We start from the raw sequence: 72,089 nt of genomic DNA, 5'->3' as shown, positions 1-72,089 counted from the left end.
GTAAGGGAGATGCTCCAGGCCCTTCATCATCTTTGTAGCCCTCTGCTGTACGTTCTCCAGCAGTTCCCTGTCCTTCTGGAACTGGGGAGCCCAGAACTGGACCCAGTGCTCCAGATGGGGCCTCACCAGGGCAGAGCAGAGGGGGAGGATGACCTCCCTTCACCTGCTGGTCACACTCTTCCTGATGCACCCCAGGAGGCCATTGGCTTTCTTGGCCACAAGGGCACATTGTTGGCTCATGGTCATCCTATTGTCCACCAGGATGCCCAGGTCTTTCTCCTCAGTGCTGCTCTCCAGCAGGTCATCCCCCAACCTGTACTGGTGCAGGGGGTTATGGAGGACCCTTTGTACTGACAACTAGATAAAAATACAGAGGTACGATTACTGATGTTTGTGTGCTTTGGGTGTGTTAAAAGCTGCATAGCAGCTCAGCATTAGTAACAGTGCTGCCTGATAGCTTTGCCTATGTTAAGCAAAAGTTATTGTTAAACATAGTGATTTTTCAACCCCATGGCACTTTGAAGTATGTGTTAGTATCAGGACATGCATCCTTTTTGAAAATTCGTGTGGGATCTCTCTCTACCTGCTGTGCTTAATTTCAAAATCCAATGTTATCATTAGGGAAAGAGAGCTGTTTCCTCTTTTGTCTATGTGCTCTATTTCACACCAATTTCATCAAAAACCTTCCACAGTTCTTGCTGTAAATTGATCCTGCATAGCCCTGCCTGACCTACAAAGTGATGGTTTTAAAAAGTTTAAAACCTTGGGCTCTGACAGATCTAAATAGCCAGGGATACATTTGGTCCTGTTGTAATTCCATTGAAATTACTTCATTTACAAAAGGAATGAGTTTTTACACGAGCAGTGTATTTTTCTAGCAGTTAGTATGTCGCTGCACACTCTAGTATTGCCAAATCTGCTTTTATTCATTTGACTGGAAAGAAAGGGGAAGGAAAAGGAGAAGAGTAACTCTAGGTCTCACCTGATGGTTGCTGCTTAGGCAAAAGCACCTTATTTGAGAGTTGCTAAAATGGAAGACTTGGAAGAATGGCTGGCCTGCTGGCTCTTCATGGAACTCACAGCTATATAGTGTCTGCACAAAGTTATATCCCAGGATCCCAATTGTTCTTCAATTTATAACACTGTTTTCACATTTCAATGTGACCACCTGCTCCTACAGGAAATATTTTATATATCTTTTTCCTAATACACTCCTTCTTTAGAATTCTAGTTTTAAAAGCTGTTATTTGGTACTGATGTTCATCAGGTTTTTTGTTACTAGAGACAAAAAAAAGTTCGCTTGGCCACTCCCCACCTGTGTTTGATAAACACTGTAAGTAACACCATTTTGGTATTTCAACTCCAAATTTGGAGATTTCCAAACGGAAATACAGGGCTTGGGCTTTACCAGCTATTAGGAGAAAGGTATTTTTATGATAACACAAGTATTATCAAGTGATTTTTGCACAACATTATTTTGAAGCACGTTGTTATCAGACATTAAATAACTTCTTAGGCAAAAGCAGAGTGAGGAAGAGGCTGAACAGAAAAAAGTGTTCTTGAACACAGCAGAGGCAGAGTAGCTTCTACAGCTTCACTTCATGGACACGAGCTGGTTTTGTAATGCTAGAAAGGAGTGACCTTATTAGTGTCCTCCAAATATCTCCTGTGAGGATTCCTGGGAGAAAAGGGAAGATGCAGCCTGCAAGGTGCTCTAAGAAAACCTTACACTGCCTAAAAAGGAAGAATCCTTTTTCTCTGACTCCAAAAAGTTTCTGTGCAAGAAAACATGCTTAACTTGGCTCTGAATTACTGTTATTAATCCACACAAAAATGAGGTCTGAAAACACATCATATGTAAGATCAGATTCTGAATCAGTTACAAAGACACTGTTAAAATAAAACCCTGGAGTTTCTTCAGATGGCTCTGTGGTGAGTTTTATGGGATACAGTCAGACAAATAGCATTAACTTCAACGGTCTGCTGGGTTAGAAGCATCAATATTGACCTAACTCTGCAGTTCTGATTAGAGAGGATTTCAGTGGGAGTTTTCCTAGAATTACAATACTGGAGTCATGCCCACTGTCTCTGCAAAATCAAAATGGCACCACAGGTTACTAAACGTGCCTGTTCACGTATCAGTGGAACCATGCAATATTTACACTTATATATTTGCTTTGAGAATGTCACAGTAACACCGATGGTGCAATTAGGTGGTTGGCTTTGATAAGTTGCACCTACTTTTATAGCCTCAGAACATAATGTCTCTGGCCATTTTATTTCTTGTAGCATTTTTTTTTTGAACTGCTGGAAAAGTACTTCTCGTTTGCATTGCACTACTTCTATGGCAGCAAATTATGTCTTTACAGGAATATAGAGACCCTTTTTTATTTACTGGTGTTAATGGGACCATAGGATTTTTACCACCGTCCGGAAAATGACGCCACAGTGTGATGTAGGAAACAAAATTGCCTTTTGCACACAAAAGTTTTGCTTTGGTGAATTCAAAGAAAGTCTGAAATGACAAATGTTCTGGCTAGTAATGACAATCTACCTTTTTAAATCAAAATAGAACGTGTTTTAAAAAGGAGTTTAGGGGGAAAAAAAAAGATAAAATGCACTAGGTGATGTAGATTTTAAAAAGCCCTGGTTTCCTGGTGAAACCCTTTGATTTATTTCCCTAGACTGCAGGGACTTTTCAACTGCCTTCTGCCATCAGCTGAGAAAAGGGAGCTTGCTATTATCACAGTGGCATTCCAAGCTTTCCCAGACCTCTGGCATGAGTGGTCCAGAGGCTAAGGGACACAGCAGGACTCAACGAGGATTTGGAAAAAACTGAGAAGTAGGTAAGACCTTAGCTTAAACCAAAGAGCAAGGATAAGTCTATCTAGGTTTGAGAATTGGGAATGAGCCCTTGATACAGGGAAAACACTCACATTTGCTGCAACTACTGAAAATAAATGTCTTTAAGGAGATCATGCTCAAATTTACTCCACTTCAGATCACTTATAGCTAATAAGAAGCTTTTACTTAGTGTTGTGTCTTTTTCCCAAATCAGACAATTTTCCTGTGTCAATCAAAAGACTTTTCTAATCGCATCTCAACCCTCCACAAAATTCTGGGAAATATTCACTATTATAGTCTATTAAAATGCAAAATATATATTAGAGCAAAATGAAAATGCAAAATGTATATCTAATTGGTATTAAGAATCATGTATGTGATTTTCTAAACACCCTTTGTACAAAACACATGTAAATTTAGCAATTAGTTAAATTTAGCTGAACTTTTTTCTTTTAAGACTGAATTAATGACAAAGATGCCTCTTTCAACATGATTTCTTTGTCAATATATTTAAAAATTAAAAAGGGAGACATTGATTATGTAGTCTATTGTTTTTCCAACTTTTCCTTCAGTTCTTCAAATGGAAATACTCTTTCAGAAGTTTTCACATTGCTTGAAACTTGTAGAGAACAAACACACTTGCACAGTGACCTGATTCCCATTTCACAGATAAAGCACACGCAGCACATGTTCAGAACCGTACCGTAGTGTTTGATAGATGTGCCTCACCTCCCTCTAACTCTTGCAACTTTTGAACTGGTAGCAGCGGACAATAGGGAAACATGATTTGTTTAAAATGCATAGAAAGGAAGTGTTTTTTGTCAGGCTGGTAGTAAAGTTGGACATGCAGAACATGAAAATCTGTGTTCTTCCTTTTTCTTTTACTCCTGGCTCCACAGACACATGAACAGATAAGCAGGTAATCTCCCTGCTCTTTCACAGACCAGCTAAGTATTCATTCAAGACCACTGTATGCTTTCTTTTGAATGCATCTTAATACCTTTACTTTTCATAGGAGAATAGTATCTAGTAATGGCTTCTCAGAATCACTATTCACAAAACACACAGCACACACAATTCCAAATCCAAAGAAAATGAAATATATATAAAGTTACAGACTCAAATGTAAGGACAAGTGGGAAAAAGATTCAGGCCTCAGCTCCTAACTGCAAAATTCTGTAAGGAACCTATTTCAAAATACGTTGTCTGTGTGTGTCTCTGTGTGTGATAAATATGTATGAAGCCTTCGTATTGTGTTATATAATTTCTCTAGTCTTTATGGATGACGAGTCAATTAATATGGTCATAGTGCAGGGAAGTAGACACCTGCAGATACTGTTTTTCCCCACAATGTGAACTGCAGATGTATTTGTTCTTCAAAATGCAAAAGATTTATTTTTTTCAAATAGCCAAGAAACTCAGAGAAAGTGTAAATGGCCATGCATGTCAGAAATAAATGTGTCCATTATGTTATTTATAGGTAGTGAAAACATAGGCACAAGATGAAAACAAAAGCCAGCCATACGGAATGTAAATAGTATTTGAAGGTATAAAGCTCTCATATCTATGTATTTTAGAACCTTGCTTAACACGTTTCTTTGCAGCAGTTCAAATGAAGGACATGGGGGAGTTTTAATCAAGCTAGAAATACAGAATAAAATATCGTGGTGGTGCCCACATAATCCACCTTTGGCAAAATGGCTTTGATAGCATAGACTAATAAGAGCGGCATGTGTGGTGGGTTAGCTTTGGTCAGCAGCCAGACTCCCACCCAGCTGCTCTCTCACTCTTCCTCCTCAACAGGACAGGGGAAGAAGTAAGATGAAAAAGCTCATGGGTGAGGTAAAGACAGGGAGGTCACTAACCAGCCCCCCTGCTACCAACACCTTGACCCGTATACCAAATGCAGCATGCGAACAAGTAACAGTGTACGTGGTGGGACAGCCAAACCTGTCTGAGAGAACCTTTGCCTCAAGCTAATAATGCTAAGGAGGAACTCCATGGCAATCATCAACCAGATTAAACAGTAACCGTCAAATTGTAAAGAGAATTTTTAAACAAGGAGGGCATCAGCCTGAAAAGCACGGAAATTTGTAGGAGGTGTTGGTAGAGGCCTTGGAGCTGGACAAGGACCAGGGACCCTGGTTGGGCACTGTCAGGCATCACCCCACAGCATCCCCATCCTGCATGGGCCAGGCCCAGCAGGTCCCCATGGGGCATGGGAGCACCCTGTACCCAGCCAAGGACCCACAGCACAAGGGTGGTGTGGGACACCCCTCCTCAGTACGCACATAGGACCATGTAGGGCACCTGCCCATGGCCCCAAGCAGGGGACCACCTGGGGAACCTACACTCACAAAGAGGAAAGGGAGGGGTGCCTGAACTGCCAGAGGGTGCATGTAAATACAGGGGGTGCATTAGCTTTTGGAAATCCGTAAACTATATTAACATTTTTCAAGCACCTGAGATTGTGGTTTATCTGTTGTCACCAGTATTGATCCTGAATGTGTCGTTCACTGATTGCCAGTTAACTGTGTCATTAAAAAATTAATAAACCACTTTGATCCTGCTCTGGTTTAAACCACGAGTTGAGTAGTTTCACCCTGTGACTCGTATGACCTATTGCTACGCTGCATCAGAGGCCTGAGTCCCACAGAGGAGGGTACAGGCTCACGCTTACATCCATAAATAGATAAAGGTTCTTAGCTCAAATGGTACAGCAGTGGCACGGTTAAAAATAATGGAATATGGAGGGTATAAAACTCTAGAAAATGGGACCTCTTGTTATAACACTACTGCTAGGGAGAGCAATTTGGGAAAATTATACAGTGTGTTTTGCAAACGGCAAGACTCCGTATACCTGGTAGTTAGTATTTTTCAATTTATTGAAATACCACATTTTCCACCTGCTATTCACTGTCAATTTATAAAGAAGCTAAAAAGTTTGTGACTATTTTGGCTTCTGTAAGGACACAAAGGGTTTCAGTGACTGGTTTTGAATGTCAGTGCTTTGTTGCCGAGTGTGATTTCAAACACTCACGGACAAGTTTGGTTATCAAATGCAACAAGGGTGTGCAATGGTAACCAGCAACTAGAATAGACAGGTTAAACTGAAGAGAGGGTATTACTGCAAAATCTTCAGTTTACTCTAGGGACAAACCATTCCTACAGCAGGGCACAGAGTCAGCCCAACAGAGACATTAGTTGGAGGGAAAATCTGAACCACACTTCTCACTCAGAAATCAAATGTACATGAAGAACTGTCTGAATATTTATCAGGCAGAAGAATCAAAAAGCCAAGAAAGAGAACTGAATTTTAGAAAATTAAATACGAAAAAAGATAAAAAATTATATGGAAAACTTTTGCCTGAAATCATTCCTAATAGAACAAAGTTTCATGTGAACAGACAAAATTTCCCAAACACAGAAACAGGGAGATCCCTACTGATACTCCAGATCCTAAACAGATATTGTGGGGTAATTTGGTAGTTAATAGATAATTAGACCATGTCTCTCAAAGCATTCTATTTTACAGTAGGCTTTAAGAGGAATGCTTGAAGGAAGAACAAAACATCTGCTGTGATTACTTTGTAATACAAGAAAATGAAACCAGAAATGAGACTGTGTCTGCAACCCAGGTAGTATTTTAAATCTTGAGATAATAAAAACAAACATGAATTAGCTTTGCTTCTTCTCTGTGTATTTGTTGATAATCACAACCCAGAGTATTGTACATGAATGTAAGAATATAAGGAATACTAATTTAGAAGTCATTTAATTTCCTAAAGTTGATCTTTACTAAATGCAAAAGAAATATTCAACTTGAGAATTTTTTAAGCATTAACACACAACCTTTGTACCAAATAATTAATAAAAATATTTGCTTTTGTTTTGGACACAATTTTGTCTGAAAAAAAAAAATGTATCTTTAATCAAGATGTTTTTTTCTTGCCAGTTCAGTTCTTTTGCTCTTTATCCCTAGATAAGACTTATTCATTGCCTTGATGTGCTGAAAATTTCAGTTATAAATGCCATCCTTCCTTACAATCTAAAATATTGTAATTAATTAATTAGTGATTGACCAAGATCAAAAGGTTTATCATTCCAGTTACATTCGGATAAGAAAAGGTTTGGGTGTTTAATTGTGCTTTAACTTAAAAATCCAAACTGGAAAATGCACAAATGGACCAAAAAATCTCCTGTAAAGGGGTTTCTGCATGCAATTTTAATACTTCTGGCTAATGGCTAAGCTAAATAACCAGCCTTTTTTTGGAATGATTCCAATTTGTTGGAATTTGACATCTGATTTCTAAAATATTCCATCCTATAGAGTAAGAATTGTAGAATTGTTAACATATTCATACATATGAGATATATTCATAGTTTGCCCTTTCTAGCCCTCCGAGATTTGTATCCAGACTAAAGTGGGAAAAAAAATGAAAAGAGGAAATGACATTTTAAGGTCCAGTTTATTGTTATTATTTAAATGCATCAGAACTGTTGATTAATCCAAACATAGCTCCCATTGAAAGAAATCTGAGTAACTGCCATTTTTATCAGCATTTTTATTAGGGCAATATCCTCTGTGGCATATCAGCAGGCACTCTGGTAAATTCAATACAAAAATGCCACAATCTGATCCAGCTCCTTTGTAGCAAGAGAAAGATCAAAATAAAGTATCAGAATTATAATTAAGTGCTGTTTCTATAAAATTTGTCCCTTTAAGGTTGGTTGGCTGCTCTGCAGAAAGCTGAAGCTGGTTTAAGCCAACTGAATCTCATCTTGCTCTTGGCCACAAGTTCCCAATCTTTTTTTGTGTTAGTACAAGTGCTTATGTCATCGGGCACATGGCTACATCCTACTGGTCCTACTGAAAAATTTAGTTTTCAGCATAATGAACTGTCTGAGTTGGCTGACTGGAAAGCCACACGAGCGATACTGGCAGAAGTGTGCAGCAGGAACACACCGTGGAGAGCAAGCTGAGCAAAGCCCATTGGGAAATCCCTTCTTGAGACCAACTAGAACCAACTCTGCTCTTTAAATCCACTCTTTCCTGAACTATGTAGTGTACCACATCATCTGTGTCATATATATCCTGTTATGGTGTGATAAATAATGTAGACAATTCTGATAAATGTATTATCTCTGTCATGCTCTGCATCAAAAAAGAACAGTGTGTGCAATATAAAATTAGGTCTGCAAAGGCAGAGTCAATTGTTGAAGAGGATTCCAACACAGCCTAGATAAGGACTGACCTTGTTAAGAAAGAAACTTTGAACAGGTTGAAATTTTATATTTTTATTTTTCTAGTGTCACTGACACATGCATCTGCTTATTAAGGAGTATAAGATTGAAAAAGATCTCCTTAGTTCTCTGATTCAGTTCCTTGCCATTGCAGACAACTATGCTACATAATCATTTTCAGGGTTTATCAAGCTCAAGTTTATCAAGAAATGTGTTACGTTGCTTGTCCCCAGTACTCCTATGAGGAGAGTTTTAATTCAGCTTTCGGTGTTAACTAGTAATAGGAAAAACGTCACAAAGTTCTCAAGTATCATTTTAAACACAAGACCAACAAGGAATCTTCCAGTTTCCTCTGCCAAATTACAGACAGGTCTCTCTCATACTACCAGCCTTCTTCTCTATAGGCTTTTCTGTGCTTTTCTTTCTCCAGGAAGCTACATTTCTCTCTGAATTCCTTCAAGTTCTTCCAGAAATTTTCAACTTCAGAGATTTTTCAATGCATAGCAACTATACTCAGTTTCTTTGATCTCCTGGGGATTTAGCTCTCCCTAATCTCTAACATTTTACAAGAAACTGCCTTTACCTTGAATGCATTATCATCATCTGTGTGGTTTATTTAGATACTGATGAAAATAATTAACCTGTCACAGATAGACATAACAGCACTAGTCTCTTCTCATCTCCTCCCAGCTCACCTACCAAAAGGATTAAGAGACAGCTTAGGGTAAAGACAGGTAAGATAAAAAGATAGAATTATGCCAGAACATCTAACTGGAACTCATGAAATATATATAATGCTCATAAATGCATCCTGACTTCACTGTTCCATCAAATAAATATCACATTGGGATATCATCAGGACATTCAACAAATGTTTTGCAAATGAGAGTTTCAGAAGCACTTTTCAAATAAATCTTTTCTTAACTTTCTCAAATCCAGATGTGCACATCAATATCAGAAAAGAATTGTGCAAGTGCCTCTTCTCAAAGCCAGCAGGAAGTATGACTTAATCAAAACCAATTATCATTTTGATTATCCTTTCACTGATTATATTTCCATATCAACAGAAATAGAAGTATAAAATTTTAAATAATTTAATCTTTTTTTATTTAATCAATTAATTAATTATTTAAATCAGATGTCTAAATTTCTTCTCTGAAACTTTGAAACTGCTTGTAAGACCCACACAGAAATGGTTACATAAAACGAAAAGGAAAGTAAGGAAATTCATATATGCTAGACATCACCATAGGTCTGCAAAATATTTGAAGTTATCTGTAATTCTAGTACAAAGCCCTTAATGACCAGCAAGTAGAAAAAGTCTGAAAAAGACCCTGAGCTATACAAAAGTCAAGAAATCCCATTCCTTCCTGGAATTAGCAATGTAGCAAGTAAAAGAAACATACATCAGGAAAGAAATAATTAGTAAAAAATATAAGTATTGGCATAATTTTAGTAGAACAGAAATTAATTACAAAGCAAATGCTATTTTAATACTAACATTACATATCACTACATTGGTGTGTAATACTCCTTGCTACTCTGTAAAGTGTGTATTTGGAAACTGTCGTCCTAGAATTACTCAGGAATAGAAGTTATAAATTATATGCATTGAATGAGAAATAATGTTGTTCAGAAGAAAAAGCTGACATTAATCTTCCTGAATCCTACAGTTCTCTGTTCTGTTTGCACCCAAACCAGGCACTAAAGTGAGTTCTTCTAAGACTTTTGATTCATTATTCAAGTGCTGGCTATTGTTGGCTCACCCACAGCACAGTACAGATCACATCTCACTTTGCAACTTCTTAAAACAAAAAACAGGGAAAGTGAAAAGAAAAAAATATTTTCCTGGAATTTTAAAAGAATAAGTTGTACTTTGCTCTTCTGCACAGGCCATGGAAGGATTTCCATCTGAATTCCATAGTCCTGGGCTGGTCTCTATTCACATATTCAGGAGCACAACATTGCACCTTTGGAAGATGTCATTTTCAAAACACTTTCTCTTTGTCTTAATAAATGTGGACAGTTAATTTACTGTCCACTTTATGGCAATGATGTTCAAATACTTGGAAAGCATAAAGCCTAATACAGATTGCCCTCAGCCCACCCTCTGCATCATCTACCAACCTCATCTTTGCTTCACTCAGACACAACAAAATGCCAGGCTCTGAAAGTTCACTTGTTTAAATTTAAAAATTGCAATGAATCCTGACAGAACAAATAAAACAGGTCATCTCTATGAAGCGTACATTTCAGTCACCTCAAAAAAAAAGACCTTCAAAACCTGTAATGCATCTTTCATACTTCTGAGAGAAACATTATACTCACACTTCATGGGTGAAATATTGCATATTTATAATGATTCATTGAGCCAAACTCAAGCATTCTGGAGTGACAGAGGTAACTGGACTATTTTTTTTCCCAAGCACATTTTAAAACAGAGCTGAAACACAGTGAGCACAAACTGTGATAATTTTAATAGGGAATTCAATACCTACGCTACGGTGATTTTATGAACACCGTGATTTTAATTAGGGAAGTGCTAACAGTAACTTGCATATTGCATACTTATTTGAATACTTTCATTATTTTTTGTTTTAAAAAAAAAAAAAAAGGTTTAATTCCACACGAGATTTTGGTAGTTTGTTTCATGTTCTAGGCATTTAACATAAATAGAGGTCTTCAAACCTGTGTTTATCAGTGTGTAAAGTATTTTAAAAAATGAAAGAAGATATGCTGGAAGATAAAAATACCTTTTTTTCTGGCATGTTTCTACACATTAACATTTTCAGTTTCTGCAAAAGCCTAGACATGTTTGTCTTTCATGAACCACCACAGAAAAGATACCCATAAGCAAACAAAAGCACTCTTTGCAGAAGGTCAATCATTTGTATGATGCTGCAAATCATTATAAATATTAAGTATAATTTCTTGGTCATAGCCTAATGAAGAAAAGTAACCTGGAGTGCCATTCCCACCTGAAAACTTGAGTATTTGGAAAATCGGGTGATTTTGAGCCTTATTGTCTTGTTAATGTCATGTCTGACATTTTTCCAGTAATGCACAGAAGAGTATAATTTAACAGGACATGTATAATTTAAAAGAAACACACATTTTATTTGGATTGCCATTATTGATCCAAATATCAGGTCTCCAGTCTGAATATATTTGACTTTATAAGGAAAGTTATGGTATCTTACACATCTACTGGATAATTCAGTAATGAACAAGTGCTAAATAGAGTTTGCTGGAGCAGAAATAGCACTGGCAGAGTTTTTACATATTGCTTTTGGCAACTGAATGTAATGGCATTATTCTTACCATATCCACATAATCTATACAGGTAGATTAGATGAGCAGGATTAATCTGTCTAACTTCCAACCCCTACTTGGTCCCTTCCAATGCCTACCAACCTGTGATTCTGTGAAATGAAGATGCCTATAATACAAATGTCTGAATTTGAACTAGGGATCTTTTTATAGCGAATGGAGAGAAAATAAGTACTTCTAGGGTACAATTCATCTAATGCCGAACCTGAAGTCTATAAAAAGTCAGATGCATCAAAACTGAGATGGTCTAGGAACCAGGACAACTAGGTTAGATGTAGACACCCACACTGTGTACATCTAAGGTAAGATGAGGCGGCTGATGTCTACTTCATACAGGAAGAACCGAGACCAATATAGTCCAGGCGCATGCCTGAACTTCAATGAAGTTGATGCCGTGCAGGATTAGTTCAATGGAGAAAATAAATTACCCAAAACTGCTCCAACTGAATTCTGGGAGCTATTGATTCCTGTTTTGTTTTTTCAAGAGAATTCCAAATTAATTTAGATCTAAAGGACAATAGAACTGGCGAAGAGATCAATCTCACTGCAGAGATTGGAAAGAGATGGAGATCCACCCTAATTTAGAATCTGCTTTTGTCTTCTTCAACATTTTACACTCTGTGTGCTGTAACTCCTGCTTTAAAGCCTGTCAAGCTTGTTTACAGAAGCATCATCCCTAGAGCAAGCAGGATAACCAGAGCTAGCCAGTTCAGAACTCAGAGAAGAGAAAAATCTCAAATGCAGGATGATGGGGTTCTGCAAAGTGAACCTGGATTCCTTAATCACTCTGTATTGTTTCTCAGGGGGAAAGCTTCTCATCTATTCCTTTTTTCATCCTCTTCTCACCCACAGCAAAAGCCCTCTTGCCTTCTCATGCCTACCCTTTCCATCCTCCCCTACTCAGGATCTAAACATAGTTCTTCTATAAAACACAAGCAATAAATTTAAAGGGGGGGGAGGGGAGGGAAGGAACAATATAGGAAAACAGGAATATTCAATTTTCCCAGGTCTTTCACTGATTATTTTCCTTCAAATTCCTACATTTTATTCTGTCTGTCCCTAGTTGCTTTCATGGCCTTGAGGCAAGCTTTGTAAGAGCCGAAGAGTAGTCCAGCTGGCTGCAGACAGAACCTCCATCTGCCTCCTGCAGGCTCAGCCCTCCCTCAGAGAGATGGAGTGCTTGATCGCAAGTATATCATGCCAGCCTTTTCCTTTGGAAGCATAGTAACTTTAGGAAAAACACTGTCAAATATGAGACAATTACAATTTCAAAATAGAGCAGTTTGAAGCATTCTATTTAATTCAATAAAATGCAGTGGCAAATGGTATTTTTTCAAAAAACTTCATAAGACAGTATAAAAAAATCAATAAAAATCTATTTCCCTAGCTCAGTTACATCATTAGAAAAGCTATACTTTTTGAATTCATATCTATGGGACTTTATTAGTTTGATCCCAATTCAATCTTATTCTATTCTTCCATAAGGACTGCAAGAAAACTGAAAGCAAGAGGAAAAAAAGAAACCAACACTGCTATAAGGGCTAAAATTCACATTTAAAAAAACCACAAAATATCAAAATATTCAGTTTTACATTCTTGTAGAATATTAGGTCACTGTCAAGGCAATAAACTCTAATAATGAGAGACACTAAATTTCAAAAAGTATGTTTTTCAGTGGTTAAATTACCTGTTTTCCTAGTCATTTTGTCACGTAAGCCAAAAAGGTATGTCCAATGAAAGATTTGAAGCTGAAATATCCCTATTAATATGAAGACAGCTAATGCTTAATAATAAATGCATAATAAGAGGATTCAAGGTGATATCTTACAAACAAAAACTAAAAAGGAATAAAGAAGGAAAATACTATTTTTCATTTCACTGTCCCCAACATGAGACTTAACTTACGATATAAAATGAGCTTTCAAACACAGAAGCCTACCCAGTTCTGAAAACATGTTTGTTTATATTTCCAGACTGGTACAGAGGAGCACCAGGTCTCCTGGCAGAAGAAACGTGTGTGCCACGCCAAGAACTTTGCACCAATGCATAAAGTCCCCTAGCTCTATCTAGTGGATGGAAAGGAGCATACTGCTTCCTGTGTAAGAGCTGCTCAGTGCTTTTGCTCGCATATTTGAATGTAACGTAAAGACCTGCTCTTTTCACTTTGGATGTAGTTATACTGTCAATGAACGGCTTCAAGAAATAACACAATTGACTGTATTATTTTAGAATACTTCTATTTCCTCTTCTTGCTCTGTGCAAAAGATAGAGCTTAACAAAAAATAGTGAGGTGGGTTTGTAGAGAGAAATAGTATTTTATTAAGCAACGGATATTTCTGGACAAAAACAGGACATTTTTTTAGTCACACAAGTTCTTTTCTGGAGCTAAACCAGACTTACTTGTGTTTTGGACCAAACCAAATCTTCACCCCATATTTTCTTCTTTTTTCCTCTTTTTTCTTGCGTTACTAGCAGATGGTCATGACTCTTATGTTTACAAAGATATTGCTTGTTTCCCCCCTACAAAGTCTTCCATAAATACCATGATTATGCCAATAATAGAAATATAATAAATAATTTTATTTTTTTTACTTTTCTTAAGACAATTAATATGGCATCCTTTCTCATCATTTTGATATATTATACCTACATAGACAAAATAAAAAACAATAGGAGAGGAAAATGTTTAGATGTGTCTATTAGCTGCTAACAGTGCTCCCTCTTGAAACTTGGCTGTAAATCCAGCCCATGCTTCCACCTGTTCCTGCAAAACCTTGTGCAAGGAGGAAGACCTGCATGTGGTTTCCCAAGTCCAGAGCAGAGCCAGGTCAGGCAGTGCAGCGCAGCCCTCACTGTGGGCTCAAGGGATGGCCAAAAGCCTGGCGTGGGGTGAGGGAGGAAGACTTTGCTGAAGGTAAGGGATCCTTTAATGCCCCGAGGGAAAAAACAAGCAAACAAAAAAACCTCAACAAAAAACCCCCTTTCTCATTAAATTTGAGAAAGCATTTGAAACTATTTTTCACGTTGATGTACTTTAAGAAGGTAGAATGTACTTTTTAAAAGGTAAAATGTATTTTAGAAGGTAGAATCTCTCACTAGGTAAGAATAAAGAGCTGTAAAAAGGTCACAAGGCCCTGTTAAACCTGGCACTTGGTCTAAACAATAAATGCCTTGCTAATGAATATACCCTTGAAAAAGAACAGAAGGCTGATAATAAGGAACATTCCGCAACAGGAGGTGCCAAAACGGGCTGAAAACCAGACGTTGGCTGGATAAAGCTCAACAAAATTTGCAGTAACTGGGGGAAAGGTAAAGGTGGCAGTGGGAAATGGCAACCACCAACTCAGTTGGAGACCGAATTGGACTACCTCCCCATGGTACTGGAGCACATGCACGTCAATTAAAGGACCTTGCAACTTTAAATGAAAGCAAGAGACTGTACTAACCAATAGAAGTTGTTACGATAAGGTATTAACCAATAATTAAAATTAAGGTTGTGTATTTCTGTGTTTTGAACCGTATAAATATTCCTAAGAGTTTTTAGGCTGGTGTGCTAGCTTTGTGGATTACCACCTAGCACCCACCTCTGCAGAAATGAAATAAATTGATAATACTTCTACTCTGTGTGTATATTGGCATCTGCACAAGGGGGAAATGACTCCGCTTTGGGACAACAACATCCCCTCAGAAAAGTAAGCGGAATTCAATGAGATTTCATGTGAGGTCCCGCTACACTCTCCTAAGCAAGTATGCTCACTCATTTCTTAACAAGGTATTTGTCAGACTAAAGGATGTGGGACCTAGGGTATTGTTGGAGTTGTTGTACCATTTCTTTGTTATTGTCATGCATTGAGCAAGTTTATGCATATTTGGGGTCTCCCAAATGAACTAATGAGATGTTTGCCACATGAGCTGTTTTTGAAGGCCTGCAAGAAATTTATACTTGTGCTGAATGTAGCTGCCAATTTGTTTACTGGAGTGAGAAAAAAGTCTTTCCCTTCCGAGGACTCTTGTTTAACTTTGCACAACGTTTGGCTTTTTGTTTTGATCTGCAAATCCCTCTGTAGTTGAAACTTTGTGCACTGCCACAGCATTGATCTGTTGAAACATTTTAACTAACTTCCTTTACCTTTCCCGCAGAACGGTTTGTTTGAGAAGGTTTGTTTGAGAAGCCATCAAATCCTCGATGCACTGCGATTTCAGCAATGTGTAACTGCAATGAGAACCACTCAAATCTAAATAAACCAGGACAATCCCAGGAAAGAAAAAGAGAAGTGAAGGGAAATGAAAGATCATAGGCTTAGCTGACATTAGAAAAAGATTTATTGTACAGATGTAACAAGAGACGTTTCTAAGTTAGATACATCTTTTAGCAGTCTAACATATGCAGCTTCACTCCAACAAACTAAAATGCACTGGCAAAAACGTTTTTTCCCCAATATAGTTGTGTTTACTTTAAGATTTACAACTACAAATATTATAGAAAACTCTGCTTCTAAGTATTGGGATTTTTTTAGGTGGTACAGGAATTTTTTTAACCGACACAGCTTTCAAAAATTCATCAGTCATTTTAGGATAGAAGTTTATCTAACAAAGGTATTCTTTCTCCTTCCAGACTTCATACCCTCACGGCTACAACACTCATGTCTGCAACTAGTATCACCATACCATAAAAAGATTCCAGAATGGACCTAGCATTAAATCAGTATTTTTTAACATATTTTTTCTAGCATTTTTCAAAGTACAGACACTTTGAAAGGCATTCCAGTAGAGATAATGGCTCCTGTAGAGGAACCATTACTATCCTAAATTGGCTTTAGGGGCATTTGCTTAGACCAAAGATCTTGAGAGTCCTATGGAACCACAGATTTCAATTCAATTAATCTATTTTGAAACAGTAGACATACACATCATAGTTTTCATAACATGTATTTTTACCTACAATGAATCTGAGGAATTGCTGAAGATCAGAGAGCAAGTAACTGGCAGAGATAAGATGAGGCAGCTGGTTTAGTACCTAGCTGTACACCACTCAAGTCTTATCATTAATTATTGTTTTTGCCTGAAGCTGAAGAGTATGTTAGAGGAAGACTGGTGAGAGCACGGTTCTACCTTGGGAGGGAATGCTCAGAAAAAAATTGACTACAATGAAGATGGTATAATACTGGGGATGGCAACACCTGTGCTCTTTTTGGTGCAAGACAGCTGTCCATAGGAATCATATCAACTCTAAAACGTGGTAGTATTTTTAATAAATAATACCAATATTGATCTATCCTGCTAATCTTGTACATGTATTAAGATCTTGTTGATTTAGCTTACTTCCTAAGCCAAAAAATATATACATATTCACACACTTGAGATTATATAAGCAACTAATAAATATTAAAAGCTACAATTAAAACCGGAATATTATCACAGTTTTGCAATTCAATCATTTTACAGTCAAAACTCTACAATATGGGAAAGGATTGTAACACTAGAAATGTTAGAAACCTACTTAGATGAAAAATTTCAAAATTCCTAAGACTTTTTTGTCCTTTGGTGAGGTTTTACAGATAATCTGAAAACTCTAAATGAAAGTAGATAAGAGTAATTTATTCTGCATAGACTGCCCACTTAATTGAATTGTAACTAGCATAGCTGCAGCTATACCCTGAGGACCCTTTGAAAACGAGGAATGAACCCATCAGATTGTTTCTTCTTGATAGGAAAAAAAAAACCATAAAAGAGTCTAAAAGCCTCTACAAATCCTCGATCCTTTTGTTGACAACATGAAGTATCTGTGCATAATGCGTAGGTACTGATTAGACATTTACTTCATTTACTGAAACACTGCTACTTAACAGTTCACAATGCAGCAGCCTCCTGAATGGAGGCTCAGACTGCAATGTGTCCATCTAAACAAATTTTATCTTCACCCCCACTAGGAAACTCCCAGTGAAGTGAAATGCTTCTGGTCTTCAGCTGAAACGTTTTTGACATTTATTTCTCAGACCTTTATATGACTATTCATTATATTGGTGAAGGGATACCATTTTACCCCCACCTTTTTATATTATATAAATAGCTACATGGATTGTAAGCCACGTGTTTCTGTCTCCAAGTGCTATCTCTATGGTACCTTGCCTGTTAGGATTTAGGCATTACTAGAGACCATAGGCTTCATTCCCAAATTGTTTATGATTGCAGCTTCTCTTCCTGCTCACCTCCAGACACGCAACTGCAAATACAGTAAAAAACAACTGCATTTCTTATATCACTCCCTTATATCTCCTACTATCGCTCTGCTTCCAGTTGTAATTCCTGATTTGCAGACAACTGCTGTAGGCAGTCCCGCAATACAAATAATGAGTCATGCGGAGCAGTATAAAGTGCTTAGGCAAACAGCTGAAATAAGTTACATGCTCAGGAGTGCTGCAGTCAGGGAGGCAATATGTAGGCTTTAGACAATGGCCATACATCTAAGGTATAGCAGAAGATATAAGCCCTTTCTCTCTCCCCTAGTCAGACGGCAGCCGGGGAAGATGCAATTCGCTCTGGGAGCCCAGGCCAGCCCAAGAGGGCAGGAACAGTGAATCAGCAAGAACAGCCTGCCAAAAGGAGATCAGACAAGGGGTCCTGGTCTCTAAAATGTGCTGACAGAGGGGAGTAAGTGCATGGTAGGGCATGAACGCCTTGCACTGAGCTGGAACCAGTTCAGCGCTACGGAGGGGGGCGGGGAAAGGAAAGAGGCTCTCTCTTAAGGCTCAAAATACACGTGGAAGGTGATATATTATATTGGAACAGTTCTGAGTTGCAATTTATATGGAAAAAATACCATATGGATTCCACCCTCTCTCTAAGACAGGTGGTTACGCTAGTGAAGGAGCAGCTAGCAATGTGCCCCAGGCATAGACATGGTCTTCAGGGCTATGTCTAAATTGGTTATTGCAAGAGATCTTCCAGCCACCTGTGCCTAGGCCACATCTTGTCTTATCCTTTTTTGGGAGGTATATTGATGTACACTAGCTTCCTCTCATCCTGCTTCATCTCAGTTTCTGTGGGATGGAAACCTGGGCATCCTCTGCCAGAAAGGGAACAAAGCATGTTTTAACCTTTTCCCCCTCTGGATGATCAGGGAACAAGGATTCTTGTCCTGTTAATTCTTGTTAACAGAACCATATATAAGAGTCATGACTCAAATTCATTTACATTTTAATGGGGAAAATGTAATCTACTCTATCAGTAAGTGTGATATGCAAAAAGCTGAGACCATAGTCTACTATGTCAGGAATCATGTTTAAAGGATCAGATGAGCTAGAATAAATCTCTTTAAGCTAATAGTTGGTTTCATTGTTATTATTCTCTCAGCAAAACAATGTATTGATTTTGAAAAAACAGAAACGTTTTTTTTTCAAGTCTATATATAACAATGTAAAATCTTATAAGACAATGGCCTAGAGTTTAAACAGGTTAAAAGAAATCAAGGAACTGAATGCTATGATCATTTGGGGTCATAGCACTAAAATAAATAAGATTCTGTATATTTCACTGAAGGTGAGATTTGCTTTCTGTAATAATATTACTTTTTTTTCTGAAGTCTCTACATCAAAATTCTTAATCATAGTCTCTGTTCAAACTGTTTTTAGAATCAAATGCACATAGTTGGTGTCTACACTATAACAGGTCAAGGAAACTCTTTTTTTAAAAAAAAGAACAGCATTTGTGTCAGACAGAACTATAAGATCTCTCTGCCTGAACACTGTAGAAAAGAATGGTTGGGCAGTAACTCATCCAAAATCCTGAACAAAAAATGTAGTCAGGTATTATGCACTCAGTTGGCAGAACAGCTCTTAAAAGAAGAAATGACAAGTGAGTATGATAAAATGAAGATATTTAAAAACCTCTTAATTTTACATGACTTTTAACAGTATAATTAATCATAATTATGATAATTAATAGCTCTGGTTTTGATTGGTATAAGAGAATACATAAATATTAAAAAGTTATATTCTTGCATGGGAAAAAAAAATGCTTAAAACACAGTGATCCAGAGACAAAAAAACTTAAGAAAACACTATTTTTATTTTTGTTCTTTCCAAGACCAAGATCCAGCAAAACAGAAGGAAATCAATGAGAATAAAAACAATCTTGAAATTCTTTTCTTTCTTAGTAGGTAGCAATTACATTTTATTATTGTTTTAGGCTTGGTACTATGCTGCTTAATCATCGATTTCTTCATGTTCCTATCTCCACTTGTAACATTGCTGTAGGAAAAAATATTTTTATGGTTCTGTACCAAACATGGTCACTTGAATAATTTGGCCTTACTGAAAAAAAAAACTATATAGGTATTAGTAATACTTGAAGTTTTGCAAATCAGCAAGAGACACTGCAAAGTTAAACCTCAGACTAATTTCTTTTAATACCCAAGAATCTTTAAAATACAAGCCTCTTCTCTTTTCAAGACTCTTGGAGGTACTCTTGTAGCCACCAGATAAACTAAGCTGGATGCAAATATGAATGCTATCAAATGTGTGAATCTTCTCCCTTAGTCTCTGAAATCAGGCCAATAAAAACAACAAAATACCAAACTACATTGTCATTCCATTAGATCTCACACCTAAGAAATAAATCTTATGGGAGCTTTTGGGAAGCACTTTGTTGCTGCAGAAATTGTACGCTGTACTCTGAAATTTGCTGGACAGACATGATCACATGGTGGCAGGTTGCACAGGACAGCTGAGATAGTCATCTATTGAATGAGATAAAATTAATATGGTGAGAACATCTGGCTGTCAACTTGGATGTGTGCTGTTTGGAGTTTCCTGGTCAAATCTAATTTTGATTATCTAAATATTTTTTGTCCTTATAATAAGATATGATGTGACAGAAGCAAGCTATATGGACTTCCCTTCTATTTATTTTGTTCTGAGTTTATGGGCGTTTAACCTGTATGTGGCTCTGGAAGAAGAATGTGTCTAACTTCATTTTTAAAAGAAATTATGTGTATTATGTATGAAGAAACTATACTGTTCTGGATCCAGGAGCCTGACAGGTGGGACTGCCAGAACCCCATGCCACATGTCCAGCCACTGGCAAGGCTGAGCACATATACCCAGCAGGCACACACACACACACACACACAGAGCACACATATACACCCCATAAGGACTCCTGGGACAGCCCTGAGAGAGGCACAGACAGGGTGTCCCTTTCTCTAAATCCTTAATTTGAGTTCCCACCTGCCTTTGGGCTCTGTGCTCTTCTGGAATTGTGGAGATGGGCTTATGGTGGGCTGATGGCTCTGGGAGGACCCAGAGCAAGCCATTATTTGGGCTCCCCTCCATGTGCCGTTGCCTTTCTGTGCAGATAAGCTTTTATCACATGACATACAGGTGCTGGTGTTTACAGAAACTAATTTGTGTCTAGTAGTTGATTGGCCTCAGGAAGTGCCACACTGAGGACGTGTGGGAGCACAGAAAGTCTTGGAAGGGTTTGCCTTTGGGATTATCTTATTTGGAATTATTAAACCTCTGCTGTGAGTCTGCTAGCGCAGTCCCCAGTCCTGGGACACACAAGCCAACGTTTCCAGACCTCTTTCAATGTAATTTCCACAACTTCATGAATTTATGAAGCAACATCTTTACAGCTCACACAGTGCACCCACAGAGACAGAGCACCCTCTGCTACCACGGAAGAACCATACTTGACCTCTGTCTTTTCATAAGATCTGTGGCTTCAAACAGCAGGTAAAACAGGCAAATGCTGCCTGATGATTCAACAGGTTTCAACAAAACAAACCAGGTTTTGCTTTGAATGCTGCCATTTTTGAAGATGCACATTATCAGACAGCATATATTGTACAACCAATACGAGGAGGGAACAGAAAGATGCAAGAAAATGATGCAAGATGACATTGGCATTTCCCTGTTCACTCCATACAGCTGCTTCTGAAATTGGCACTGAGTGCCGGTTTGGTTTGAGTGGTACAACAAGAGAAATGACAATACAGAGATGTTACTGGCATGCAAAATTCTTGGCGTAATGAAGGCTACCCGTAGGCCCCAAGAAATTTCCTGTATGGACTCTAGATTTTAAAATACATTAATCCCTTTTCTTCCTCAGTAAGAAAGAAATGAACTAAACATTGTAGAGATCAGTTGATACTGCAAGTGACTTTGGCTGGGCCCTGATCCAAGTGACAAGCTACACTGTCGTTCTTGGAGTCAAGCACAGAGGCAAAAGGACAAAAGCAGCTGCAAGGCAAAACCTATGGGACACAGTGGGAAGCTCTGGGCTTCTCGAATCCAGCAGGATTCAGCTGAAGCAGCAGCTGAGCAGATGGATAACTGCTATCTGCAGGATGACATTGTTGTGCCTGCCTTCGTTGGCTCTTCGTTGAGTTAGTGTAGATCACACGCCAGTCCTATAGCATGCAGTGTCTCTTCCAGGACTCAGAGTCAAACCCTCTTTAAAAAGGTAGATTAATTTGTCATTTACACTTAAGGGAACTCAAGAGAACCTGGGTGGCCATTGATCTGTATGTGGCTTCTATAACTAGTATTTGATGTTTCAGGGCAAGAGCAAAGACAGTCTGGAGAGGGTCCAGAGAAGGGCCACAAAGATGGTGAAAGGACTGGGAAGTCTGCCATATGAGGAAAGGCTGAGAGAACTCGATTGTTCAGCCTTGAGAAAAGAAGGCTTAGGGGAGATCTTATCACCATGTTCCAGTATTTAAAGGGTGGTTACAAAGGAGATGGAGGCTCCCTTTTTATAAGTAGTCGCATGGAAAAGACAAGAGGAAATGGGTACAAATTACTCCTGGGGAGATTCCAATTGGACACAAGAGGAAAATTTTTCACAATGAGAACAATCAGCCATTGGAATCATCTCTCCAGGGCAGTGGTGGATTCCCCAACATTGGACACTGCTAAAATTCGTCTGGACAGGGTGCTGAGCCATCTTGTCTAGACCATGCTTTTGCTAAGAAAGGTTGTACCAGATGATCCTTGAGGTCCCTTCCAACCAGGTATCCTATGGTTGTAGTGAAGTCTTCACTGAATGGCAAAGTATGCCCAAAAAAGAACTGAAAGTTATTTTCAACTTTGTACTTAATGAATGCATATGCTGCTAAGGCAACCTACAGAGCCCCAGGATTAGTTCATGCTCACTGTCAAGTGAGGTCAGCAGGTCAGCAGTGATGGAGCAATGTGCAGAACACCTACACTAAAGGCACCACCTTCCTGTCCTTCAATGTTTAAAATTCTTTTGTTAATACGTTCCTGTGTGTTGCAAAGCTACTGTGTTTCCAAGCAGCATTGTGAACATCCCAAAGAAAGAATAAATTTGAATCCGCAGAAGGTAGCCGCATTCCATGTATGTCTTCAAAGTCAAAGTGATTTGTCATTTTCCTTAGCTTTACCTGTCAATGACAGATGCCCCCGTATCACTACAGCAATAATAATAATAGCCCAAATAAAGCAAGATGCTTGATGGACCCTGCTCTAATTTAGTGATTTATCATGTATTACATGGGAGCTTAAAGGTGAATCCTATTGTGAATCTCCATGATTTAGCGTATAATACAGAGGATCTTAGCATGTAATTCTGCTGTAAATTTATATTGATTTGCTGTACAATATACAGAACTTTATGGTGTAGCTTCATTGTGAGACTCTTCTTACTTAATTCCAGTATCATGCAGCTGTAACTGTTAACTTCCACGCAAAACACTGATTTACTACGGGGCACAGAAGATTTCATTGTGCCGCCTTGTTGTGACCCTCTATTGATGTTCTCACTGAGTCCTGCCGGAGAATAGGCTGGACTTTAACTTATAGCACTGATGCTGCCATGTGGCAAAGAATAACTGTAGCTGATGAAATATCTAAATATAAAAAGCAGCCTCCAGAGCACAGAATCTGGATTAAAATACATCTGCTGCTAACCCATTGACTAATAAAGTATTATACAGAAAAGATTATTTTCTCCAAGACATCTAATGCCCAGGCATAGACAGTATGCTATGTGTGCCTCATACCTCCCGGTTTTCAAAATCCTCAGACTTTTCCACCTTTTCCGCAAAAATCCTAATATTACTGACATTGCACATCACTAGTCCTGCTCCGAAAACTCCAGGACTTTTAGCTAATGCACTGTCTTTCACCCAGGGTTGTCTTGGGCCAGGGGCACAAGTATTCAAATAACTGTTTGTGGTGGGTTGACTGTGGCCATCAACAAAGCACCGACCCAGGCGCTCACTTACCCACCCTTCCATCAGTACGGGCGGGAGAATTGGAAAAGCAGATATGGAGAAAAAATTGTGAGTCAAAGTAAAGCCAGTTTAGCAAGTGAAGGAAAGAGGAGAAAAACCCAAGTGATATAAAGGCAATCACTCACTGCCTTCCACAAGAACATCAATGCAGAGCCAGTGTCTGAGCAATGGCTGCTTTGGAAAGACTACGTCCCAGATTTATTGCTGAGTACAACATCATATTGTATGTGATATCCTTTTGGTCTGCTGGGGTCAGCTGTCCCAGCTCTGTCCCCTCCTGACTTCTTGTCCATCCCAGCCTACTTCTGGCCAGGCAGAAGTGAGAAACAGAGAAAACCTTGATGCTGTGTAAGCACTGCTTAGCAGTAGATAAAACACTGGTGTGCTACCAACACTATTTTAGTCACAAATCCAAAACACAGCACTGTATGGGCTGCTATGAAGAAAATTAACTCCATCCAAGACAGACCCAGTACCATGTTGAAGGATGTCTAAGAAAGCAGGTTTCAACAAGGTTGCCCTTATCCTTAACTTTAAAGGCACTGCAACAGAACTTAAACAATTCAACACAGAAAAGAATATAATATTTTATATTTGGAGATGTCTAGCTCTTGCCACTGACCAGCCAGGGGTCCTATGGGAGCTAAGATCCTAACTGAGGTGTACCAGTTAAGTGCCTAAAATTTGGTGGGGTGAGTCTTTGCCCAATACCTTTGAATTCAATTTAATATTCCACAGAAAGACCATGTAGAGTGTGTATGGAAGAGGTACAAAACAATGTCATGTATTAACTGCAATTCTGTAAGTGGTGACAGGTTCCATCTCAGGTATGATGTAGCCCTATAAGCCAATCAACCCAAAAAAATAGTGGAAAAACTACGGACACAACATTTACCAGGAAGGAATATCATAGCCACTGTGAGACAGTAGACAGCACTATTTGTGGATGTTGTTATGATGAGAGTGAAGTGTCAGAAAATAAATCAAAAAACACTCTTAAATTACAGATTAAATTGAGCAATTGTTGTTGCATACCTTCAATCAAAGAAAATTGCTCTGTAGTTGCAAACTTATCCAAGCGGTTTTTCACCTTCAACCAATCATTATTCATCCAGGAGCTGGTCTCCTGCCCACTCCCTTTCTGGGTTTTTCTCAGGTAATGAATTAGAGCTTGCACAAAGTACTCTCAGCTGCACAGCCCTCTTCACATCTTTCTCCCCCTGCTCAAGTATAAGATGCACGTTTAATAGAATTGCTTGAAAATAGTTCCTCTCCTCTTTGCTTCCTTTACCGCCATACCCTGGGATCACATTTGTCTGTTTTCCACAGTTAACGTATTAAAATTCTCTAAAACAGCAGAGTTTCAGAACAGCTAAATTAATTCTCTGCAACAACCTTGCAGGATCAATTTTTATTTCAAGCATTTGAAGAATTTTGAACATAGTTGAGGTCTTTAGTTAAAAAAAATCATAAAGATTTTGCGAAGAAAATGTTGGAGGAGAGGGATTGTTAAGACTTGAATACAGCAACTTTGTCAAGAGATTTAAGATGAGGAAAATGTGAGTTCCGCAAGTGGAAGCAGACTTGCAGAGCAAAGCCATATACATATATGGAGTCAGAACCACCTTAAAATGTCTATCCCATATACTGATTAATATCTAGAATGTGTAGCTAAATTCCAGTAATTTGAATTACGGGTAGAGTGAGGTGTCTGCTCTGAAATAGAAAGGTGGTTGGAATAGGTGTGTCTAGGGTACATTTATTCAATATGTGTTTATGGCTTTCCTCCAGCAAATAGGAAAAAATGTTTTGGAAAGGCAGGGAACCAATATAGGTAAAATGGCAGCCCCTAGAAGCAGGCAGACGTCCCAGAGTATTTTAATAATATGGAAGTATGAAAGAACTTCCAGTGATGGTGTACATTAAATTACAAATACTGAATACTGCCATTTAATGATTTGTACTTTTGTTGTGACGCTGTTAAAGAATACATAAAGAGGATATAGACACACACACATATGCCTTTTACTACATTAAGATTATTTATACAGTGTTATCAAGAATTAAAATAATAATCAATAATTAAAATAATATTTTGAGCCTTATAGTGGATTCTTTACCGACAAGGCTATGCAAATTCAACAGTTAGCTAAGTTTAACTGAACAAACGACAAAGATATGCATTAGCTTTCAGCTGCCATGCTACCTTTTTAAAATATTTTAAAATATATAATAATAATATATATAACAATATTTTTAAATGTTTTAAATATACGTACATATATGAAATATATAGATATATTTTAACATGGTATTTTTCAGCACAGCATGAGCGCTTGAGATCCCAGAGCAAAGTTGCACAGTACGCTGCTGCCCTCTGGCTGGAGCCTGAAAGAAGAAAGCCTGAATGTTCACTTGTGTACGCGGCGGCAGCGGCTTGACATGCTGGAGAAATGTTAGTTAATAAATCAAATTCTCTTTTCATATCTCACAAAAACTGAAGCCTGGTTAGAAGCATGGGACTTCCAAATTCAAAATAAGCTACTGTATGGAGGGCTCTGTAGATTTTGTGTTATTTTCTGGTAGTATATCACAAAATAGATTAAGACGTCAATCACGGAATCACAGAATCACAGAATGATATGGGGTTGGAAGGGACCTCTGGACATCATCTAGTCCAACCCCCCTGCCAAAGCAGGTCCACCCAGAGCAGGTTGCACAGGAACACGTCCAGGCAAGTTTGGAATATCTCCAGAGAAGGAGACTCCACCACCTCCCTGGGCAGCCTGTTCCAGGGCTCTGCCACCCTCAAAGGAAAGAAGTTTTTCCTCGTGTTGAGATGGAGTTTCCTGTGTTATAGCTTGTGCCTGATGTCCTGTCATGTAACAGGGGTGTGACGTAGCTTCGTTGTTCATTGCACAACCTAAAATTTACCTGAGCAATGATAGCATAGTATTTCAAAACATTTTCAGTGTTCCTAGTGTTTCGTTATACGTTGTGTCTAACTTTAGCAGTAAATCACTTTTTCTGACTGCGTTGCTAGTGTACATTTTCTGGTCGTCTTCTTCTTCCCTGCATGTATACGTTACTAACAGAATTCCTTCATTAAGAAATAATGTGATTTAGCTATTTTTTTTATCTTCTAAAATAGATAAAATATTCTCCTTTCCTATAAACTCAACTATGAGCACAGTTTTGCAGTCTGTTCCACACTGCAACATGAGACCCCAGCAAACAAGGAAAATAAGTCTCTTAAATAGGTCCTACCTAGACCTATGATCATTTGCATTGGTCCTTTCTGGATTTTCTCCAATTAATCTACATGGTTTTAAAGTGTGTCACCTTATAATCAAATCCTGAGAAGAATTTAATTGAGCAAAAGGATCAGTTTCTGCTTCTTGCAATCTATACCCTTATTTATATTTCCTGATCTGCCTCTCCTTTGAAATTGCTGAGCTGGTGAAACGAACACAACTCAGACTCCTCTGTGAACAAATGTAATTCAGCAGTTCACATCCTTGACTCAATGTAGTATTTTGCACATACCCTTGTTCAAGTACTTTTTTTTTTCCAGAACATTTCTCCAATTTGTTAACATCGTGTTTTTTTCTTTTTATCTTGTCCTTTTACATAAGCGGGAGAAAAAGAAACCAAGTTTGGTGGTTTTAAAGGCAGCAAGCCTGTTCTCTGTTTCATTAGCAAGGTGATTAAGGTAAACAACGAACACTGGATGCCAGGACCAATCCCTGTCAAATCCTGTTCTATACATTCTTCCATTTTGACAGGTAAATCTTTTATAATTACCCATTTCTCTGTAAAATTTACTTCATTTGCAGTTCCACTGAAGTTATACTCTGAGTTCTTATCATGTTCACTACTAGTTTCAGATCAACTGTTGTTTTGATTAATAAATTACTTATGGAAAATATCACCTAAATTTACGATTTCTGTCTCTGGGATACACTTTCTGTGGCCAAACTCCCACTTCACATTAGAAGCAAGGTTGTAAATTTGCTTTTCAGTGAAAAAAAATTTTGATGTATAGTAATGATGCAAATGCTAAATAGGACGGACAAACATGCAGAAAAAGCAACCATGACATAGCACGGTGTCAAGGGTAGAACCACTTTGTCAACAAAAGTATAAATATATAGTCTGCTTAAAGCTGAAAATATTAAAAGATGCTTTATTAATATCAGAAATTTCTTATATAAAGCTTTGCAACCTCTGACTAGTGTCCTGCAAAAACAGCAGGACCTTATGCAAAACTACAGATTTCAAATGTTTTGTTGTTTTTTGTGTGTGAGGTTTTTTTTTTACTTTATAACACTGCACAAGTTTAGATCAACTAATCAGTGATGCTTCAAACATTTATCTTGGACCTGTAGAAAGGTGAAGAGTATTTTGAGACAACACTTCAAGATAAAATGTTAGCAATACAGCAGTGAATAGCAATTCATTTCAATTGAGCAGTATGAAGTAGTTACCTTTTTCTAGTTGTCTTTCTAAAGAATATGCATGACAATTTGGTTGGGGATGCAAACAACTTTAAAAATTCGTAACGGCTTATTTTGAAATATTTTTTTTTCTGTTTTCCCACAGAATTGGAGTTATTTTATTTTTATTATATAGAACATACTTAGGAAACAGTACTGAAGAAAATATTGACACACTGGCTTCAGGTTGCATTTGTGAACCTTCTATTAAAAAAAAAGGCATTCATTTGCTAGAAACATGAGATGTTTTTATTTAATCATATAGTTACTGTCTTTTCAGAGACTATGTCATTGAGGACTACTTAGAAAATACATGTAGACTCATCAATTTATCTTATCTTGCTATAAGATAAACTGTAGAATATGAGTTCTAGTCAGTTGTTTGTTTCTAGATATGGCTTTCTATAACTGGATTTAACCAGGTAGTTGGACATATGCTGCGAAAGGTTTGGGTCTGATGTTATTTCTTCGATATTGTGATAAGAAAACAATCTGGATAATACATATAGTATATAGAATGAACTTCATGCTCATTAAATTCAATTATAGAAGTTCATTATATATTTTCTCTTTAAAAGTGACTGTATACAGTGACAGATAATTATAAATCAGAGAAAAAACACGAAGTGTCTTATAAACAAAAATCTGTTTGAAAATTGGCATAGTAAGTAGCATGACATCCTACTAATACATATGGAAAATGAAGAGAAAAATACATGGTTTTATCTGATTCTTTCTTTCATTTTGCCATCCTTATAATCAGGTCCAGAAGTAGCACTATGTAGAAAGTGAACCTAAATGCCTTCTGAGATTTCAACTTAGAAATGTGGTCCGTGTTATGCCAGGGTAGCTTTCCAAGTCCCAAAAGAACTGAAAGAGAAATGTAACTCAATTTCATAATTCCTTGAGAATCACAGAATTGTAGGGGTTGGAAGGGACCTCTTAAGATCATCTAGTGCAACCTTCCTGCAAAAGCAGGTTCGCCTAGAGCAGGCTGGACAGAATCACATCCAGGTGGGTTTTGAATATCTCCAGAGAAGGAGACTCCACAACCTCTCTGGGCAGCCTGTTCCAGTGCTCTGTCACCCTCAAAGGAAAGAAGTTTTTCCTCATGTTTAGATGGAACTTCCTGTATTCTAGCTTGTGTCCTTTACCCCTTGTCCTGTCACCAGGCACCACTGAGAAGAGTCTGGCCCCATCCTCTTGACACCTGCCCTTTAGAAGTTTATAAGCATTGATAAGATCCCCTCTCAGTCTTCTCTTCTCCAGACTAAAAAGACCCAAGTCCCTCAGCCTCTCCTTGTAAGGGAGATGCTCCAGGCCCCTCATCATCTTTGTAGCCCTCTGCTGTACCCTCTCCAGCAGTTCCCTGTCCTACTTGAACTGGGGAGCCCAGGACTGGACACAGTACTCCAGATGTAGCCTCCAGGGCAGAGTAGAGGAGGAGAATGACCTCCTTCGACCTCCTGGCCACGCTCTTTTTAATGCATCCCAGGAGACCATTGGTCTTCTTGGACACAAGGGCATGTTGCTGGCTCATGGTCATCCTATTGTCCACCAGGACTCCTAGGTCTTTCTCCTCAGAACTGCTCTCCAGCAGGTCAGCCCCCAACCTGTACTGGTGCAGGCGGTTATTCCTCCCCAGGTGCAGCTCCCTACTGCTTGGCCTTGTTGAACTTCATTATGTTCCTCACCACCAAACTCTCTAGCCTGTCCAGGTCTCCCTGAACGACAGCACAGCCTTCTGGTGTGTCAGCCTCTCCTGCCAGTTTTGTATCATCAGCAAACTTGCTGAGGGTACACCCTGTCCCCTCATACAGGTCATTGATGAGTACATTGAACAAGACCGCACCCAGTACTGATCCCTGGGGAACACAGCTATTACAGGCCTCCAACTGGACTCCACACCGCTGATCACAATGTACAAGAAGGCTGAGTTAATTTCTGTTTTGTTTAGTATGCTTTATTTTTGAAGAAAAAATTGTGAAAAGCAGATACAGATCTGAAAATGCATTTTGGAAACTCTGGTGTGGGAATGTTTCTATTTGAAGATGAACTTCTAGCTAAACTTTAAAATTAAGATCATTATGCCTGTAGAAGCTTAATACACATTCCATAACCATATCTGGTACAGCTTTGTTTATCCAGTGTATTTACTACCATACAAAAATCCGATCCCATTAACACACATCATACATGCAGTGCTGTGCTTTAGTACATCCTTGCCAGAAGAAGAACCAAGGAACAGTTACTAACCTGTGTAACTCTTGGGACTAAATAATGAGTATGGTAAGTAAGCTGTCTGAGAAAGGAAAGAATTTTGATGAGTGTCTTCTCCCAAGAGCTTGTGAAAATGAGAGTGAGAAATAACCAGAAAAAGAAGACAAAAGACAGGTCAGAAGACAGACAGATTACCAGAGCCCCTGAAGAAGTGTTAGGGCAACAAAAGAAAAACATTTTTTCAGAATGGGAAGTTCTGCTTAAATGCAAGGCTAGACCTGGCCAATGCAAATCAGCCTGGACCAAATTAAAAATAGTCCCATGGCCTGGGGCACCCATAGAAATGTGTCAGGTGAGTAAGGGAGAGAAACAAATCGACTCACCAACCAGAAATTGAGACAAGGGAATACATTTATCATGTTTCCTTAGTTTAATTATTTCCTCTTGCTACTTGAGTATAGAGTGAGTTCTTCTTTGGAATCCCACAAAAGTTTTAGCATACTGTGGGCTACATTTCAAGGGGAAATTTCTGTATGTTACTGTAGGGGAAGAGTGGCAGATCCATCAGTAGGCAACTGACACATTTCTGTTCACACCTTCTAGTTCTGCAGGTTGGCAGAGGCATTGACTGAACCTTGTTTTCATTCCACTGATAGAATGAAAACAATTCATTCCACTTTCCACTCACAAATCCCGCCATGTAGATAAAATTCACTGATTCCACTTTCACTCACAAATCCCGCCATGTAGATAAAAATACTTGGACAAGATAAAGAACATCAGAAACCACCATTAATGTGGAAGTTGGGTACAAAACAAGGGTTGTCTTTAATAATAAATGATTACAGCAGCAAGTAACAAAAACAGAGAGCAAATCTAAAAACCAGCTCCTGCCATTCCAAAAATTTTATTATTCTTTACACCTCACCAGCTGCCATTTCTAATTCTAGGTTGGGTCTTCTCTTCCTGTTTTACCACTATTTGCCAGTCTCTGAGTTCACATCTTCACTCTTTCTGGTTTAACCTACTCTTACTGTTCCTCTCTTCACAGTTGTCTTCCACATCCTTGGTGACATCAGGTTTTGAATATGTAAAATGTCCAGTTTAAGCACTTCATTCTCTGGCTTCTTTGCCCTTTTTTTTCCCTTCATTTCTCATTCAACTATGAATTAACTCAATAACTATCAAAGCAGACATAATACCAGCTCCTTTTTTATTGCACAGTGGTCTGATGCTCCTGGTTTTCTATCAATCATTAGCTTTTCAAGCCACCATTTGATTTTTGTTAGTATCTTTATCCACTATAATTCTTGCAAACTTCATTCAGCATCAGAATTCCTGATATATAGGTTATTTAATACCCACTTCTCCCTCCTGTCTTTTTATTTATGTCCATTAAGACACTGATTCCTGCCTCAGGTTCTACAGCCTCAGTCCTTTGTCTCTCTACAGTGTTCATCATTCTAGCCTAAGTTTTAAATCAAATTCAGATTCTTCTGGTTTAGCAACCCTTCAGCTACTGAGTAAGCTGGGAGAAATCCCATAACCATGCTGAAAAAGAAATTTCCCTCTTTCATCAGTTGTCCTGCCCTCCTCCTCTCCCCCTTCCCCTGCCATTAGTCCTACTTTTCTCCACATCTGACAATCCTATTACAGTTGTACAGTTGCTCTTCTACATTTCACCTTCTCTTTTCTTCTTTTGACCAGCACCTAAATTTTCACTTAAATTGAAAAAAAACCCACCTGTTTTTTAAAAGCCTGATAATGTTCTTTCATGAGTTTCAGCTTTCCACTGTCCTGAATGTACTCAGACAGGAAAATCCCAAAGCATTAAAAAGATTTTTAAATATGTTTACTAATTTCAAGATTCCTAGCCATTCACTGTATGCATTTACACAGCATCGCTACAGAAGAGTGCTCTTTCTAAATAAAATACCCCAAGCATTTATTCCTTTCGCTATCCATTTCTTCAGTTTCTAACTCATAATGTTTCATGGCAACAAAGTATCGGATAAAAGTTTCGCCTAATGCTTCCTTAATGCACGAATCTTTCTCAAGTGCAACAAGAGCATCTTCTAGTTTCAGAGGGATTGATGAATGTTTCAGATCAGCAGTGAGATTTTCTTCTTGGAACACATCATCATACCTAAGTCCTCTCTTTATTCCATCTAGACCTGCAGCAATAGTAGCAGCAAGCACCAGATAGGGGTTTGCTGTAGCAGAACTTAATTTATTCTCTATGCGAGTGCTTTTTCCACCATGACATTTGACATTAAAGGCACAGCTGTTATCATTATATGCCCATTTTGCATTTACAGTCTCTTTTGATTCTTTACTGTATTTAGAATATGGCTTACGGCAGCTGGTGGTAGGAGCCATCAAGCAGCTGATAGCTGCTGTGTGTGCCAAGAGACCCGATAACCAATTTTTTCCAATATCTGAGAGCTCCTCAGCTCCATAACCAGCAGAAAACACATTCTTCTGGCCATTCAAATCCCACAGGCTATGTGACAGAGCCCCTGAATTGTAGAATCCTGATTCTGAGAAAAAGCTAGCCACGTAGTTATACTTCTTAGCCACCTCTTTAATGCCTGTTCTAAATGTGAAGGCACTGTCAGCAGCATCTATGCCAAACACTGGATGAAAAGTGATCTCCATTTGGCCAGGCCCACTGGAAGAAGAAAAGCTTTCAATGTTGGCACCAGCATAATACATTCCTTCAATGAGCTCCTGAATGAAAGTCTGGTCGTGGTTATTTAGTATCGTGGCTGCAGGAAAGGATATTGTCTTTGAATTTACTATCTCGGTAATGCCATAAATACAAAATTCATAAGTGAAGGCAGACTGCAGAGAAAAGCCATTGTCCTGAAGCTGGCTCAGCTGTTTCTTGGCAATGTGCCTTGGTGAGGTCATTAATGGGTTGCCCAGCACGGTGAAGGAATCACATATCACTCTCGCAGTCTGCTCAGTCCAGGGCAGAATTCGAAACGTTGATAAATCAGGGTTCAGGATTATGTCACAATTAAAATTGGTTGCATTTATGTAATCTAATTCATTATCTCTAGGATTCAGGGTCAGCTCAAGATAACTTCTGGGCATGGCAACACCATGAATTGCTTTTTCCTAAACACAAAGCAGAATGACAGATTACCAAATAAGAAAATAACTCATCAGTATTTTTATGTGTGTAAAATATATAAGACTCAGATTCTCAGTAAGAGCAATATGCAGAGATCACTAAAATGGAGGACAACAGCCAATTACTGTGTCATTATGAAGCAGAACAACCTTCTACAAGATTGGTATGAAAAACCTGGCATCATATATCACAATGAACATTTCTTAGATTTCCATAAAGAACTAAAAAAATGTTCAACATGTACATTTAGGCATATCTTTATACAACTATGGGCATCACCAGTTAGGTGGAAATTCTTCAAGCCAATCTATAGTTACTCTATTAGTTTCCATATCCTCTGAGTCTTTCCTTTACATAGATCCAAGCGACTACACAAAACTCATGGCAATACAAATTCAGGCTGTAACTTCTCTTTCAATACCATTACATGTGCCTCACCATATTTCAGATGCAAAGTTCAACTGAAAATTCTCACTTTCTGGACTTAAACAGTTTGAGGTAAACATGCAGAGAAGCACTTTCAAGTGAGAAATTATTCTAATGATTCAGTATTCCTAGGTAGCAAACAGGATAAACCCATAATTATACTTTCTTCTCCATTTGAACAGAGAGCTTCACCTTACACAAATGCAATGTAGATAGGACCCCAAGGAAGGATCATTTACCTTCAAAGAAATATCTTTACAACTTACCTTACATTCAGACCTTTAGCTGATGAAAACTGCAATTATACCAAGTTCTATCAAGTCAAATTTGGCTCATGTTTACATCTTACCTTTATTCTTCTAAGAGAAAGGATTACCATCTGAGTGAGCAGAGGAGACAGAACAAACCTAAAAAGGGCAAGCTTAGAGCTGAAAATACAAAATTTTATCTATCCAGATGGATAATTCTTAAAATACTTCAAACTGCATACAGTGGCTTCTATTAAAATAAATGAATAAATAAAGTCTGCCTTAAGTGGGTGGCAGTCCAGTGGGTGACAGTCCAATTCTCCCTACATAACACCCATAACCAAAGCTGCATGTGATAGGGAATGTTACTTCATTACTTCAAGATGTCTCTGATGCCTATTCAACAGTGAAAATGTGTTGAAGATGATTACCCTATAGTACTACCTCTCCCTTCTCCAACCCCCTACGCAAGAAGATAAAAAAAAAAAAAGGAAATTACTTTCACTCGCTCTGTGTGTATACGTGTGCAGATATGCACATACACATTTTTTCAGTGCCCAAAAATTTAGACTGTCAGACAAAGCCCCAGTTTGTTCAGATGGTAAGTAAAGTAAACACAAAAGCCGACTTCCAACAAGCTGAACTAGACATTCACGGTTTGACACCGCAAGTGAAAGAGAAGTTGCAATTAACCTACCACCCCTCACAAGAACTATAATGACTGAGATAAAGTATATTTTGAAAAAATCCAAATGCCATCAGAGAGAGAAAACTGTATCTATATGATACAGTTGCAGATGAGCAATATCTAAAAGGGAAAAAATGAAAACATGGCTTAGGCTTCAGGAGGAACATGAAACAAAAGTACTTTACATTTTTTCATGTTCATATCTTTTTTTGTGATCACTCAGTAAAGCTTAAAATATTCATTATGATATGTGAGTGAAAGTATAATGTAGTTATGCACATGAAGTATCACAGAAGCAATATACTGAAAAGGCTGATCAGTCAAGGATACACACAGTGAGGATCGCTTCCTGGTTTGGTTCTTACTTCCTGAATCATCCGTATGGTTAATATTGTTATTAAATCATCGTGCAACCCAGTGATACGTCCTTATGGGATTGATGACTATAAAATTTCTCATAGCTAAGTTGATTTTCATTCAGTTATTTTCTTTCATTCAGTGGTTTTTTTGGTGTTTTTGGTTTGGTTTTGGGTTGGTTTTTTTTGTGCAATTTACTGATTTTCAGTAAAGCAAAATCTTTATAATCCATTGAACCTGAAAAGATAATTCTGAGGAAAGAGATTATTAGAAGTTCAAAGAGCTAAAATTTTTACCATTATTTAATTAAATTACTGTTTGGAGGAACAGAGAAATGGATGATTGCAGTGATGAAAAAAGTCCAGATCCTTTGGGAACATTAACAAGTGGAGAGAACAGAAAATTTGTCCTAAGTTTGAGTTTCTGCCTGCACCATGAAAAAAAAGAATATAAAATATAAATTAAGGACAGGGACGTGAAAACATATAAAGCTACAGTCAGAAACCAAAAAACTTACGTGAAAAAAGCGAGAAGGAATATTCTTTGATCTTGACACACCATGGAGGTCTACTGATTCAAATCTGACAAACTGTACGTTGTCCCTGGCCATCTGCTGCTTAATAAATTCAATATGAGAGAACAGGTGAAGGAGAGTTGGACTTTCAAGGCTGTTTACATCAGGCTCTCTGCTGGACACTATAAGTGAAGAGGAATGTTCACGTCAAAGAAAATAATGAATGCTGGAATACAGGCTGTTCTCCTAAAAAGTGCGACTTTTTAAAGTGCAGTGGGAAACTGCAACATGGAGTGTAAAAACAAAAATAATAAAAAGAAATGGATCACAAAACATTTTTGTAAATAAACACACCTTTTTTCTCCTGAGGACCTGTATAAAATCCCTTGGTTTTTTAGAATGGTCTATAACTTAAATGTTTTTTCATGTTGGTAAGAGAACACAGGGGAATCATGTGGTAAAGCCAGGAATTTCTGAGGGATGCCTCAGCTGGTTTGTTGGGTGTTTTTAGGAGCACAAATAGCAACTGGATACCTATTTCCTACTGAAAACTGATAGAATTCAGATGCTATGTTGCTTCAATGCCTTTGAAAAGTGCATGGATACAGAAACATGATAAAAAGGGCACTTGTCTTCTGTTAAACCTTTTTCAAGACCTCCTGAGGAGGACTGCAGTCTTCCCCACCACAGGCAGCAGACTTTTAAAAGAAGCTTACACATTTATGCATTTGCTGTCATGGAGTTGTTTTCTTAACTGTATTACAGCAGCTGTAGGAATGTATAAGCTTCTTGACATGAAAGCAGTAACATCGAAGCATAACCTGTGTAATGGAGCAGAGACCTGGGCACAGCAACTTCCTCTCACAAGCCTCTCAATCTCTCAGTCTACTTTTCTTTTGAGTATTGTCCTGGTTTCAGCTAGGATAAAGTTAATGTTCTTCCTAGCAGCTGCTGTGTTCTGCATTTAGTATGAGAATAATGTTGATAACGCATATTGTTTTAGTTGTTGCTAGGTGATGTTTACATTAGTCAAGGACTTTTTCAGTTTCCCATAGCAGCTGAGAGGGAGCGTAGACAGGACAAGCTGGCCGAAGGGATATTCCAAACCATAGACATCATGCTCAGCCTATAAAGGGAGGTTGGCTGGGGTGGCAGGAATCTGCAGTCACTGTTCGGGACGGGCTGGACAATTGATCATTGAGTAGTGAGGGCAATAGTACTGCATCACTTTTTTTGTATAATCTTTTACCATTATTATTATTATTGTTGTTATTTTTCTTCCATTATTGTTCTATTAAGCTGTCTATATCTCAACCCACAAGGGTTTTATTGTTTGTTTTTTTCTTTTCTCTCTCTTCGCCCTATGCTACAGGGGGATCGGGAAGTGATTGAACAGCTGCAAGGTCCTAGTTTCCAGCTGGGGTTAAACCATGACAAGTATCTACGTATTCGTAATATTTAAGTTAAACTACATAAGGTTTTGATTTCCTTTTAGTACAATAAGCTAACTAGACCAAGGATAAAATTTGATATTAAGATGTGAAAAATATTTCTTCCTGTATTTCTGGGAGGAAAGTCTTCCATTCTTCCTGAGGATAAGATCAGGTGAATTTTTGCAGATCTTTCAGATCCACAGTGGAAGATCACCAACAGCAACCATTCACCACCACCCTTCAAATGGAAGTTAAAAGACTCATGCTGAGGCACTACAAAGGTTGGTGGGAGCACTTGCAATCTCTCCACTACCAAACCAGCCAAACTAGAGTTTGGCGCCATTAGAAGTAGCCAGCAGCCACAAATGCATCTTTTTGACCTCTCCTTTGGGGCAAGTAGGACTGCCAGCTGTGAGGCTGTAAGGAGGCTCTCCAGCTAACCCAGCACAAGGCTGTCTGATTATTCCCTGAGAAGGCAGCAAGCTCATCCACAGACACAGACTTCTCAGAGCCTTTGAATATTACTGGAGCATCCTCCAGCTTTAGATGGCAAGGATGCGACAATGATACTTTAGGAAAGTAAAGCCAGAAGTTAAGTAATAACAGTGCCCCATGAGAAACAACAGATGAAAGTATAGGACAAAATTTTAAGTAAATATAAGAGTCTATAGGAAAACAGAGTAAAAATCAGAAATGTAGAAGCAAGAAAAATAAATTTGTCACATCCACTTCTCCTTAGGACATCTTTCCCTTTGGTCTGCTTCAGCTGTCAGCTGCTTATGAAAATACCTTTTTTCCTCTGTCTTCTATAAACATTGGGGCACTATGTCCTTTAAAAGCCGTACATTAAATAAGGAAGTCCTGTTTAACTATTTTGTGTAACACTCGCTCTGTTACTGATGCTGCCAAATCACAATAGTGAGCAGGGAGGATACGTAAACTGGTCTTGTCTTGCATGTGTGTGCGAAGTAATAGTTATTTGAATACCACTTCAGTCATCCTGTAACGTTGTTTTACAACATAAATGTTTACTGACATTTAGCAGATTTGACCCCTTTATGAACCTGACCATCATTTAAAACCTTATTAACAGCTAATAAACTGTGGCTATTTATTAGATTAGTGGAACAGAAAAAGATTCTGAAAATCTTCCTACAGATTACGGTGAGTACTGTCTTCTTCAATTCCAGGGACAGAAGCCTGAGGTTTTTGCCTTTGTAAAAGCAGTGCTCAACCCCTTACTCTACACGTTTAATTTCCTGTGTAAAGATGGCAGACATTTCCTGTCTACCACCTGTCACATAGAAATTTTTATGTTTTCTTATTATTATATTATTCAAACAAAGTTTGAGTGGCAACCCTTGACATCAGAATATTGTCAACTTTTGGCATAAATTTTGCAAGTATTTCTTATAATGTCCTGAAATGTTGCTTGTTACATTTTTCAGGTAAAAACATATAATTCACGAAAAAAAACAACTTTAACTCTGACCCAAGTAATTCTTTAAATCAATATTCCTAAGAGATATAAATGATATAAAATCAATATCTAAGAAAAATGCAAATGTGATATGCATTCATATTAATGATGTATGAATTCATTTTAAAAGTAAAGCTACAAATATACTTACTTTAAATATCTACCAATAGTAGATAATTTCCCAAATTTTATATTTATCTGTTGTCTTCAAGCTAGTTATTTGAATAAATGAATCAATATGTATTTAGATCATATAAAATAACATAAATTAAAAGAAAAATCCTATAATGTTTTTAAAGAACATTAAGCAAGCAAAAATGAAGCAAGAATTTGTCTTCTCAAGTTGGACTTATTATGATTAATGATATATCTTTTTAGATGATGAGACTAAAATTATATATTGGTCTAGTATTAGTTTAAAATTAGGCTATATACCAGTCTAGACAGCCTGCTAGTCAAAAGACAGGTACTTATTCATTTGCAATAGCCTTTATCAAAAATCTGTTAGAATCAATAGAAACACTCCCACGGCTTTCACATACTTTTCAGAGGCAGTCCATCTTTTATATCATTTGCAGATTATCGTTCCCATTGAAATAATAAGTTTCTGTAAATTGCACAATAGATAAAAATTATCTTCATTGCTTAATATATCTCACTGGTTTTGGACATATGAAAGGGGATTTCTTTCTTAAATTATTTTTAATGAATAACTACTGACCTCCAGCACAGGTACCAAAATATATTTTTTTGGTAGTCACTAAATAAATCACTGGCAAACTAAAACTATGAAGCCAATGATGACTAAAGTTTGGAAAGTTATAGTTATTTGTTATTAGTTATTGCAGATAAGGTAGCTAACAAATAAGTATTAGACAGGTCTAGCTGATTTAGATACACAGTCTAAAAGTCTTACATTCTTATGAGGGGGGATTGTGTCCATGAGTATAACTGTTTCCCTAGCTCTCTGGGCCTCTAGAAATCATCACATCTTAATTTTCATTTCAGAAAATCTACTTATGGAAACATGCACATAAATTTCACAAGATGCCCAGATTTTGCTTCAGATTTTTATTTAAAAAATCAAATATAAATCCAGATTGGCCATCTTTCTTAAATCAGAATGGTACGTACATATCCTTGCATATCTATATCATAGAATCATAGAATCATAGAATCGTCTAGGTTGGAAGAGACCCTTGGGATCATCGAGTCCAACCATTTACCCTGTCCATGAGGACTTTACAACTAGGCACCTGAACTTTAGGCAGCAATTAGCACCCATGTGAAGAAAACTTGATCATAGAGTCATAGAATCATCTAGGTTGGAAAAGACCCTTGGGATCATCGAGTCCACTTGATGGTGGACTACTCTACAAAGTTCTCCTCTATACCATATCCCTCAACATCACATCTAAACGTCTCTCAAACACATCCAGGGATGGTGACTCAACCCCCTCCCTGGGCAGCCTATTCCAATGCCCGACCACTCTTTCTGTGAAAAATTCTTTCCTAATGTTCAGTCTAAACCTACCCTGTTGGAGCTTGAAGCCATTCCCTCTTGTTCTGTCATTAATTACCTGTGAGAAGAGACCAGCACCAACCTCTCTACAGTGTCCTTTCAAGTAGTTGTAGAGAGTGATGAAGTCTCCCCTCAGCCTCCTCTTCCTCATACTAAACAGTCCCAAATCAAATCAGTAGTACACAGAAAAGCACTTAATACTTGTTTTTCTATGGCTCTATCTGTATTTCCCATTTAAATTGTCACTGAGAAACAATTAGTATTACTCATGTTTCTTTTGTAATTAGTATAAAATTTCTACAAATATAAAAATATTATCTTCATATATTTAAAGAATATTAATAACATAAAACTAAAGATATTACCAAAATATCTAAAAATTATACAAATTATATTAATATTCTTTCTAGCAGAAGAGTGGTGCCATTCTTAGGTTATTAATATTGAAAGCATTCAGATTGCTGAGGGCAGCTGACATCAGGCTAGGGCAAGTGATTAACATCAGCTTTATCTTCTCAGCAACACAAAAGTGCCATGACGGAAGAAAATGCACACGTCCCAGATCAATCTGTCATTATCTGCTTGTCCAAAGAAATCCTTTCCCATGGTCCCTTATTAAATCACACCGCATCTAAAGCAAACAATTTCTCAGCTCTATAAAAGGTGACTGTGTCAAACTGATGAAAAGAGAAGAACGTGCTACATGTTGCCAGGGGACTTGAGGATGACAGGAACAGGCTGACCTAACAAATGTACTAATATTGGAAACTCTTCACTGAGAAACACAACCACCAATGTAACCTAAGGCAGTAACAACAGACGCCAGCAGGTAGACTCCAGATACAAATCATGCACTGGAGAAGGAGACATGTTTCCATCAGCTCTCCTCCAGTTTCTTCCTCCCACTGTATCTCCATCTGTGCCAGATGTGCTCCCTCCTGAAACCACACTGCTGCAGCCACATCGCTGCTGCGCACCCTCCTCCTGCCCTGTGAAACAGGCTCTGGTCACGCCTGTGTCCCACGCAGCATCAGACTGCACGTCCCTATGCTCTGCGGCACGTTGTGGCACCTGGTACTGTCTCAGAGTGGTGGGGAAATTACAATCCTTGCAGGCATAGGAATTGCCGTGCCAGCCAAGGAAGCGTTTTGTCACACTGAGTTGCCTTTGGCACTGGCTATTAACAGGGAAGGCAAGGCGTTGTCTGCAAAATAACCTGCCCAAAGAGAGTGGATTTTGCCATTCCTCACTGAAAAGGTGGTCTTGTGGTTAGGAGCAGAAGGGTTAATATATATATATATATATATATATATATAAAAATATAACACTGGGTGCTTCGAAGATCGGTGTGAATATTGATCCCCTTTATGAAAACAGGTATCTTGTGTCGATGATATCCACTGGTAATGAGTCCCGCAGTATAATCACGCATCCACAGTCTTCTAAATCCTATGGAAATTCCTCCCAGTACTGATTTAAATACGTCTGCTCTTCCCTACAGGACCCCAGTTTGTGTATCTAAGAACAGCCAGTCTGCTTGGTTTGTACAGTGTGCTGGTTTGTACTGAGCTCATGTTTGTCTTCAAACATTAACAACTTCTGTTTCTCAAATCTCATATGATAGCTTTTCCTACGCTAGACATCATTCTTATTGCTAGCATTTAAAGCCTCTCTTTTCTGTTCCCATCTGTTTTTTATAATGATAAATAGAAACCAGTACTAGGCTACATTCTAATAGTGCTATTGATGTGAATAGTGATCAGAAGTATTTTCAGTTGAAAACATTGTATAGTTTACTTTTTTTTTTCATACAAAAAAAAGTTTCACCAAAAACGTTTACTGATAGGTCAGTAAAGTATTTGATTTCTGCACTCAAGTACACAAAAAAGTGTTTCCTAGCTCTATTTTTGCTGCCCTACAAGACCTCTGACAGGGAACAAATATGTAAGCATAACAGAAACTTATGAAAGCATGTGAGACAGTAAAAATATTTCCCTGATATTCATACTGATATTGATACTTTCAATGTTTTTTCCATCCACTTCTTTGTCTCATTATATTCTGCCTTTTTTAATCTTTACTGTGAAGCAGACTTTTTTACTGATATGTCCATGGAGAAGCTCAGCTCTTTTTGTGAGTTTTATAGCTAATTTAGATACCAATGAACAGTTTCAATCATCTATGAATTATTCTTTCCAAACTGTATGACAACAACATGACATAGCTTCTCAGAGTAGCTACATCATCAAGAACTGAGTACAAAATAATATTTTATTCCTCAACAGATGAAAGATAAAATATATTACTCATCTTTTTCTACCCTCCAGCATCTTTTATAAAAATGGCTTGTCTATATTAAATGACAAAATTATCACAGTTTTATAGAAATGTTAGAGAAGATTCCACCTAGGCAAGAGGATTTGAATACAAAACATGCAGGTGTCTGAAAAAAAAATTAAGGTGAGTAATACCCAGTGGAACTACCTATTTAATAATATCCTAAATATGATGGATCTAGAGTGGCATGTCTTTCTTCAAATTCAAACAGGAAATCTGCACTAAGGAAGGAATCACTGAGCAAAGTTGCAAGAACTGAGAGATGCACTGTTGTAAACTAGATAGCTCTTTCTGGTCTAAAAATATTTGACCTAAATGAAAAAAAAATCAAGTAAGAATAAGTGAGAGTACCACATTAAAAGGGAAGCAAGGTTATTTAGATTTTGCACAGTGTTGAAGGTAAGGACTAAACTCTTCTTGAATATGTTTTAGAAGAAGTGGCTGGCAGAGACATCAAGCAGAGAATGCATTCCACTTACATTAGGTGTAAACTAATTGTTTTGGCATCCTTTCACTATTACTTGAAAGAAAATTAATGCCTCCAGTGGGTGGGAAGGATTACGATGCGAATACACCTCTTTCAGTCACGGGAGGACTAGCTTACTACAGACAGGGAGTCAGAAGAATTGGAGCTCATCCAAAAGGGGACACAATAGATCAGAAAGACAGGGTGGAAGTGCCATCTGAGCATTTTTGTTTGTTTTGTATAGACTGAGGAGGGAAATACGAATTCACAGTCACAGAGTAGGAAGAGATTTCAGCTATTGTTATGGAAGATAAAGGACTTAACAGTTTTCGTTTGCTTTAAAGAAAAATAGCTGCTCTTAGAGCTTGTGAGGTAAAAAAAAAAGCAAGTTATATATAGGTCAGTTCAGAGAGAAAAGGAAAGAAATGGGCAGAAAATATGATGGTTTGTTCAACAGAAAATAAGGGCAATTGAGAAGGCTTAGAAAGGCGCTGAGCTTCAGCCCTGCTATGTTCAAGTGTGTTCAAAACATAGAAAAAGAAATATTAGAAAAATTTTATTGAACTGCAGATAGGGCATGAGGAAGGAACATGAAGGAACAGTATGGCTTTGGTTTTTCGCTTTAGGAGAGATGCAAGAACAGTGCAGATTATGTAAAATACAAAGCAGAGAGAGTAGCAAGTAAAAAACACAGTCCTAAATAATCCCCAAAGTAAGAAATAATTATTCTGCAGGAGGCAGTGAATATGAAGTGCCTGGAGCAGGAACTTACGTAGCTCTCCTGTGTCCACTTACATGTCCTGATTGTCCGCTTACAGCTCCTGAAGACTCTCCTTTTCTCTTTCCTAGCCACTGACTAGACTCACTGAGCAGAATCAGCTGAGACAGACGTGCCTTTTCCAGGTGAGCACAGAGGACAGTGAAGCCATAAGGGGAGTTCAAATTCTGTTAAAACTGTGTGGACAAAATTTTAATTCCAAGGGAGCAAAAAGCCTAGGCTATTTGTTTTTTTAAAGTCTTTTTTTCATGCTTCTGCCCCTAAATACTAGGCATCGTACTTTGTAACTGCCTTATTACCAAAAATAAGAGCTTTAAACAAGTTAAGAATGACAATGAGGTTATTCATTGTAATAGAAAAGGGAATTGCTTGTAGGACTGATGATTTTTTATCTATGAAATCTATGAAATATAGCCTGTTAGTAGCTATTTGATATGCTTTTCTTTAAAATGACAAGTTAACAAAGGAACTTAGTGTTTGGGGTCAGCTCCCACATAACATTTCATGTGATTCTTGGAGCATTCAAACCTTCATTTTCTGTGCACTTGAAATGTCAACAGTTAGTAGACAGCTACTGATGCCTGCAGCTATAGTTAAGATATATTTTATCTCTTCAGAAATTTCCTTCTCCCTCCTACAGTTCTGATCCTGTGCTGGTAATATTTACATGGCCTCACCTGATGTACACTCAAGAAGATGATCCCTGTTTAGAGGACCTGCCCAGGTTTTAGAGGAGCTGCCCAGGTTTCTGGGGGCCCAGCTCTGCAGTCTGCACTCAAAGAGATTTCAACAAACTTGTTTGTCCCCAGCTAAAGACCAAGATGTAGAAAGGGAATTTGAAGCCTGAGGTGAGAGCCTGATTCCGGTGTGTTGCCCACCTACAGCTACCTGGAGGAGCTATTGTCTTATAAAGTCCAGAAGAGAGATTTCTCCTGAGCCTGCGTGGTGGCAAAAGGCTCTGCAAGTCCCTCTGACCACATGCAGCATGAGTGGCTGCTGAAGCCACCTGTAGTCCCTGACTCTGGCAGCCCACTCTGACAAAGAGAACGCCAACAGCATGCTATATCATGATCCCTGGGAACTTCATATTGCTCAAATAAAGCTATTTTCTTTAGCCGCCTCTCTGGCTACCATTGTATAAATGCTCTAATTTAGTACCAATCAGAGCAGCGTGTGATAACATCTGAGTTCAGAGAGGTCAGTATACACTAACATTATATGCTATATATATTATACATACAGTACCTGCATGCATTCATGTATGTGTGTGTACATTAGGGAAGTGGTTGAGGCACCATCCCTGGAGGTGTTCAAAAGATGGGTTGACATGGCACCAGGGGACATGGTTTAATGGTTTAATGATGGGGTTTTTTTGTCAGACTTAGGTTGATGGTTGGACTAGATGATCTTGAAGGTCCCTTCCAACCTAGATGATTCTATGATTCTATAATGCTATTTACGTGAAATTCCATCTGAATTTTTACTGTTTGGAAGACTCTTTCTTGGTCTCCTGAGAATGCAGCCACTGAAGAGCTTAAGAAGTTCCTGATTATTAGTGACTACATACCAATTTGCAGAAGTGCACACCATTATCATATATAGATACTTATGCAATTAAAATTCATAAATTCATATTAGTGCAGTCAGTATATTTGCCTAATTAGCTATGCATGTTAGTTGCTATCTTTCCATGGTAATGAATTAGATTAAAAGAGCTTTAGCTTCATCTCCAGTTTCACTCACTGTCCAAGTAATATTTTTCATATTGACCAAAATACCTTGCATGTCTGTCTCTTTTCTATTATTTTTTTTCCCATGTACAAATATTTCTTTTACAAAAGACCTGACAAGCAATGGACAAAATGCACATGCAGTAATATTTCCGCAATTTCGAATCAGAATTTTGAAAAAAAATATGGATTTTTTGTTTTACAGAGATGTTAACCACACAACTAACATGACTGTATTTTGATCCTCTACATTACACTGAATCACTAAAGCTCAGCTACAAGTCTTAGTCTTTCTACTGCTGATCTCTAGAGATTGTCTCTTAACTGTGTACTTTTAGGACATTAAGTTTATTCCTGCTTTGGCCATGGCATCCAAACATGCATAGTGCTCAGCATAGTAACTAAGTAAATACACTGGCCGCTGATCATGTAATAATCATATATGTAGGTATATTCATACAGTTTCAGTGCTCTCCTACTTTTTATTCCATATTAAAGAAACAAAGAGAAGAAGAGAGCAATTTACACCTTTAATTGTATTTTTTTAAATCAAATGTTTTTAAACATTTTGGATCAAGATTTCTGATTTGAGCAAGTTCAAATATTTGAAAACTTGCAAAATACAAGAGGTTGTATTTCAGATCTACTCAGTGTTGAGATATGTTTAGATCCAAGACTTCTGTTTAGGTACTTCAGTAACTGAAATATTTAAGATAATATCTTAGTCATAAAAATAAAATATTTAGGTTTTTTTTCTCATCAATCTTAATAACATCACTGACAGCAATGAAATACTGTTTAAGCAGAGGCTCATTAAAGACTGCAGAATGTTATTTAAAACTTTCTCTTCAGTTAAGTTGCTGAATGTATTAAATGAAAATTAAATTTCAAACACACGCCTTTATGATTGAGTAGAAACTATTTCTATGCATTTCATATACCAGTGGAAACACACACTGAATCCTACAGTTTGTTTGGTCAAAATCAAAGGGAATCCAAACCTCGTGAGATTCCAAAATTTCTGGTTTCAGATTTGTTTCTGATGAGACAAAACAGTTTCCCCCACCTCCCTTCATAGTTACTTCTGATCCATAATTCTCTTACAGGTATTGTTATTGCCAGTGATACAGAGTAGAATTAACCCCAGGTAGCTTTAGGCATTACAGAGTTAGGCAAATAATCTAAACTAATCATCATGGGACTTCTTCACCACTGGGTGGAAAGAGATGCCTACCTCCAGAAGTCAATTTCTCATCAACCCCTAATACCTCTTCGAAGACAAAATGCCTGTTTTTCTCCACTGACTAGGTAAAAAGCTTGGATTAGCCACTTCAAGTGGCTAAAATTGGTTGAAATCTCACTGTGGAATCTACAATTAATCTCATCCGTTCCTTGTCCATTGTAAATGGTGTTATGGTAAAGAATAGTTATTCCTATATTTCAAAATGTATTTGCTGGTTTTGCAGACAATGAGAAAAGAGTAGTAATCTACATTTGACAATGCATTGAGCTAGCCTTTCAGCAGTGCGAAAAACAATGAAATCTGGAAAGGGAACAGCATCAAGTGTAGGCTGAGAAATAATCCTCTAACCTATTTATTCTAATAGACATAAATAGACAGTGATTTGAGCGCAAAATATCTTTTCAAAGCTTTATATTTCTCATGCAGTGCCCTGATTTAGCATTGATAATGTTCATGGATATCTTGTTCAGACTTGTTCAAACTGGGTAATGCAGTAAGTCTACTGAGAAATCCTGTTATAGCTAACAACATTTTATATATTCAAAGTGTCTGTTTTCAGAGCATGTATAGCAATTTTTGTACCCATCCGAAAGGAGACTTTAAAAAAAGCTGGATAACTTAATAATGTTGTAGAAAAATAATTGCTACCATTGTATTTTATTATATAGTTAATAATGGACTAGGTATATTATCAATGAAGAGATAAGATAAATATTTCTTTCATCAGTAAGATAAGTCAGTCAGAGGGTAAGATATCTATCCTGAAAAGCTGATAATATGATCGGAGTCTTATACTCCCAGAAATTTATTAATCTGATATCTATTCAACTGGCAAATTGTTGTTTGTGTGCTTCCTGGAACAGACACAAAACAATGAACAGCTCAAGCCCATTACATTATCATGGCTAATAGTAGCTTTCAGTATGCTCATCCAGCTAGCCCAGAAGCATAGCCTTTACAGTTTCAAAGAAACCGCAGCCTATTAGGAGCAATTAATTGGCTCTATAAACACTTCCAAAATGGACTTATTGAACAGCATGAAGATAAGTGGAAGTTCTCTGTCTCATTTGCTTTTCTTCATTTATGGTTTATATTAGATGTTTTTGCATTCCAGTCCTCTCACAGGATGGATAATTGAAAACATCATCCCTACATGGGAGCAATTTCCACTGCAGCAAATCTTAACAAAAAGGAAATTTTAAGAAGTCCAGATGCCATCAGAGCTTTGCAGCGTCTATCAGACCTTCGGGAAATGTTGCCTGAGCTCAGTTTAAATGAGGAAGTATTTCAGGGTTAGTGAAAAAGACATGAGCACTTGTGTGTGGCAGTTTTTGGCAGGCAGCTGGGCTTCATAAATGCCTTAAAAAAAAAAAAAAAAAAAGAAAGAAAGAAAGAAAGAAAGGCAGCACAGCTGTAGAATACAAATTCTCACTCATCCAGATCACACAGAAACCACAGGTGTCAACTCACTCATGCACTAGCTCGGACTAAGTTTGCAGCTTAACAAAACCCCACAAAGCAACAAAACAACAGTAGCACTTTTTTTTAACAGGACAGCAGGTGATGTTTAAATTTCCTTACCAGCTCGGCCTTCGGAGGAGTCAAACTGAATCTCAGGAGCGGTGCCTTCTGCATGTGTTGAAGATGCCGGTAGTCTCAGAATAAGTTGATCCATGTCGCTTCCCGCTGGTTGATGCTGATCAGACCCAGCAGAGCTGAGGACCAGGAGAGGTTTTCTCCGCTGCCCCACTCCCTCCTTGTGGAAGCTGTGGTATTTTCGATTTTCCTCTCCAAAATGGGGACTAAAAGTCTCGAAGGATCGGCCCTGCTTGTCAGCTGTTTTGTCCCGGGGCTTCGAATTTTTCTGAGAAAAAGTGCCACCTGCCTTGCCTCTGTAGTTGGGCCCATAATCAGGCAGAGGACCTTCACTCAGCAGGTTTCTCAGCTCCTGCAAGCTTCGTCTAGAAATGTCAGGTGCCCCTGTGAAGGACTCTGCAGTACCGCTCCCGTCTGTGGTCGCAGCACTGTCCAGGGAGCCTGTCCTTGTCACGTGAAACTTCACAACTTTTTCTTCCATCCCACCCTGTTGCTGCTCTGCCTTCTCACTGCCATCTCCCCTGCACACTGCCCCTCCACACCCAGCTTTCCCTGAGCTCCTCGCAGGTTGTACACTCATGGGATGCTCCATTTTAGCTGGTGTATCTATTTCCTGGTGCGTTTTTCCTATTGTTCTTTTCCCAGTGTCATCATTATCCTGGTTTCCTTGTGTTTCTCCAGACATGTCTTCTTTCACATCACCACCAGTACGGGAACTGTCATGACCCCCTCTGTCCCTTTGTACTGGAAGAAAGCTAGTCGGGTTTTGGAGAGACTGGGCTGGTGGTGGTTCTGAGCAACTGGTGGTTCCTTGAAGGGGACTAGCATCCGAGATTTTTGAGGTGCAGAACGGCTCCATATTCTCATTTTCTAAAGGAGGAACGTACTTTGTAGGGCCTTTGACTCCCTTTTTCTTTCTGAAACCACACATATTGTTGCCATCAACTTCATCATTGTCATTTTCAGATGTGTTCTGTAACCAGCAATAAAATATACAACCAAATAACATGCATGAATGAAACAGAACATGGTAATGGAGTACTACCACCAGCTGCATTTACCTTGTAGCACTTCCATTACTTCTTGCTGATGGATGTCGCTGTGAACACTTAATGACCCTATTTTTGCTATTTCTGCTATTTTGATTTAAAAAAAATTCACAGAATTCTTTTTCTCATATTTTAGAACAAAATTGGTGAAAATGCTTTCATAATATAGTTTTAAGGCAGATTTAGTAGGTTAAAATATAAGACATTGTACACTGTGTGACACCATTTGTCAAATGTGCGCTTTAAAAGCATTTGTATTTATAAAGGGAATTTAGTGCCCTGAAACAGAGAACTCTGGCAATCCCTATAAGTATGAGGAGTGAAACCTGAAAATAAACAGCTTTAGAGTTAATTTCAGGATCTAATTTGGCTAAATAACTGAAATTCCAGGGCAGTGGTCAAAAGGACAAACACATATTTGGATGTGTAAACAAGAAAAAAACCAAAGACGATGTTTACCTTTATATATGGCATTGAAAGGATTTAATTTGTAGTGTTGGGAGCAGATTTTAAAATGGATGTGGAGAAGGTATAAAAAGAAGCTACAAAAATTATTCTGCTTGCGTTATCCCAAAGAATATCAAGAAGTGTCTGGATCATCATCTATCCCAAGTATTCTGATCCTACCACAAGTGTGATTAATCTGATGGCGACAGGAAAAAGGACAGGAAATCAAAACCAGATACATTCAAATTAAAAAATAACAGAGATTTTAATACAGTGGGTGATTAATTATTTCACAAGCTATCAAGGTAGGGACTGAATTCTCCATCTCATGATGCCTTAATGAAAACTCCATAATAAGGTTTAACCAAAACATAAATCACTCCATAGCCGATCACAAATTGTTATATTGCTTATGAATACCTGCTCAAGCATGTATTTAAGACTCAGCAGTCTTTGACCAACAGTCCTTGATTTGCTTGGGTTGGGCTGGAATTAACACCTGTAAAAACACTGGGGAATCAAGAGATGTCCTCTGAATGAGACCGTGCTTTACCTTTTCCACAAAGGAATAATCTGCACTCTCTCCAATTCCTGAATTTCCAGAATGAGTAGGGATCTGCACAAAAGCAAAGTGAATGCCAGTCTGGATAAGACAGAAGAGATTCCTGTTGGCATACAAAAGCAGGCAGAAGAAAAGGCAGCAGCATCTGATGTGCATATGGAAGGAAACAGTTACGTGGCCTCCATTAAGGTCATGAACACCTCCCTTGTCCCTGCATTATTCCTCCTCATTTTCCCTATTTTCTCATTATGCTATTTTCCGTCATTATCTAGTCAAAAAAGGATTATGGCTTCTCTCCTAAAACAGAACTCGCAGAAATACTTCCTTCCTCTCTCCCCTTTGCTCTAAATCTTTGCGATGTGCTGTACTTATGGCTGCTTTGGGGGCTGCCGGGGCACTGCTCTTAGCGGGGATGGCGGCCGGCTGCCAGCTTTATCAGCAGGACAAGCCCCTCTCTGCCCGGAATTCCCATGCACGTGTCTTGACAGTGATGTGCTTGTGATCCCCACAATCAAACACAGTTGCTGGCTCATTGACAACAGAAATCCTTGCTTAGCCCAGTTTTAGCACAGAGTTTTTAATGAATCCGTTTCTTCGTCAAAAGGCTTTGATCTACGCCCATAATACACCCCAGGCAACGCTACAGGCTTGCAGAAGAGAGGCTGGAAAGCTGCCCAGCAGAAAAGGACCTGGGGGTGTTGGTGGACAGCCGGCTTCACATGAGCCAGCAGTGTGCCCAGGTGGCCAAGAAGGCCAACGGCATCCTGGCCTGTATCAGGAACAGCGTGGCCAGCAGGAGCAGGGCAGTGATGGTGCTATGTACTGGGCACTGGTGAGGCCTCACCTCGAGTGCTGTGTTCAGTTCTGGGCCCCTCACTACAGGAAGGACATTGAGCTGCTGGAGCGTGTCCAGAGGAGAACCACCAAGCTGGTGAGGGGTCTGGAGAACAAGTCCTATGAGGAGAGGCTGAGGGAACTGGGCATGTTTAGTTTGGAGAAGAGGAGGCTGAGGGGAGACCTCATTGCCCTCTATACAACTCCCTGAAAGGAGGGTGTAGAGAGGTGGGTGTTGGCCTCTTCTCCCAAGGGAATAATGACAGGACCAGAGGAAATGGTCTGAAGTTGGGGCAGGGGAGGTTTAGATTAGATATTAGGAAGAATGACTTTTCTGAGAGGGTGGTCAGGCACTGGAACAGCCTGCCCAGGGAGGTGGTGGGGTCACCATCCCTGGAGGTATTTAAGAAACGTGTAGACGTGGCACTTCAGGGCATGCTCTAGTGCCCGAGATTGTTGGTTGTGTCTGTTTGTGGGTGGGTGTGGTGTGTGGTTGTGGGTGTGTTGTGGGAGAGTGTTTGCTTTGGGTTTTTTTGGTTTTTTCTTTTTTTTTTCCTTCTGTGGTTGGACTTGATGATCTCAAAGGTCCCTTCCAACCATGAAGATTCTTTGATTCCGTGATAAAATAATTCTGGGTGTATTGCTGATACCTCTACACACCCACCCATACAGAGTAGGTCTAATTCCTATAGCTCTGAATCATTATGGAATAGAGATGTAATGAATGAACTTTTCTGGACAACAAAGCAGACAAAAAGTGCTGATAATGGAGAATTATAATGGAGAATTTTAATATCTCCATTAATAATACAAGAAAGTGATTGTAGCTGGGGGAGAAACAGTAGGGGTAAAAGAATCAATGTCTGCCAAATCATAGAATCAGAGAATGGTTAGAGTTGGAAGGGACCTGAAAGATCATCGAGTTCCAACCCCCCTGCCATGGGCAGGGACACCTCCCACTAGACCAGGTTGCTCAAAGCACCATCCAGCCTGGCCTTGAACACTTCCAGGGATGGGGCATCCACAAATGGAAAAATCCAAATAATTTTTAAACAAAACAGGCATCAAATTAAATTTCTTGATGTATAAAATTATTTTTTGAGAGAAGGGCAAGAGTTCCAGCTATGAAAGCTATAGTTGTAAAAAGATTGTATTTTCTGATGATTTTATGAAAAATATTTACTTAAATATCTTTCATGGCAGAGGTTGCCATCACCAAAATATTCTGATTTCCACTGTATAAAGTTTTCAGAATTCTTTTGTTTCCTTTGAATAACTTGAAACCTGTAACATAATCGTAACACCATCTGCATGTCTGCTTTATAATATATTCCCACTCTGTGCTCAAAGATAACCATTGAAAATGTTAATGTTAAACTAAGTTTTTGCCTGTTGTCCCTATTGTAGAACGCTGAAAAATGTTCAATAAAACAACTGAAGGAAAGATGAGCACATCCTTTCTTATAACACCTGTATACTGAAGTCAGACAAAGAGTAGTTCATGTATTAAAAGCAAAATGTCAGAACACTACCTATTCACACAATTAGCCATTCCAAATGGTTTCACGAACACAAGGTACCATCCCTACATTATAATCCTTACCAAAATAAAATTCTTTCTGAATAGAGATGAGCAGGATAAGGACCAAACACTTGTAAACTTGTTAATGGAAACACTCACTTGCAACAGAACTCTAATAACTAATGTGCTGACTAATGTGCCTATAGTAGTAGCAGGTTTATTTTCCATTAAAGAATTGAGACTATGGTACTGCATTTTGATCATAGACCTGAAAGAGGTACTGTGACCATTGCTTTTAAAAACAGTGATCATGTTCACCTTCAAATAAGCAAAACTCTTACATTTATACAGAGAACAATCTATGTATTACTTAAGGGGCTCAGCACAAGGCACGCCGTGACTTTGTGCAGGAGAACAACTCTTCATTTCTAAAGACATTCATTGACTTTCATTTAGAAATCAATCACAGTATTTTCTGCAGTGAACTAAGCACTAAATTTTTTGCAAAGGTACAAATACAGCATTCCTCCCTCATATGCATGGGTTATGACACAGCCTTATTCATCTATTAGTTTATGTGGTGTCTACCATCAGAAAAGGCCCAATACCTGGGCACAGAGGGGAGAACACCCAAGAAATATGACTTACGAATTATCTCTTTAGCTTTTTATTTCTATCAAGTTTTTTCTGCGGAAGACAGGGTTGATTAAGTAAAATAGCAGCTTGAAAGGAGTTACAGTGCAAGTGGATTGGATACATATTGTGACTTAATTTTGTGGAACCATGTGTCCTGCTGTGCTGAAAGGAAAGCAAAAAAGTTATGGTATTAATATGGCAAAAGTTCTAATTATTTTTTATTTCATTGCTGGGTATTTCTACATTTTTGTTGCTCTGTGGCAGCAGTGACAGGAGATACTAAAGCTACTTGAAAGTTCTTTCAGCCAACATTTGTTTCAGCATAATTCAATCTTTGTTTGCTTGTTTTTAAATATGTACTGGCACCCTAAGTCAGAGGTCTTGAAAGCTTTGAAATTTGCTTCTCTTTCTTAGCAAGTGAACACTCGGGAGTGTTATTCATGCCAGAAGAATTAGGTCCAAAATATAAACAGTGTGGGCCACATTATGCAAAAAATCTGAGATTTAGATTTTTCTTTCTAAAGATGTATCTGACGTTAATTGTCATTGATAGGTAGGTATCGGTACTCCCCCGAGTTCTGACTTCCATCGGGACTTCTTGCCCCAGTGCTGCAAACTCATTTTGTTTGTCATCACTGTACACCAATTCGCCTCTGCACTGGGGGTTTGAGCCTGGTAAGGTTTCAGCAGAGGTGGAAGAGCGCAAGTCCTGCAACAGGCAGGAAGAGTAAGGGTGGATCAGACTTAATTTCCCGTTATGGATAATCTCATCTCATACAAATAACAGGTTTTCTTGTCTTCACTGGGTGCCCACTGTGTCACTTCAGGTACACAACAGTCTGAGCATCTCTAACTATCAACAGAGCATAAGGGCTACACTCGTGCTTTACAGCAGCATATTAAGGCACCATGCAGGTAGGAAGAGGAGAGAATACAGGACAGTATCAGCAAGCAAATATTTCAGCACTGTGCAGATGAAACTGTTGGCTCTACTTAACCCAATCACATGCCACTTCTGGCATGCCATTGGGCTTCTACAGCTTATAGACATCTTATGTCTTGTGGTAACACAGAAAACATACATCTAAAGCAATTTTTCTTAGTCACTTTGTGTCCACTTTTAGGCTACATACAAGCTCTGCAGTGGAACATTAACAGTATCGTGAAATACAGCACTGCCAAAAGGCAGTTCAGCTGTAAACCTGCCAATCCACAAGCGGAGAGCATTTGGAAATGTAAAGTGTTGCCTTTGGGACGAATAGTAAGTGCTGAGATTTCTGGTGTGTGAAACACAGGTGAAAATCCAAGGCAATTCTTAAACTTTTGCCCTAAAAGGATTTTATAGGTGACTGAAAATATATCTGTATGGTTCTATGAGGCAAATTCCGAGGCTGTGGAAGGGACCTTCTATTTTTCTCCTACGTTTTCTTTGCATCATGACCTCATGCAAGACTGCAAACACTATTGGGTTTACAAACCTGTCTCCAAAATGTATTGACAAAGAGAGACAGGGAAATGAGAAGAAGAAACTCACACTATAGCATTTGAAAGGACAAAATGGGAGAAAAAGGAAGAAAAAGGGAGAAAAAGGGAGAAAGGGAGTTAGTTTAAAGGATGCTCCAAGTAAACGTAGGTGAATGGCTGCAGAAGGATTTATATCACAGAAAAAGTTGAAAGAGGCAAGGTGTTACTCTAGCAGGAGCTTTCGTACATCTAATCAACAAGATAACCGAATGTTTCTGATACTCGCTACCCAAAAAAGTGATGCAAACACTCAGCAAAATATGGACCCCAGTGGGTCTCAGTCACATTCTCACTTTTTCTCTTTTGTTTCAGATGATTAAACAATTTTAGCCATTATTTTAACTGACTGTTTAGAGGTCAAATTGTGATGATCTTCCTGAGTCGTTGCTAAAGATTTTTCAAGAACGAAAGATTAATTTTGTAGAGAACATCAAAATGTGAAAATCTGGTATAACTGAGAATTAAAAAGACATGGGAAACTGAAACAGAAATGTCAAAAATATGTAAGGATTGGTTGGGTGAGTTTTTTATTTATGAAAAGTTAAAGTGCTTCGCTTAGGTTTGACTTTTTTTTTCTATCATATGTTGAAAACACATGATGAAAACAATGTTGAAAAACTGGAATGAAATGTTTCCAATCTAAAAAAAAAATCTAAAAATATTGTTCAAGTGATGTTGACATGTGACATTATTCACATTGTTCGTTTTCCATGTTCAGTTTTATTTTAAAAGTTACACGGTTTTTGAAAGTTTTTCAATTCCTATGAAACTAAATGCTGAGGAACTTTTTCTGTTCCACTCTGGCTGGTTACCCTCCACAGCTCCCCAGTCTGTTACGTTCAAGTTTAGTTAATCTTTTTGTGTAGTAACAAATTTCAAAAACTGTAAGCCAAGTCAAGAGGAGATGCTCCTTTAGACCTTACACAATAGTACCCATAAAGCAAGTACACCCCTGTCCAAGTCCTATCCCTGTCCCTTCTCCTGACAGATGGAAAGCATTACCCAGCTGCTCCTCCAGTAACCAAGCAGCGAAGGAGCACAGGATGCAGGAACAAATTATCTACTGCTGGGAATTAATGCAGCTTCACTGGAGTCACTGAAGCAACACAGATTTGTACCAGGAGGGAATCTGGCCATGGAGTCATAGAGACGACAACACAGACGTTTCCATGGAGTGGCTCCAGGAACAGAGAGGGGCTCTGGCTCTTGCACAGTGTTAAAACAATGTGTGCTACAATAAACAGACACTGGTGGCTTGTAAACTGGAGACATGAAGATCACAGCACATTGTCAAGATATTGCTGTGACTAATTTCTCCCTCAGTGACCTTGTTTGATGAAGTGGCTCTTTGACAGTGATTCACTGCTACAAAAACCTTCTAGTGAAGGACCTGCAGGTGGCATAAATATTAGGTACATGTGATTATTTTGCAGTTAGAGAAGCTGAAGCACAAACTTGCCATAGGTCACAGGAAGACATGGTAATGTTAGGAGCAGAAGCAAAGTCTCCTTCTCTCTTTGAAACTTTTAAATATATACTCAAGATTATTAATATCCTTCAAGTGAAAATGAATAGAAGGAGTTTAGCTCACAGTATTGTGCCATTTATTTTCACATCTGTCTTTATCTGCTACTCTGACCCAAAGCCTTCACACTGTATATGCAATTATTAGATGAGCTCTTCAAGGTCACTGATTGTCTTGCTGCCTTAAAGTAGTGGAGTTGTCCTTGTGGCAAGGTTTTTTCCAAATACTTTCCCTCAGCCTATGCCACCTGCACCATGTAAAAAAAACCCCTAAATTATGATAGAGTCTCAAAATGAAGAAGCTGAAACTGCCTTCATGGTGATTTGGGACCACAACAGTACACTGGTGGTGTCATCTCCAATTTGCAGCAGTGTAAATGAGATCTAAAAGCAGTACCCATTTAACAGTTGACTAATCCTCAGGAAGACATTTGTGAGGGAGTGAACTTAATGATCTACAAGAATTTTATGTCTAATTTCTGTGACTCATTTCATATACAAATATGGTCTAGGAGGCAGTCAGTGACTCAGAATAGGTGCATCTCTGGCATATAAAGTATCCATTTGTTCACCTTGATAAAAAATGTCTAATAGCCTCAGGAAGTCTGTCTGCACTGTTAGTTCCAAGCCACATTACATCTTTCTCAATATTTTCAACGAAACACTTTAATTTCAAGTTTCCACAATGAGATCTTCTGGATACTACTCAAAATAGCAGGTACGGTGTTTTTTTTTTTTTTTTTTACTTTATTTAAAGTATATATCTTACAAATTCAGCACCAGAATCTGTTTTAAAATGCACTCATCTAGAAATTGAGCAGCTCCACTTAGGTCGGTAGCCTGACTTAGGAGTGTCACTTTCTAACAGCTCACACTCTGGTCCACAAATTGTAGTGCTTTCATTTACATTAATGAAGCCAAAGGCAATCTGTTTTCCCACAAATATTAATAGGGTCAGATTTTAGATGTCTGTTTTGATGACTTTTGATAAAGATATAACTTAAAGAAATAAGAAGTTAAAATGAGTTAGATTTTCTTCCTAAAGAAAATGGGTTTTTTCCAGTTTAAACAAGAAGCCTTTCTTTGACCTGCATTTGCTTTAGAATTAGACCACGCTCAACATACATGCACGAAGAGCCTTGCATGTAATCCACAACGAAGTATTCACTCACTTGAAAGCTTGAAGTGGGTGCAAAAAGCATTTTATACCTGCGTTATCTGCTTGAAAATCATTCACAGTCAGCCTCTTACCTGCTGAGTAAGATCTTCCTTTTCGTTCATGTCCACTTCATTCTTGTTCAGGTCACCATTAGAAATGGCCTGGTAAAAATCTAGTAGAAAGACATGCCGTATTTATAGGTGCAGATACAATAAAGGTTAGTTAAAACAGAATTGCTGTAAAGTTCTTTTCCCAGAAGGCCACGCAGATGATGAATCCTAAAGAGCAACACCAATGTACTGTGGCCAAGAGCACTGCTTTCTGGAACAGCGTTAAAGTAGTAAACTGACAAATGCACATTATTAGCTGCCTGTCTGCCTGGAAACAAAGGCAACGGAGTATAAAACTGTTTTGCTCAACTTTTCTTCTCACAAAAGGCTTTTGTCCTGTAGCAAGCCATTTCTGTTCTGGAATAGAAGCTATTGTTAGGCTCCTTAGAGGTAAAACCTATATTGGGCACTATAACAACAGTATGTTATTGAGGCACATGGACAGGGATATGAAAAGCCCAGCACACTGCAAGAACAACGTGCAGTACCAGCCCGTTATTCTAGGTGCTTGCACATTGTTAATTAATATTGGTGGATCTGCTTGTATTAGAATTGGGGGGAGGGGTCTTTTTTGCATTAGATCTCTAAAAATATTTCAAAGATTAGATAGTTAACCTTTTCTTTCTTAAGCCTTTTTACTTATGAAGTTTAACATTAATTTAAAGGACTGGGTTTAAGTGACATTTCATTCATTTAAGTTCCTTTAGCAGACATAGCATTACAGGATGACCATATTGTGTGTGCTTGCAGCAACCCTTTCCAACAACTGATCGCTTAATAAACTTCCGTAAGCATGATGTTAAGACTGGCATTTACTCCTGTAAAAATGCAGGTTTGGCATTTTTTTATACTTTCAAAAAATAAAAAGTAAAAAAAAATTGGTTTGTTGAAATTACCCCATCAAAATAATGACTCTGAGTTAAGAGCTACAGTTCACAAAAATCTAAGTCATCACCAGTGAAATGCAGAAATACAGGTGCCCAAGTACCAAACTGTGAATCCAAAAATCCTCCCTTGTTTTGGAGGCACTGGAATGAGAGAGCTCCTAACTTCGAGACCCCATCTGTGCAATTTCTGTACCTGCCCCTGTTCTCAACTGTCCCACTTCTCACAGAGCAGAGCAGGCAATAACTGAAAGTTTATTGGTATTCAAGAAATAGGCTTGCTTATAAGACTTGACATTTTGTCAAGCAGACATTAAAAAAATCAACACCCAGCACACTCCATCGGACTGGGCTCCTGCAAGACAGATGGGATGGAAGTCAGCATTTTGCTTGCAGAATACTTTTTCCAAAGAAGTTGTCCTCAGACTGTCATCATACAACAGTTAGCACAATTGCACAGATCCCTTTTTCAGGCTACTTACAGATGTCATAGGCCCATAGCTTGCCACGGCAGAGTCGTTTGTGAGTCTATGTTGTGATGAGCTGTGCCAAAAGGAGAACACTTCTGAGCAGGACTACTCAGATCAAATAGTCTGAGAAGCAGAGGCCACACAGAAACAGGTCTTTTGGCTTTCCATTTTTCACATTTTGAATACAAGCATGAACAACCCCAGCTCATAGTTTGAAAAAGGGACACCAGGCTAAAAATTTCATTCATCAGAGCAAGAAAAACATTCTTCACAACAAGAATGGTCAAACCCTGGCACCGGTTGCCCAGAGAGGCTGTTGGACCTCCATCCTTGGAGATATTCAGAACTTGACTGTACAAGGCCCTAAGTAACCTGATACAACTTCAAAGCTGGCCCTGATTTAAGTGGTGGATCTAACGTGATGACTACCACTGATGCTATCCAGCCTAAATTACTCTATGATTTTACATCTGACTCATTTATACATATTTTTAAACTTCATTACATTTTGGCAAGTACAAAACATCTCTACCATACTTTGTACCCTGTTCTACTCTGTTCTGCTAAACAGAACATAAAGACAGGAAAGAACAACTTCTGCCTTATAGTGTGTAGTTTTTGAGGCACCAGTCTTCAAACACCATTAGTAATGAATAATCTTTTCATTAGAACTGGAAGGATCAATTATTTCCATCTCAAGTGCCTATTAGATCCTCCTAAAAATAGTGTTGTTTTGTTTCATTTTGTTTTCTGGACAGAGTGAAATAGGAGAGGGAGAAGGTTCTCTGCCAACACATGCCTGTGAGGCTGCTGGTTTCAGTAGAACTGTGCTGATAAGAGAAGCCTAACTCCTAACATCTAAGCCTAACATCTAACTCACTACACGGAGTACTGCAAAGAGCACCCTTTGTTCAGTAATACTCATCTTCCCACCTTTGGCACATACAATGAATCAGGCCAAATCTACCGTATCTGCATAAGGAATATCCTTTTTTTTTGTAAATCAACTGTCTTTTATATATGGATTCATAAAGACATTTTCTGTCAGTAAGCTTTTGCAAAAACCTGCTTTCACATGGATGTGGGAGTATTGCTTCATAAAAACAAGCCTCTCTACAGTCTTTCCCAAAAAAAAGCTCCAGAAGGCGGCATCCTACAAGGGAGAAGCATTCTGTTAGTATCCAGTTGAGAGAGGGGAAGATAAAATGAATGGGTCCATGCCTATTTTACATTTATCATTTAATTCTGCATGAGAGGCATTATAAATGGTGAATTCCAAATCCCTGGATTGACCACCAAAGAAAGGGTAAAAGAGTATGGCGTAACAACTGCTGCTTGATCAGGAACACATCTGTGAGAAACCCCACCGACCTCGCTTCCTGGCAGATGGGTGGGCTGGAGCAGACCTGCCTCTCAGGCTGTTCCTCTCTCAGCTGCTTGTTTTCACAGAAGTGTTTTCACAGAATTTTCATGGTTGGAAGGGACCTTTAAGATCATCAAGTCCAACCACAGAAGGAAAAAAAACAAAAAACAAAAACAAAACAAAACAAAAACAAAAACAAAACAAAAACAAAAACAAAAACAAAAACAAAAAAAAAACAACAACAAAAAAAAACAAACAGACACAACCCAACAATCTCGGGCACTAGAGCATGCCCTGAAGTGCCACGTCTACATGCTTCTTAAATACCTCCAGGGATGGCGACTCCACCACCTCCCTGGGCAGGCTGTTCCAGTGCCTGACCACCCTCTCAGTAAAGTCATTCTTCCTAATATCTAATCTAAACCTCCCCTGCCGCAACTTCAGACCGTTTCCTCTGGTCCTGTCATTATTCCCTTGGGAGAAGAGGCCAACACCCACCTCTCTATGCCCTCCTTTCAGGTAGTTGTAGAGGGCAATGAGGTCCCCCCTCAGCCTCCTCTTCTCCAAACTAAACATGTCCCATCTCTCCTCCTCTTCTCCTTTTCCACTTGATTACAGAAGCATCTTTTCCAGTCTTTAAACCCTTCAGGTAGGGATTAGCAAAATTTAGTTCATCTTCCTTGCTGAAAAGCCTTGAGATGGTTTCAATCTTAATGATAGCATAAGTCTGTGCTAAAAATGTTTGGGTTTTCTTTTTCCAGCTTATACTAGCTACAAAATCTCATTTAACATAGCTATTAGTAAACCCAGTTCTTCAAGGATGTGTATCATGTAGACTAGTATTTTCATAGTTATATGTTTTTGGTAGCATCACTGGGAAGAGAGCCTCAGAAGAACAGCCCATAAGGATGTTCTCTGGAGGAGAAGTAGAGATTTGCACCAAATGATCCATTTCTTTCAGAAAGTAGAACTGATATAATGAATTTGCGTAATTATTTAATTTAAATGTGCTGGGCTTCAACCACAGTTTATCAAATATTAATCTAAAAACCTAGACATGTTGGAAATGTAATGCAGACCAAACATCACAAAAGTGATCACTTAATACTTTAACTACAGATACTTCACATGCACTGTCTATGATGAATAAGTGGTAATGAGAAAGTGAAAACTGCTCATTATCCCATTAGCGGCTCTTCAGCAGCTAAAAAAGAGATACAGCTTGTCTGATGACAGCTAAAACAGCAAATGGCTGCCAATTCAGGAGAACTCTGCTGGCGAGCTGCCAGCAACCTTCATGCACAGAATTTCATCATCATCAGGGCTTAGAACTATTTCTGATTCCAGCTACTGGTGTCAGGCTTTCTTTCCAAAAAAGAGATTAAAATTATCACTGCTTGTACTTTCCTCCCATTCAGATTGGTTTTTCAAAAGGGGAAATTTCTATATACTTTGAATTAACATCATTTTAGGAAGGAAAGAATCAAGCCTCAGGGTTTGAAGCACCAGGAAACTGTTTTTATCCCTGCTAGTGTAGGTTATCTTCAGATGTTAATTTCAGTGGGCCACCTGAAATGCCTAAATTGTTCAAAAGAAACTTTAGAAGGTAAAGATTTTGTAGCTGGGATAGGTCTTGGATAGTGCCTAATGATTTTTGGTTTGGAGGAAGGGAGAATTAGATCCTGTGACTTGCTCACAGGCATGGAAAATTTCTCAGCATAATTTTATCACTTTTTTTATCACCTAAATATTATGGGGTGCTGCCACTCCCATTTCTAATCCCGTCAGGCATGCCAAAAGCCACCTGTCCACCCTGACTGGTTTCAAAAGTGGTCCTCTCTTTAAAGACAGGTAAAGTAGGTAACTAAAGGTTAACAGAGACAACAGTTCAAATAGAAAACTGTTTCCTCCAATTTCAGAAGCCTTAAAAAATAAAGGCCTTTTAAAGCCCTATAGTATTCTCATACCATGTGGAGATTTCCAAACGGGTGCAAGCTGGCTAGTGCCAACTAGCATCCACACTACACAGTACTGTAAGGATATACAAGCTAAGATGGATTTTGCACAGACCTATCTCAGGAGCTTTCCAGAGCAAAGACCCTTGAGCTACCCAATTCCAAGGCTGGCAATTACATGCCCAGCAAAGCATGACATTCACTAAGTCTCTCCCTCACCGTCATAAACCTATAAAATTCTGCACTAATACATAAAAGCCAGCATTAAAAAGCCAAAAGAGAAATTTTAACACCAAAATCCTTTCAGGAAAATCTAACCTAATATGTTCTTTCACTAACAGGATATATTTCTGGTTTTACCTTTAACCCCGTGCTTTGCTGTCATCATTAAACAACACTGTAGTTTGTCTTGCACAAAGTGTCTTTTTCTTTGCCACTTCTTCACAGCTGACATAAAATATAATTCGGTACCAAGATTTCAAAAGACTTCAGCTAGTTAAATTCCAGTTTATATTGCCACCTAGTAAAATATGAAAAAGAATAGAAAAGAGCGTGAATTTGCACTCATCCTTACTCATTTACTGTAGCTGTCTTTTCTGCTAGGTCCTCTTTCAGGATTTCTTCATATGGTTTTCTCTTCTCTCATTCTCACAAATATGCATTCACCACCCATGACTGCATTTACCCAGTATCCCCCATATGTTGCCCAGTGATAGCCAGTATAACTCTGGTTAGGTAGCGCTGCTCACTCCTCTATTTGCAGGTGCCAAAAGGTAGGCACAAATGGTGCTCACAGATAAGGATAGGACTGAAAAATTGGTCTAAGATCCATTAAAAGTTAATGAAGTGAACTTTTATATCAGTGCCATGTATAGGAAATCTTATAAATGGGTAATAAGCAATTTTATACTCATAATATACTACAGTTGTCAAAAAGGTTGATTATTTGAAACTGTAGCACTATTTGTGCTTCAAATGATGCCTTAGTGTATGCTCTCCATAATTTCAGCATTAAAATGAAATGCCAGACCTTATTTCACCTTTCCCAGTTCTTGGTCTTTTGTATATCAAATGTGCAAACAAAACGCAGGGACCTTTTAATTTATTTTACTCTTGACAACACATTCGATTTATTTTCTATATTGAAAGTTTAAAATAACTTTTTAAGTTTTAAAGAACCACTGATTAGGAGACCATGAAAAGTCTGTCATTCTATGAGTCAAAGCGATACTCTTACACAAACAGTCAAGCCCCTGACAGTTTGTATCATTCCTAATAAGCACAATCAAATATTTTTTCATCCTTTCCATTGCTTCCTCTATCTTATTAAGTGACTCGAAATTATTTTGTTTCTTTTATTGATGGCTTTATTTTTTTGCTTTCATTCTCTGCCAAAAATATGATTTCTCTGCCAGTCTGGAAGCCAGTCTGTTCTTTGTTATACTAAACAGAGCCTAAAAGTCTTTCCTCATAGGCTAGCTTTTTCTTGCAAAGCATATGCTACCTCACTTTCTCCTGCATACAGCTGGCACTGTAATAGAATTAAAAAAAGAAAAACCCAACAAGTTACAGAATAACATTAAGGGTTTTAGACAAGCGGTGAAGAATATTCAATCAATCAGAGCCAAAATAAGACCATAGCTAGAACAAGAATTCCTGTGCCCCTAGCTCTGCCCAATACACCTTTCTCCTCCTCCTCCTTCGCTGCCACAGTGGCAGTATGTGCTCACTGCCCTGACAGTCATGGGGTGCCACAAGGCAGGTGAGCAGCTGCAGAGCTGTGCGGCTGCTGTCGCGGGCGGAGTGATCAACTTCACTAGTTAGACTGAAGCAGTGTAATATTTATTAAGGTGAAACAGTGATTTAACAAAATCAGCAGTAAGTGCAATAAAACCAGTAGTAAATGCAATAGTGTTTTATGAGATGTTGTCTACCTGGACTTTGGTAAGGCCTTTGACATCGTCCCCCACAGCGTTCTCATGGAGAAGCTGGTGAATCATGGCATAGACAAGTGTACTCTTCACTGGGTAAAAAACTGGATGGATGGCCGTGCCCAGAGAGTTGTGATTAACGGGGTGAAATCCAGTTGGCGGCCGGTCACCAGTGGTGTCCCTCAGGGCTCAGTTTTGGGGCCAGTCTTGTTTAATATCTTTATTGATGATCTGGATAAGGGGATTGAGTGCACCCTCAGTAAATTTGCAGATGACACCAAACTAGGTGGGAGTGTTGATCTGCTTGAGGGTTGGAAGGCTCTACAGAGGGACCTGGACAGGTTGGATCAATGGGCCAAGGCCAATGGGATGAGGTTCAATAAGGCCAAGTGCCTGGTCCTGCATTTTGGTCACAACAACCCCAGGCAACGCTACAGGCTTGGGGAAGAGTGGCTGGAGCTGCCTGGCAGAAAAGGACCTGGAGGTGTTGGTGGACAGCCGGCTGAACATGAGCCAGCAGTGTGCCCAGGTGGCCAAGAAGGCCAACGGCATCCTGGCCTGTATCAGGAACAGCGTGGCCAGCAGGAGCAGGGCAGTGATGGTGCCTCTGTACTGGGCACTGGTGAGGCCTCACCTCGAGTGCTGTGTTCAGTTCTGGGCCCCTCACTACAGGAAGGACATTTAAGTGCTGGAGCGTGTCCAGAGGAAAGCCACCAAGCTGGTGAGGGATCTGGAGAACAAGTCCTATGAGGAGAGGCTGAGGGAACTGGGCATGTTTAGTTTGGAGAAGAGGAGGCTGAGGGGAGACCTCATTGCCCTCTGCAACTCCCTGAAAGGAGGGTGTAGAGAGGTGGGTGTTGGCCTCTTCTCCCAAGGGAATAATGACAGGACCAGAGGAAATGGTCTGAAGTTGGGGCAGGGGAGGTTTAGATTAGATATTAGGAAGAATGACTTTACTGAGAGGGTGGTCAGGCACTGGAACAGCCTGCCCAGGGAGGTGGTGGAGTCGCCATCCCTGGAGGTATTTAAGAAGCATGTAGACGTGGCACTTCAGGGCATGCTCTAGTGCCTGAGATTGTTGGGTTGTGTCTGTTTGTGGGTGGGTGTGGTGTTTTTTGGTTTTTTGTTTTGTTTTTTTTTGTGGTTGGACTTGATGATCTCAAAGGTCCCTTCCAACCATGAAGATTCTGTGATTCTGTGATTCTGTGATTCTGAGATTTGATGTCAAGGTACCCTCTATTATTTACTGCATAGAAGACAGGGTCAGACAAGCTGTCAGGAAGACCCTCCCGTTGAGTCACGAGGTTCAGAAAGGACCCCCCCTTGCTTTCTAAACTCCTTCTCAGAGAGGAGTCTAGGGGCAGCTGGATCCAATCCTAGTCCCAGACTTGGTCAATGGTTTATGTCTAAAGAATTATATATGTGCAATCAACCCTTGCTATTACTTAGCTAAGATTTCAAAGCTTAGCATGCTATTAGTCACTTACCAAGAATCTGTTGCGGCAAGGAATCTCTCAGCCTCGAGGAGTAGAACCTTAAGCGAGCGTCCTCACAAAAGGGGAGATCCTGGCGTGCAGCCCACTGCCATACAGGAGAGCTCAAATGGCTCTTGGGCTGTCCTCTATTTATGGAGTGAGATAATTGACCTACTGTCATATTCTCATGGGAAGAAACTATCCAGGTCCCCACTCCAGACAGCGTTTTGGCTGTGTTGCCAGCCATCGCCCAAAGTCCAGGTATAAGTTATGACAACTGGTGTTGTGATGGCCATGGTGGCCACGGCCCGAGCAGGAGCCGGGGGTGGGTGAGAGGGAGGGGAGAAAGAAGAGGTGGAAAAACAGGGAAAGCACACCGCCACAGCTGCTAGAAATTCATGTCCGTGGTTCCCCATGTCTCTTCCAGCACAGCACTGCAGGGGAAGGCTGCCCCACAGCACGACCCCCTGGGCAGCTCATCACACCTACCCCGTGCCCAGGCACAACCTCTGGCGAGGTCTGGAGAGGGAGACCAGCAAGCAAGGCACCAGACGCTCCACCCAGTGAACCTCATGGCTGCATCTGGCCCCACAGACTATAATTAGCAATTAATCTGGATTAAATTAAATCCAAGGTAATGCTTAAATTTCTAATCCTGCAAAATACGTCATGTGAGCATTGGTACCAGTATTCCAGTTTTACAGCTGCCCCTGTAATGCTGTCTAGCTGTGACTCACTCGTTGTGGTGAACTGGAAGAAGCTGAACAACAGAAACTGCACAACAGAAGCACCAACACCATCTTCTGCAGCAGCTGGGATTTTCCACCTTAATTTACCATGCAAATTCCTGGCAGATGTAACAGATCATATTTGACTCATCAACACAGCGGTGTCACAGGCTGAGATGCTGTAACTACAGGTCTTTGCATCTTGCATAAAGTCTCAATAATTCATTCCGGAAGCATGCTAATTTGGGAGGCCATGAACCCATACTGGAGGAAGGTTAGATGGTTACCATCGGCTGTCAGCACTGACCATGACCAGTGCATGTGATTCTTGTTACCTCTTGTCATTCACCAGCGCCCTCCACATCTTTTTCTTTTCCATGTCCAGTTAGTCTTCCAGAAGCTTTTCCTATTTTGCCTACCAACCTCACTTTAGCAGAAGGATGGGAACAATTCATTGTCCTCTTACGGTCTCTATTGCCTCCAACCTCTTATGGCCCTCACCTTTGTTCACATGTCTTCTGTGCCCTTCAGGTAAACACAGCAAGATGCCTATCGTGCCTTGTCATGGTTTCAGCTGGGACAGGGTTGACTTTCTTGCTATCAGCTGGTGTAGTGCTATGTTTTGGATTTGGGATGAGAACAGTGTTGGTAGTGCATCAATGTTTTTGGTTGTTGCTAAGTGGTCAAGGCCTTTTCTGCTCCTCACACCACCCCACCAGCAAGTTGGCTGGGAATGCACAAGAAGCTGGGAGGAGACACTGCCAGGACAGCTGACCCCAACTGACCAAAGGAATATTCCGTACCATATGACATCATGCTCAGCATATAAAGCTGGGAGAAGAAGAAGGAAGGGAGGGATGTTCGGTGTTACAGAGTTTGTCTTCCCAAGTAACCATTCCGTGTGATGGAGCCCTGCTTTCCTGGAGATGGTTGAACACCTGCCTGCCCATGGGAAGCACTGAATGCATTCCTTGTTTTGTTTTGCTTGCATGAGCAGCTTTTGCTTTGCTTATTAAACTGTCTTTATCTCAATCCATGAGTTTTTTCTCACTTTTCTGATTCTCTCCCTCATCCCAGCTGGGGGCTGTGTGGTTCCTAGTTGCTGGCTGGGGTTAAATCATGACATGCCTCAATCATTTCGATTTTTCCAGGGTTAACTCTACAACACATGGCGCTGCCTGCTGCAGAAAGAGGAGCAAAATGACAGTCTTAGCCTTCCACTTAGACTTAGGGAGGGAGTTTAGACGTGCGTCTGCCACAGCTTCCAAATTCTCCCTGGTTAAACCAAACAGCAGACCGCAAGCTACCGTCGAAATACATTAACGCTACAGTGAGAGGTGCTCTGTGGCAATACAGCAAAGTGAGAAAGATCCTTCAAGTACAACAGGAACAGACTGATCCAGCCTCCTTGCAGTGTGCAAATATTTCAGCCTGCCTGGTAGGTGACTTGTCAAGTATTTTTGCTGAGGATCTAGTGGTTTCATAGTACACAATTATGCAAATCACTTAAAGTAATGATGTATACCACAGGAAAATTAGGATATTTAGTACATAATTTGCGACTATTAACAATATTCATGCAAGTCATTCTCCAGTCCTGAATTTTCTAATTGTCTCTCCAAAATGTACATCCATATATACACAAGCTATAAGGAGAAATTGCGTCTGCTGCTTTAATTTGTACTTATAAACTGGCAAAAGTCAAAGAAATCAAACAAAAAAAAGTACATATTTGCCTACATTATGCACTCGTTCATAAAAAAAAATCTTTGTAACTGCTAACTTTAGGGTGTTCCTTAGGCAACACCTGGACTCTTAAAACAAACCTAAGGGAAAATATCTTCAAGATTATCTCTGGAACAATTTCTAGCATTGTACAGATGAAGTGGAATTCTGTACTTGGTTACTGTGCTTACTTTAAACTTCTGTAGTTTTGCTGATTAAAACTTGACCCCAACTTTTTTTAGCCTAATTACCTAGATCTTTTGATGTGTTTGTGCTATTGCACCATAACTCCAGTATTCTTTATCTTTGTCTCCTCAGTAAATCTGTGCACTATGAAAATAAATTCTCCTTCAAGCTCTTTGCATGCACAGAACACTCTGGTTTATGCATTGTATTCAGATGTACTTTTCCCTAAAAGACTGTGTTATTCAGACAGAAAGGAGCATACACTTTTTGTTTGTTCAAGAAAGTATACTCATCTAGGGTACAGTAGATATGGCTTCAATTCCACTCCTGCCTGAATGGATTGAAATATGCAATTCTATCCCCCATACATTCCTCACAGTGAGGGTGACAGAGCACTGGAACAGGCTGCCCAGGGAGGGTGTGGAGTCCCCTTCTTTGGAGATTTTCAAGACCCGCCTGGTTGCAGTCCTGAGTAACATGCTCTGACATGCTCTGGGCAATCCTGCTTCAGCAGGGGAGTTAGACTAGATGATCTTTATGGTCCCTTCCAACTCTAAAAATTCAGTGAAATTCAGTGAAATATCCATTCTCTTAACAATTACATTCCAATGCTTAATGGTTCAAAGCTGCATCAGAGCAGGTTCAGACTAGATATTAGGAAATATTTCTTTACCGAGAGGGTGGTCAAACACTGGAACAGCTTCCTAGAGAGGCGGTCAATGCCCCAAGCCTGTCAGTGTTTAAGAGGCATTTGGAAAATATTCTTAATAATATGCTTTAACTTTTTGTCAGCCCTGAAGCAGCCAGGCTGTTGGACTAGATGATAATTCTAAGTCCCTTACAATGGAAACTTTTCTCTTCTCTTCTCTTCTCTTCTCTTCTCTTCTCTTCTCTTCTCTTCTCTTCTCTTCTCTTCTCTTCTCTTCTCTTCTCTTCTCTTCTCTTCTCTTCTCTTCTCTTCTCTTCTTCTCCTCTCCCCTTCCCTTCCCTTCTCTTCTTCTCCTCTCCCCTCACCTTCCCTTCCCTCACCTTCCCTTCCCTCCCCTCCCCTCCCCTCCCCTCCCCTCCCCTCCCCTCCCCTCCCCTCCCCCTCCCTTCCCTTCCCCCTCCCTTCCCCCTCCCTTCCCTTCCCTTCCCTTCCCTTCCCTTCCCTTCCCTTCCCTTCCCTTCCCTTCCCTTCCCTTCCCTTCCCTTCCCTTCCCTTCCCTTCCCTTCCCTTCCCTTCCCTTCCCTTCCCTTCCCTTCCCTTCCCTTCCCTCTCCTGCCAACAGCTGCTGTTGCTAAAGGAGTAAGTGACCAAGGTACTTAATTTTCATTGTTAAAATTGTTACACTTGATGTAAACTGAGTACAAGATCATTGGGTCAGAAAAAGATAAGAAATATAAGCCTAATTCTGTATATCACTAGTGAGACACTCTTCTACAAATGCTTTCCTAATTCAGAGCAAGAAATCTAAACTGCTAAACTGATCATAAGAGTACAGGAACAAACACCACAGCTGTAAAAATGTAAGCCTAGTTATTTGAGTTCAACCAAAATTAACCTCCAAAATATAGTCTTTTCTAGGGATCACTGAAATCAGAATACAGTTCTAATTCACTTATAGAAAATCAATGGTATCAAACAAATGTCATGTTTTTCTGAATTCCCATAGGGAATAGTGTAAAGACATATTATTAACAGCACTCGAGAATATCATGACATGTTTCAGAACAGCTTTTGCATTTTCTTGTAGCCCCAGTGCCGCTGGTCAAGACAATTTAAGAATCTCAGCTTTCATTTGAAAAATATATTTCTATCTCATGTTTTCAAGCAAGCCTTGAAAACAAGCCAGTGCTGGAGGAAACAATTTCTTTGAGAGTTTTGTGATTTAGGGGGAGGGGTTTTTTGGTTTAGTTTTTTTTTTTCTTGTCAAACCCTGTGCTAAACCAGCCTTAATTAGTAAATAAAAGTTTGCATGCTGTATGTGAAATCACTTAAGACTTTTATTTTATGGCATCTTGGTTCAGTTGCAGCTTGCCACTGATATTAATAGGTCTGCCTCACTGATTTCAGTGCCTCAGTTGACGCTTTATAGTTCACTCCAACCTGATCTGCACTGATCTGGCCCAGATAGTGCAGACCTGAGTACTTACTGCACTATTGCTTAGCTCTTTTGCTACCCAGACACCCGAGTTTCCTTTCAGGAGAAGCAAGGTCAAACAGAGGATGACACACACCCACACCTTGTCCTTACGCAGAGTCAGGGCACAGCCAGGAGCACAGTCCCAGCAACAGGACTACGAGTGGTTTGCAGAGCATTCTTGTCCCGCAGTTAGATATACTCAAAAAGCAGTATTTTTAGTCTCTTACAGGTTAGATAAGGAAGGTGGAGTATTAGTCCACCTGAAAACATGAATAGGCAGAAGAGGGGAAAAATAAACCTATACTTAATTGGGAATCTATTGGGCCTTATATTCTTCACATTCAGGTGAAGCTTTCTGTGCCAAACCAAAAAAAAAAAAAGGAAACGTGACAGACACCGGGAAGACATGTTGTGTGTTGTATGTGGAATGAAATCCTTCTCTTGGATTAAATAGCCTGGCGCAACCACCATCTCTGCTGTACCAGGGTCAGCTGAACACATGGTGTGATATGAGTATGGTAAGCAAAATACAGACCCCAGTCAAGCTGGCTGGTTTTGCAACAAAAATGCTAATTCTTTCTCTGTGAAGGAAAAAGCTACTTACAACGCACATTAGTGGGGTCAATGAATAATAACATTAAAAAGTCATAGCTGTCTCAAAACCCCTTTCATCTCATACTTGTATGTATAGAAGACACTGCACCCATTTTATCTGCTAGCTGTGTAATGACTGAATTTCTAATCCTTGTAAGTCCTGCCCCCAGTCATCTGAATATTGTGTTTTCTCCATCCATCTTCATGTTTTGGAAAGAGGCTCTCAAAGGACCCAAAGAATATCACAGTAATGTTGAACATTTAATATAATTCTACTCATATAAAAGGGATTTTTACCACATGAAGCAATGCTTTTTCCTAAGCCAGTTAAAAGTGCTCATGCTCTTAGATACAAGGATAAACAGTACCTTTTATGTTTTCAAGGTTGAGCTCAGGGAATTAACTGTGTGGTTTTGATAACTTTAATGAAAGTTGGGTGACTAAAACATTATTCAGCTCTCTACAATCACCACAAATGAGACTGAGGAGAGAAAGAGCAAGATGACCAGTGAAAAGATGTAACTTTCCAGTTAATTAAAATGTGCGTCCACAGTCACAATGTTTATCCTTTATTTATTCATAACTATGCTTGGGATGGTTTTTAATCAGGAATTCTTACCCGAGTTTTAGAAACAACTTCCAAAAAAACACCCTAAGTGATATAGACACTCAGCCTCACTCTAACCACTATGACTGAATGAGCTTACCTGATTACATGGAAAAAGGTGAAGGACTATACAGCCCATTTACGCAAGTTAAAAGACAAGGGCACTATGCACTATACACTTGCACTGTATCAGATCCACAGCTTCCATACCGATTACCCAAAAACGGCCTAAGAAACAGAGCAACTGGAAGTAGGTCTCTGTAACGTCTTTCTTCCAGGTAGGTACCTAATCTCTCCTTGACTTTATACAACTTTAAAATCCCTTTTC

The 72,089-nt window shown here is 39.1% G+C and overlaps 1 protein-coding gene across 2 annotated transcripts; it reads right to left on the bottom strand.

The window, feature by feature from the left end:
• Window positions 1–32,316: 32,316 nt before the first annotated feature.
• Window positions 32,317–57,729, bottom strand: LGSN (lengsin, lens protein with glutamine synthetase domain). 2 transcript variants are annotated; one of them, XM_074153863.1, is made up of 5 exons: window positions 57,700–57,729; window positions 50,400–50,462; window positions 48,336–49,323; window positions 35,769–35,947; window positions 32,317–33,516 (listed from the first exon to the last, which is right to left on the bottom strand). In XM_074153863.1, exons 1-5 carry the CDS (start codon window positions 57,727–57,729, stop codon window positions 32,317–32,319), a joined length of 2,460 nt encoding a protein of 819 aa, XP_074009964.1. The 2 variants fall into 2 exon arrangements, with proteins under 2 accessions (XP_074009964.1, XP_074009965.1); XM_074153864.1 differs by lacking the exon at window positions 50,400–50,462.
• Between the last annotated feature and the right edge of the window lie 14,360 nt (window positions 57,730–72,089).

This window comes from Numenius arquata, chromosome 9 (assembly GCF_964106895.1).
Source record: "Numenius arquata chromosome 9, bNumArq3.hap1.1, whole genome shotgun sequence".
Lineage (NCBI taxonomy): Eukaryota > Metazoa > Chordata > Aves > Charadriiformes > Scolopacidae > Numenius > Numenius arquata.
Note: the sequence above shows the minus strand (reverse complement) of the source record. Positions and strands in the feature narration are given on the sequence as shown.

Coding starts and splice junctions, on each gene's coding strand:
- LGSN (XM_074153863.1), bottom strand. CDS start 57,729: ATGAACGAAAAGGAAGATCTTACTCAGCAG. Junction 49,324..50,399: donor ATTATTCCTTTGTGGAAAAG/GTAAAGCACGGT, acceptor TGCTGGTTACAG/AACACATCTGAAAATGACAA. Junction 35,948..48,335: donor CTCCTCCGAAGGCCGAGCTG/GTAAGGAAATTT, acceptor CTTCACTTATAG/TGTCCAGCAGAGAGCCTGAT.